Raw genomic sequence first — 55,345 nt, 5'->3', positions numbered from 1 at the left:
CTTCTTTTGTTCACTTACAATAATTTTTTTTAATTACTTCCCTTTTACGTTACTATAAATAGCTTATTTTTAGGAACTTTTTTATTAATGGCCGTAGGGAAAAACCGAGACCACTTTTCTGTGGTACAACATGGATGGTACCTCCAATTTTTAGGTGCATTTTGACATATCTGTACCTTGTAAAAATTGTTTTTTCTTTTTGGTTAAATTTCTTCCCATTGTTGTTCCTGTCCTTTGGACTTAAATATTTTTACTGAGGACCTTCTTGTCCTCAAGTGCATTGATAACAGGTGAGCGATATAGGGCCATCATGGCCCTCTTGTTACTTAGAATTTTAGGTTAAAGTTTTATGCACTTTCACTCTATCTCTGTTATTACTGAATGGATCAGATTCAAACTTAAACAATTGTTCAACATCATTACCCTTATCATATTACACAAGGTGCATAATTCTGGGACCAGTTTTTCATGAATTATTTCCCCTTTTTACTTAGAATTTAAGGTTAAAGTTTTGATGCACTTTTACTCTGTCTCTGTTATTACTGAATGGATTTGATTCAAGCTTAAAATAGTTGTTCAACATCATCACCCACACCATATAATGCAAGGTGCATAACTCTGGCACAAATTTTTCATTAATTATTCCCCCTTTTTACTTAGAATTTTAGGTTAAAAGTTTTGATGCTCTTTCACTCTGTCTCTGTTATTATTGAATGGATTTGATTCAAACTTAAAATAGTTGTTCAACATCATCACCCACACCATATGACACAAGGTGCATAACTCTGGCACCAATATTTAATGAATTTTGCCCATTTTTGCTTAGGATATACTTATTTAGTGTTTTGATACATTTTATATTTACCTCTCTTATTACTTTAAGTTGATATTTTTGACGTAGACTCAGGCTATTGTGCAATATCTTCATCCACAATTGGAGTCATTAAACACTCCAGTGACAGCTCTAGTTTCCTCAGATGTGCCCAGTTTCACTATCCAGCATCGAAATAGTCGAGCGCGCTATCTCCTGTGACAGCTCTTGTTATCTTTGCCAAATATTTGCCATAACCTTTGCAGAATAGTTGCAACACATGTTTGCTGAATATATTCAACAAAAGAGTAGAATTGGAACGAAACATGCAGCTATTCTGCAAAGCTTTTGCAAATATACACTACACATACTTTGCAAACAATTTACAATTCACAGCTGCATCTTTGGCTAATACATTACAAATATGTTTATTTATGTTACAAATAACTTACAAAGTGATAGCAAAGTGTTTGCAACTTACATACAAATTTAAGTATTTGCAAATAAGTAACAAATTGCAAGAAATGAATTTGTGAGGTTCAAAGCAAAGAACTTTGTTTAATATCTGAAAAACAAATGTGACAGTCACAAAACATTTGCAATATAAATCACTATCAAAAATCAATCATTGCAGTGATCATTCAGTAACAATAACTAAAACCATGTATTTAAGTTTCAACAATTGCTGCTGTACAAAGTGTTTTATATAACTACTATTGTTTAACATTACCTTTTCAAGATAAAAATCACATGCTGCAATTCTCCGGTTCTTGGAAGTCTTTATGCTTAAAAGCTTGTACTGCATTATCCTTAATCAACAAAGTTTATATCCAGAAAAAAATAATCAGAACATAATGATCTGTTTAACAGAAAACTTTGCATGATGACACCAAAATACTTCTACTACAGTTCGATACGTGTTTACACATTTTCAAACAAAAATTTCTCTGCTTACAAAATGACCTTTTTACTTTTTGATTATGTTTTGTTTTAGCTTGAGCTTATGTTTTTCCCTTCTGTAAATTTGCCACCATTTTCCACTGAAAAATCATTGGAAAACAGTGGCTTATTGGAACAAGCCTCTTTGAGTGGAAACTGATGGAAAACAGTGAAAAAATAGAGGATGGAAAGGCCAGTCAAAATTTTCCACCATTTTCCATCATATGCCAGTATCAGTGGAGTATTGGAACATTTTTCACCATTTGCCAGTTAAAGTTTTTCACTGTTTGCTACTGTCATATATTGATGTAAAAACTGCCATTGTTTTCCATTGAATGCCACTGTTAGTGGAGTATTGGAACATTTTCAGTGTTTGCCACTAAATTTTCCACTATTTGCCACCATAACTGTTGTGGCAATCAGTGTAAAATATGCCACTGTTTTCCTCTAAATGTCACAATTTGCCATGGATATTTCTCCATCATTTTCCACTAACCAGCACGAAGAATGCCACTGTTTTCCACCATTTGCCATCAAGTTCATGAGGTGCATACCATCACTGCATGTGTTTGAAACATGATATGAAATAAAAGAATAAAAGAAAGGAATATAATCATTAGAGCATCTTGTGTATTTTTTCCTTTTTAAACTGTCAATGAATTACATCATTTTCATGATATTATTAAAGCACTTAATTCAACTTTGCTCATTAGACTTAAACATTCTTGAAGTGAATATGCTTTGATAAAAGAAAATTGTTTTGTATTAAGGTAGAAGTTTACTAGAACTGTTAAGTAATTAGAAGTTACAAGAACATTCCTTACAATAAACACTGTTCAATGAGTTTGTGCTGGATTAAAGTACCTGCAGACATACTTAAGAAAGTCTACACATCAATGGGGTTTCTCTGTGAGCACCATTCATTCTGCAGTGTGTAAATCACTGAAGCCTGAAAAAGTCTCGGGCCTCATAATTCATCCATGTTTGTTTTGGCATAATTATGTCAGGTACTGCATATACACACCTGATACTTTATATGAAAAGTAATTATGATAAAAGAATTAAAACCTTTTATGTTCATTATTGTACCCCCCGACAACTGTCTGTCCATCTGTCTGTCTGTCTGTAGACGCAATCTTGTGCGCACCATCTCTCCTTATCCCCTTGACAGAATTTAATGAAACTTCACACAAGTGATCAGTACCAACAGTAGTTTGCATGGGGCATGTTAGGTTCTTTTAGAAAAAAAATTTGCAGAGTTATGGGACTTTGTTTTTTTGTTACTATACTACATACATAAACACAACCTTGTGCGCACCATCTCTCCTCATCCCCTTGACACAATTTAATGAAACTTCACACAAGTGATAAGTAACAACAGTAGTTGTGCATGGGGCATGTTAGGTTCTTTCAGAAAAAAAATTTGCAGAGTTATGGGACTTTGTTTTTTTGTTACTATACTATATACATAGACACAATCTGGTGCGCACCATCTCTCCTTATCCCCTTGACACAATTTAATGAAACTTCACACAAGTGATCAGTAACAACAGTAGTTGTGCATGGGGCATGTTAGGTTCTTTCAGCGACAACAGGGTTTTTTTTTATTCTATAGCAGAGGCCGAATATCAGCCTCGTCCCCCAGCCGAGGATTTCCCCCACAGCCAAGGATTTCCCCTACCGCAGTCGAAATTCCCCTACTTCCGAAATTCCCCCCTCCGAAATCGTAAACAAAGCAATGGAGATAACTCCCAGCGATTTTCCCGACCGAATATCGGACCCGTTCACAATTGCAGACGGTCTTTCACAATTTTCAATGGGTGTGAAAAAACCTTTAGAAATAGTAGAAAAATGTTAGAAGAGCGTTCATTGGACCCGAGGTTCCGGTTTTGACCCGCGAAAATCGATAAAAACTCGTATCTGACTCGCACATAATACTCTTTGATGCGTAACGAGTTCGAAAGCTCAGCATTCCCACTGACTTTTTGAAAAGTGGGTACATGTACCCACATACTTTAGAAAATGTGGGTACATGATAAAAAAGTTGGGTACAAACCATGCAAATTGAAAAAAATGTTCCAACTGAAACAAAATTATAAAGAAGTATATGGGAAGTGACACTTTTATTCAGCCTGTATTAATGAGTGGTTTGTTTTACACATGCACCACAGGGATACAGCTAAAAGTCACTTCTCCTTATAGAAAAGTGGAGAGACTTCTAGTTGAAAAATAGAAATTTATGAACATCATTTTTAACTCAGTATACCCCCCCTCCCCACCCCACACACACCAAGCAAGCTTGTGAAGCAATTTGAAAAGATGGCTATAATTTTCTTGTTTCAATATGGATAAAAACTATTGATGTGACCATTCTTAGATACATCATTTTCCATGCAAAGAGTTTTTCTTTATTCCATAATCCTGAGAAAAAAAAAACGTTTTCAAAAATTCAAGCAGACGCTGATAAGTATAACCCGCCGAGTTTTTTATCATTTTTTTGCTGCTATATCTTGCTGCAACATTATAGCAACCAAAAAAATGTTATAAAATAAAAACTCGGCGGGTAATATTTATTTAGCATGAACAGTATCGGACTCGAATAAAAATGAAAAATTGCCCGATGAAAGTCAGTCCGCAACCGGTCATTTTGTAAATATTAATAAACAAGCAGCTTACGAGTCTTTCTTTTACAATGGAGACCAAATAATTGTGTAGTGGATGCCAGCTGACCGCTTAATTATTCAACAACTTGTTGAAAACAACGTCCAAATAGTTGTTTTTGCACTCACACATGTTGACAATTATCGGAAAGTGTCAAAGATGTAACTACGTTGTTGATTGGCTGAATACTGTCACGTCTAGTTTTACAAATTATTTGATTCGCTGTCACAGTTCTCGCGAAAATCTCACCAAGTACCTGAGTAGGCGGAGCTTAAATTATGCCATCGGCATGTAAATTAAACTCGTCTTGACATGTAGCAAATTGTCAACAGTGTGTATTGCGGTAATTTGCGTGTACGGATCAAAAATAATGTCTGGTTACTTGAATTTCGGATCTTTATCGACGAACAATGTATTTTCTGTCAGATTCCGATTTTTTACGCGTGCATTGTACCCGTGGAATTTTAAAACTTGCGTGCAAGTGACTTTTTATGCGTGAATTACGCGGATTTTTGCGTGAATGGGAATGCTGAAGCTCTGCCCCTTGTCAATCAAAATCCTGGTGAACTTATACTGTTTGTCGACACCAGCGTAAGTATGGCAGTAGGCGGAGCGTCGTAATAACTATGTTAATTAGCTACTGACAGATGTCAATCACGCCACGCGCCGACTGACACGTGGTAATCATCATTATGTAATATAGATGATTGATAAACAATGCAGAGTCAGATTATCGTGTTTGTATCCTTGTTAATTAGCGGTAACAGCTTATGCTGTATTGTGTAATATGTGTTGTTAATTTAAAGTAATTATTTTGTGTGCTTGATTCGAATAAATAAGCCGGTCGGCCGTTACGCAAATTTATTATCTTTGCCGAGGTATTTTGCTAGAGCAAAATAAAATATAAATGTTTTAAGTAATCAGATATTATAAGTATGGAATAATTCTGGTGAAAAAATGAAATTTAAAATGGGTATTTTATCAAGAATTTTTAATTTTTGCTTTCGTTTTTTCATATTTGTCACACGTTTTCGCGATCGTGATTTTCAGACTTTTTTTTATCCTTTCTTACAAGATTTTCTAGTACAATTGAAATAAAAAGCCAACAAAAGTATGCATTTAATAATAATATGATGACTCTTGCAAAAGCAAATCTTATTTTAAAGCATTTTTGTGAATAAAAGCATGTGACCTTTAAATATTCAATGATTTCTTTCTTGTATACGACTAAATTGAGCATTTCAACTCTCCCCACCCACCTTGTTACAATGATAAGTGAACATTAGTGCAAGTCCATCTATTGTTAAGTGACAGTGTGTATAGTTGCTAAAAGTTGCAGGAATATGTAATAAAAACATAGTTTAAAGTGTTTATTATGCATTTTGTAAATTCCCCCGAGTGAAAAAAATCCCCCAAAACTGCTCGTCGCGCGCTATTTTCTTCCCCCAATGACAGGCTGGGGCCCCTTCCCCCAGTCGTAAAGAAAACCCCTGGACAAAAATTGCAGAGTTATGGGACTTTGTTTCTTGTTAACATACTATGACGTACATACAGTCTGCATATGCAATCTTGTGCGTGCCTAATCTACCAAACCCTTACACACAATTTAATGAAACTTCACACAAGTGATCAGTACCAACCCTAGTTGTGCAAGCTGCATGTTACATTCTTTTAGATAAATATTCTGCATAGTTATGGGACTTTGTTTTTTGTTACTATACTGTATACATACAGTCCACATAATTGTGCAATCTTGTGTGCGTCAAATTGCAATGTACTGTGTCAGTGCATGCGGGGGGTACATTCATCACCTTTAGTGATAGCTCTAGTTAATTTAGTTTGTGTATAAACTGACAAGAGATGAATCACTGAAGAATAAATGGTCATTTGAAAAGATTGAGTCAGATTTAATTTACTCAAGTTTATTCTGAAGCTTCCTGAATGTTATAAAACATGTTTAAATAGAAAATAAGTAAATAGATGTACTTACTTAGTGTCCTTTTAAAAGTTATTTTAGCAGCATAAAATGTTTAAATTCCAGCTGCATGTGTAAAGGAGTATCTCCAACAAAGAAGTTCCTGTTTACTTTTAAACTTTTGATATTCTTGAGCAGCTTTCGATTTTGCTATCTGTAGTTGAAGAAATCTCCATTAGAATGTTTTAACAAATACTTATATCTACTAAAGAGAGAATACCTTTCATTTATCTATTCTTAAATTTAGTTTGTGTGTTTTGGCTCCACTACATGTATCTTTATTATGGGGGAGACATATTGTTTTTGCCCTGTCCATCCGTCCTTCCGCCCGTCCGTCCATCCGTACGTACGTCACACTTCATTTCCGAGCAATAACTGGAGAACCATTTGACCTAGAACCTTCAAACTTCATAGGGTTGTAGGGCTGCTGGAGTAGATGACCCCTATTGTTTTTGGGGTCACTCCATCAAAGGTCAAGGTCACAGGGGCCTGAACATTGAAAACCATTTCCGATCAATAACTAGAGAACCACTTGACCCAGAATGTTGAAACTTCATAGGGTGATTGGCCATGAAGAGTAGATGACCCCTATTGATTTTGGGGTCACTCCGTCAAAGGTCAAGGTCACAGGGGCCTGAACATTGAAAACCATTTCCGATCAATAACTAGAGAACCACTTGACCCAGAATGTTGAAACTTCATACAATGATTGGTCATGAAGAGTAGATGACCCTTATTGTTTTTGGGGTCACTCCGTCAAAGGTCAAGGTCACAGGGGCCTGAACATTGAAAACCATTTCCGATCAATAACTAGAGAACCACTTGACCCAGAATGTTGAAACTTCATAGGATGATTGGTCATGAAGAGTAGATGTCCCCTGTTGATTTTGGGGTCACTCCGTCAAAGGTCAAGGTCACAGGGGCCTGAACATTGAAAACCATTTCCGATCGATAACTAGAGAACCACTTGACCCAGAATGTTGAAACTTCATAGGATGATTGATCATGAAGAGTAGATGACCCCTATTGGTTTTTGGGTCATTCCGTCAAAGGTCAAGGTCACAGGGGCCTGAACATTGAAAACTATTTCCGATCAATAACTAGAGAACCACTTGACCCAGAATGTTGAAACTTCATAGGATGATTGGTCATGTAGAGTAGATGACCTCTAATGTTTTTGGGGTCACTCCATCAAAGGTCAAGGTCACAAGGGCCTGAACATTGAAAACCATTTCCGATCAATAACTTGAGTACCACTTGACCCAGAACGTTGAAACTTCATAGGATGATTGTACATGCAAAGTAGATGACCCCTATTGATTTTGGAGTCACTCTGTTAAAGGTCAAGGTCACAGGGGCCTGAACATTAAAAACCATTTCCGATCAGTAACTTGAGAACCACTTGACCCAGAATGTTGAAACTTCATAGGATGATTGTTCATGCAGAGTAAATGACCCGTATTGTTTTTGGGGTCACTCAGTTAAAGGTCAAGGTCACACGGGCCTGAACATTGATAACCATTTCCGATCAATAACTTCAGAACCTCTTGATCCAGAATGTTGAAACTTTATAAGATGATTGAACATGCAGAGTAGATGACCCCTATCGATTTTGGGGTCCCTCTGTTAAAGGTCAAGGTCACAGGAGCGTGAACATGGAAAAAAAATTCCGATCAATAACTTGAGAACCACTTGACCCAGAATGTTGAAACTTCATAGGATGATTGAACATGCAGAGTAGATGATCCCTATTGATTTTGGGGTCAGTCTATTAAAGGTCAAGGTCACAGGGGTCTGGTCATGTAAAATCATTTCTGCAGAATAACTTGAGAACCACTTGACCTAGAATGTTGAAACTTAATAGGATGATTGGACATGCAGAGTAGATGACCCCTATTTATTTTGAGGTCACTTGATCAAAGGTCAAGGTCACAGGAGCCTTAACAGTGACTTGAGAACCACTAGGCCAATAGTGTTGAAATTTAGCGGGATGACTGGACGTGCCTAGTAGATGATCCCTATTGCAGCCAACCATCTTTGTCTCTTTGACTTTCGCTCCTGACCCCTATTGACTTCTTGTCTATAGGACTTTGCATTGGGGGAGACATGTGCTTTTTTACAAAAGCAATTTCTAGTTTTCATTGGTTGAGAGTTCTATTTATAACACAGCAGCATTCCAGAGTTAACCCTGAATCTCTGCAGTGTGTTTACACTGTACCGTAGATACCCATGTATAATGCGCACCCGTGTATAATGCGCATCCCCGATTTTGGCCCGAAATCCTGGGGAAGAAAAACATTTTTGGTCAATTTCGAGGTGGAAAACGAAAGTAGACTTTACATCGACACCGGTAATAAATTTTATCTCCACGGTGGAGAGCAGTATCGGTCTCACGGTACTATCGATTTTTGTTTTCTCGAAAATAAAACCAATAAAATATTGTTTTATTTGTTGTTTTACCTTTTTAATTAACTATTTTGAATAAATAAACAGCAGCTGATTTAATATTTCGTAATGGTATTTTTCAAAATGACATGAGCTTCTCAATTCAAACCAGTAACAAAAGGTGTGATAGTCTTTTTGTCACAAACAAATAGCCAATAATTACCGGCAGTTAACGTGTCACCTCGTGTCAGTTATGTTGTTCACAGTTTGATCTCGGTTAAAGATAATTCTCAATCTTTAATTAATATCATAATTTTTGTGATTTATAAACATTTCTTTCATCAAAATGCTTTTAAATTTATATGAAATTAATTTTGTTTGAAAGAAAAATAAACCATCGATCTTTTACGGAACGTAACGGCAATCTTAGATTTTAGCGGTGACAGTAAGCGCGGGGAGTAGTTTCCCTTTACAAAAATGGCGGACATCGGTAACAAACTTGTTTTGAAGTTAGAAAATTGTCTATACCTGTATATTATGCGCACCCATGATTCGCGGGTGGTCTCGGGGGTAAAAAAACTGCGCATTATACATGGGTATCTACGGTATTTGTATACAATGTACAGGTATCAAGGCCATGCTGTGAGAGAACAGCCCCTATAATAAATAATGCCAGTCAACAAATAGATTCTCAGTAACTTGAGTAAGATATAATGATGAAACAGTATTATCTATAAGTTTGATGTTTATTTCAATTGAGGCATCCCAGTAGACATTTCCCGTGGGTTAGGAAAATCTTCAAAAAATTTCTAAAAATAAACCAGAAGGCCTAGATCTTAGATATTTGACCTGTAGGATTGCCTAGTAGACTTCTACAAAATTTGTTCAAATCATGACCCCCGGGGTTTAATTGTTCCGCCCCATGGGGTTACTTGATTGTACATAGAAAAATCTTCAAAATTTTCTAAAAATCAACTAGAAGGCCTAGAGCTTAGATATTTGACATGTAGCATTGCCTAGTGGACTTCTACAAAAGTTGTTCAAATCTTGACCCCCCTCCCCCCCACAGGGTCAAATTGACCCAGCCCCAGGGGTTACTTCATTGTACATAGGGAAATCTTTATAAATTTGCTAAAAATAAACAAGAAGGCCTAGATCTTAGATATTTGATATATTACATTGCCTAGTAGACTTCTACAGACTTTGTTCAAATCATGACCCCTGGGGTAAAATTGGCCCCACCCCAGGGGTTACTTGATTGTACATCAGAAAATCTTCCAAAAAAATTCTAAAAATCATCAGTTTGACATTTGAAACATGTAGCTCATATTACTCTGGTGAGCGATCCAGGGTCATCATGACCCTCTTGTTAACAAAATGAGCTAATGTTTGTTTACAGATGTTTTGCTGTCTGCTAATTTAATAAAGTATTTGTTTGCAAAAACTTTGCAGTCTGTAATTATGCCCACCCCCCTCTGGGGGAGACATATTGTTTTTGCCCTGTCCGTCCGTACGTACGTACGTACGTCACACTTCATTTCCGATCAATAACTGGAGAACCATTTGACCTAGAACCTTCAAACTTCATAGGTTGGCAGGACTTATGGAGTAGACGACCTTATTGTTTTTGGGGTCACTCCGTCAAAGGTCAAGGTCACAGGAGCCTGAACATGGAAAAACCATTTCCAATCAATAACTTGAGAACCACTTGACCCAGAATGTTGAAACTTCATAGGATGATTGGTCATGCAGAGTAGATGACCCTATTGATTTTGGGGTCACTGCGTTAAAAGTCAAGGTCACAGGGGCCCGAACAAGGAAAAACATTTCTGGTCAGTAACTTGAGAACCACTTGACACAGAATGTTGAAACTTCATAGGGTGATTGGTCATGCAGAGTAGATGACCCCTATTGATTTTGGGGTCAGTCTATTAAAGGTCAAGGTCACAGGGGCCTGAACATGAAAAAACATTTCCGATCAATAACTTGAGAACCACTTGACCAAGAATGTTGAAACTTCATAGGATGATTGGACATGCAGAGTAGATGACCCCTATTGATTTTGGGGTTACTCAGTTAAAGTTGAAGGTCACAGGGGTCTGAACATGGAAAGCCATTTCCGGTCAGTAACTTGAGAACCACTTGACCCAGAATGTTGAAACTTCCTAGGCTGATTGGTCATGCAAAGGAGATGACCCCTATCTGTTTTAGGGTCACTCTATTAAAGGTCAAGGTCACGGGGGAGGGGGGTGGGGGGGGGGAGGGGGGCTGAACATGGAAAACCATTAACCATTTCCGGTCAGTAACTTGAGAACCACTTGACCCAGAATGTTGAAACTTCATAGGATGATTGGACATGCGGACTAGATTACCCTTATTGATTTTGAGGTAACTTGATCAAAGGTCAAGGTCACATGGGCCTGAACATGGAAAACAAATTCCATTCAGTAACTTGAAAACCACTTGACCCTGAATGTTGAAACTTCATAGGATGATTGGTCGTGCAGGAGATGACCCCTACTGATTTTGGGGTCACTCTCTTAAAGGTCAAGGTCGCAGCAGATAGAAAATGGAAACCCATTTCCGGTTTATAACTTCAGAACCATTTGACCTAGAACCTTAAAACCTCATAGGGAGATAGGAATAACAGAGATGACCTCTATTGTTTTTGGGGGTCACTTCTTCAAACGTCAGGGTCACAGTGGACTGAACATAGAAAACTCTTTCCAATCAATAACTTGAGAACCACTTGACCCAGAATGTTGAAACTTAATAGGATAATTGGACATGAGAGTAGATGACCCCAAATGTTTTTGGGGTCACTTGGTCAAGGTCACAGCAGCCCTAACATGTAAAACCGTATCTAATTCATAACTTGAGAACCACTAGGCCCAGAATGTTGAAACTTAGTGGGATAATTGGACATGCCAAATAGGTGATCCCTATTGCAGCCAACCATCAGTGTCTCTTTGACTTCTTGCATATATGACTATGCAGTGGTGGAGACATGCGCTTTTTTACAAAAGCATCTAGTTCATCTAAGTGTTTATTTGCAAAACCTATGCAGATACTTTGCAATCACCTGGAATATAGTTTCTGAGAAAACAAATATTTAAAATATATTCTGCAAATAAATGACAAAGGGAATATGTATTGGAAATCATGTGGTCTTTAGAGCCAAGTGGTCTCTGTTCAGAATTGGTCTTTAACACAGGTTTGACTGTATACATGTTTTATTGTCAAAGTCCCATTACACACAAGACTCACACTTCAGCATTACATACCAGGGGCATCTAGGTCTATATATGTTACAAGTTCATAATATGTAATTTCATACCATTTTTAGCTCAACTATACGAAGTTTAAGGAGAGCTATCCTACTTGACCCGGCGTCTGCGTCGGCGTCTTTCGCGTCCCCACCTTGGTTAAAGTTTTTTACACTTTCTCTTTTTTCAACTTATCTCTGTAATTACTTGATGGATTTGATTCAAACTAATTTAACTTGAAATACTTATTCATTATCATTATCCACATCATCTGACATAAGGGCCATAACTCTGGCACCAGTATTTCATGAATTATCCCCCCTTTTCACTTAGATTTTCAGGTTAAAGTTTTGATGCACTTTCACTCTATCTCTGTTATTACTGAATGGATTTGATTCAAACTTTAAATAGTCGTTCAACATCATCACCCACATCATATGACACAAGGTGCATAACTCTGGCACCATTTTTTCATGAATTATTCCCCCTTTTTACTTAGAATTTCAGGTTAAAGTTTTGGTGCACTTTCACTCTACCTCTGTTATTACTGAATGGATTTGATTCAAACTTAAAATAGTTGTTCAGCATCATCACCCACATCATATGACACAAGATGCGTAACTCTGGCACAATTTTTCATGAATTATTCCCCTTTTTACTTAGAATTTCTGGTTAAAGTTTTATGCACTTTCACTCTATCTCTGTTATTACTGAATGGATCTGATTCAAACTTAAACTATAGTTCAACATCATTACCCTTATCATATGACACAAGGTGCATAACTCTGGGACCAATTTTTTGTGAATTATTTCCCCTTTTTACTTAGAATTTTAGGTTAAAGTTTTGATGCACTTTCACTCTGTCTCTGTTATTACTGAATGGATTTGCTTCAAACTTCAAATAGTTGTTCAACATCATCACCTAAACCATATGACACAAGGTGCACAACTCTGGCACCAATATTTAATGAATTATGCCCATTTTTGCTTAGGATATACTTATATAGTGTTTTGATACATTTTATCTTTACCTCTCTTATTACTTTAAGTTGATATTTTTGACATAGACTCAGGCTATTGTGCAATATCTTCATCCACAATTGGAGTCATTAAACACTCCAGTGACAGCTCTAGTTTCCTCAGATGTGCCCAGTATCACTATCCAGCATCGAAATGGTCGAGCGCGCTGTCTCCTGTGATAGCTGTTGTTATTGGTTGTCTGTATATACGGTAAATTATTTTGCCTGATATAAGTCAAAACATAATTATATAATATTTTAATTGACCTTTTTTAGGTTGTTTTCAACATCCTACAGTCATTGGATTGCAGCCAGGTGTTTTTGCAATGAACCTGCTACAAAGGATGTGACTTATGTCTTGGGTAAACGTTATCCAGTTGACAGTTGGACCAATGTATCTCCATCAATCATTGGAAAGTTGGGAACCAACCTTCACACCCAGAAACATCATCCTTTAGGGCTTCTTAAACTCCAGATACAGAACTTCTTTTACAAAACTTATGTGAAAAGAAGTGGCAATCCGATTTTCTCTGTTTATGATAACATTAGTCCAGTTGTAACTCTTGAACAAAACTATGACCATCTATTGGTACCAAAAGACCATCCCAGTCGTAAGTGGTCAGACAGCTACTACATAAATTGTTGCTACATGTTGAGAGCACACACAACAGCTCATCAACACGATCTCATTTCAAGTGGACTAGATAGTTTTCTGATTGTGGGTGATGTATATAGGAGGGATACGATAGATTCAACACATTATCCTGCTTTCCACCAGTTAGATGGAGTTAGGCTTTTCTCCAAACATGAGGTAATTAATATTCCCAAGTTCAACAAAATAAATCACACAGATTTTCAAACTTACGGTACAGTAATTCCTTATTCGACCATGTAGAATTTGCTATCAGTCACCTGCAAGGAATGAGAACCAGTATGGAATCCAGAAACTCTTGCAGTCATTGAATGCTTTATATGACGAGATAGTTTATAAAAAAAAAACTATTATTTTACTTTTCTCCATTTTCTTTAAAAATACATACATAAATGTATTGAAATAACTGTTGTTTACAAGTATACTGTAATCAAAACATTTTACTTTGGCACCTGAAAATAATCCCTTATTAGCTCACCTGAGCAATGCTGAGCAATGCTCAAAGAAAAACCTTGTGTATGCGATAGAGGCTGTATTTTTCAATTAATCTTCATGAATTTTGGTCAGAATGATAACCTTGATGAAATCTAGGCCGAGTTCGAAAATGGGTCATATGGGATCAAAAACTAGGTCACTAGGTCAAATCAAAGAAAAACCTTGTGTATGGGATAGAGGCTGTATTTTTCAATTAATCTTCATGTATTTTTTTGTCAGAATGATTGCCTTGATGAAATCTAGGTCAAGTTCGAATATGGGTCATCTGGGTCAAAAAGTAGGTCACTAGGTCAAATCAAAGGAAAACCTTGTGTATGCGATAGAGGCTGTATTTTTAGCTCACCTGTCACATAGTGACAAGGTGAGCTCTTGTGATCACCCTTCGTCCGTCGTCAGTCCGTGCGTCCGTCCGTCCGTGAGTCCGTCCGTCAACAATTTCTTGTCTGCACGATAGTGGTTTCATTTATGATTTTATTTTAACCAAACTTGCACATAACTTGTATCACCATAAGATCTTGGTCCCTTTCTTGAACTGGCCAGATCCCATTATGGGTTCCAGAGTTATGGCCCTTGAAAGGGCCAAAATCAGCTATTTTGACCTTGTCTGCACAATAGCAGCTTTATTTATGATTTTATTTTTACCAAACTGGCACACAACTTGTATCACCATAAGATCTTGGTTCCTTTCTTGAACTGGCCAGATCCCTTTATGGGTTCCAGAGTTATGACCCCTGAAAGGGCCAGAATTAGCTATTTTGACCTTGTCACAACTTGTATCACCACAAGATCTTGCTTCCTTCCTTGAACTGGCCAGATTCCATCATGGGTTCCAGAGTTATGGCCCCTTAAAGGTCCAAAATTGGCTATTTTGGCTTTTGCAGCCATATAGAGACTTCGTTTATGGTTATATTTGATACAAACTTCCAAAATATCTTCAGCAACAATAAATCTTGGATTCCATGACAAATCAGATCCAATCGTAGGTTCCAGAGTTATTTTATATCTGATTACCTCCCCTGATTGTAGTCAAAATGGATTTATATCAGTAAGTACTTATAGGACTTATTTGAAATTTCATTATTGTCATTAGTTGGACTGAGCCAATCAGGGTAGTTAACTATGGACTGATTTTATGTCAAATTACCTCCCTTTATTTCAAATTAAAATGGGTACATCTCCGTAACTAATGAAGATATTGATCTGAAATTTCATTTATGGCAACAGATTTATTTGGCAGATCCATCTTTTGGTCACTTACAATAATTTTCTTTTTAATTACTTCCCTTTTACGTTAATATAAATAGCTTATTTTTAGTAACTTTTTTATTATTGGCCGTAGGGAAAAACCGAGACCACATGGTACAACATGGATGGTACCTCCAATTTTTAGGTGTATTTTCACATATTACCTTGTAAGAATTTTTTTTTTTAGCTCACCTGTCACATTGTGACAAGGTGAGCTTTTGTGATCACCCTTCGTCCGTCGTCAGTCCGTGCGTGCGTGCGTGCGTGTGCATGCATCAACAATTTCGTGTCTGCACGATAGTGGTTTCGTTTATGATTTGATTTTAACCAAACTTGCACACAACTTGTATCACCATAAGATCACGTTTCCTTTCTTGAACTGGCCAGATCCCATTATGGGTTCCAGAGTAATGGCCCCTGAAAGGGCCAAAATCAGCTATTTTGACCTTGTCTGCACAATAGCAGCTTTATTTATGATTTGATTTTTACCAAACTTGCACACAACTTGTATCACCATAAGATCTCGGTTCCTTTCTTGAACTGGCTAGATCCCATTATGGGTTCCAGAGTTATGGCCCCTGATAGGGCCAAAATTAGCTATTTTGACCTTGTCTGCACAATAGCAGCTTCATTTATGATTTGAATTTAATCAAACTTGCAGAAAACTTGTGTCACCATAAGATCTCGGTTCCTTTCTTGAACCGGCCAGATCCCATAATGGGTTCCAGAGTTATGGCCCCTGAAAGGGCCAAGATTAGCTATTTTGACCTTGTCTGCACAATAGCAGCTTCATTTATGATTTGATTTTAACCAAACTTGCACACAACTTGTATCACCACAAGATCTTGCTTCCTTTCTTCAAGTGGCCAGATTCCTTCATGGGTTCAGAGTTATGGCCCCTTAAAGGTCCAAAATTGGCTATTTTGGCTTTTGCAGCCATATAGAGACTTAATTTATGGGTTTTTTTTATACAAACTTCCAAAATATCTTCAGCAACAATAAATCTTGGATTCCATGACAAATCAGATCCAATCATAGGTTCCAGTTATTTTATATCTGATTACCTCCCCTGATTGTAATCAAAATGGATTTATATCAGTAAGTGCTTACAGGACTTATTTGAAATTTCATTATTGTTATTAGTTGGACTGAGACAATCAGGGCAGATAACTATGGACTGATTTAATGTCAAATTACCTCCCTTTATTTCAAATTAAAATTGTTATATCTCCATAACTAATGAAGATACTGATCTGAAATTTCTTTTATGTCAACAAATTTATTTGATAGATCCTTCTTTTGTCCCCTTACAATATTTTTAGCTCACCTGTCACATAGTGACAGGGTGAGCTTTTGTGATCGCCCTTCGTCCGTCGTCCGTCGTCTGTCTGTCGTCCGTCCACAATTTCTTGTCTGCACGATAGAGGTTTCATTTATGATTTTATTTTAACCAAACTTGCACACAACTTGTATCACCATAAGATCTCGGTTCCTTTCTTGAACGGGCCAGATCCCATTATGGGTTCCAGAGTTATGGCCCCTGAAAGGGCCAAAATTAGCTATTTTGACCTTGTCTGCACAATAGCAGCTTCATTTATGATTTGATTTTTACCAAACTGGCACACAACTTGTATCACCATAAGATCTCGGTTCCTTTCTTAAACTGGCCAGATTCCATTATGGGTTCCAGAGTTATGGCCCCTGAAAGGGCCAAAATTAGCTATTTTGACCTTGTCTGCACAGTAGCAGCTTTATTTATGATTTGATTTTTACCAAACTGGCACACAACTTGTATCACCATAAGATCTTGGTTCCTTTCTTGAACTGTCCAGATTCCATTATGGGTTCCAGAGTTATGGCCCCTGAAAGGGCCAAAATTAGCTATTTTGACCTTGTCTGCACAATAGCAGCTTCATTTATGATTTGATTTTAACCAAACTGGCATACAACTTGTATCACCATAAGATCTTGGTTCCTTTTTTGAACTGGCGAGATTCGATTATGGGTTCCAGACTTATGGCCCCTGAAAGGGCCAAAATTAGCTATTTTGACCTTGTCTGCACAGTAGCAGCTTTATTTATGATTTGGTTTTTACCAAACTGGCACACAACTTGTATCACCATAAGATCTCAATTCCTTTCTTGAACTTGCCAGATGCCATTATGGATTCCAGAGTTATGGCCCCTGAAAGGGCCAAAATTAGCTATTTTGACCTTGTCTGCACAATAGCAGCTTCATTTATGATTCGATTTTAACCAAACTTGCACACAACTTGTATCACCACAAGATCTTGGTTCCTTTCTTGAACTGGCAAGATTTCTTCATGGGTTCCAGAGTTATGGCCCCTTAAAGGTCCAAAATTGGCTATTTTGGCTTTTGCAGCCATATAGAGACTTCATTTATGGTTTTATTTGATACAAACTTCCAAAATAACTTCAACAACAATAATTCTTGGATTCCATGACAAATCAGATCCAAGCATAGGTTCAGAGTTATTTTATATCTGATTACCTCCCCTGATTGTAATCAAAATGGATTTATATCAGTAAGTACTTATAGTACTTATTTGAAATTTCATTATTGTCATTAGTTGGACTGAGCCAATCAGGGTAGATAACTATTGACTGATTTTATGTCAAATTACCTCCCTTTATTTCAAATTAAAATGGGTATATCTCTGTAACTAATGAAGATACTGATCTGAAATTTCATTTATGTCAACAGATTTATTTGACAGATCCTTCTTTTCTTCACTTACAATAATTTTTTTTTTTAATTACTTCCCTTTTACGTTACTATAAATAGCTTATTTTTAGTAACTTTTTTATTATTGGCCGTAGGGAAAAACCAAGACCACTTTTCTGTGGTACAACATGGCTGGTACCTCCAGTTTGTAGGTGTATTTTGACATATCTGTACCTTGTAAGAATTTTTTTTTCTTTTTGGTTAAATTTCTTCCCTTTGTTGTTACTGTCCTTTGGACTTAGATATTTTTTCTGAGGACCTTCTTGTCCTCAAGTGCAATGATAACAGGTGAGCGATATAGGGCCATCATGGCCCTCTTGTTTTATTATTACTTCCCTTTTACGTTACTATAAATAACTTATTTTTAGTAACTTTTTTATTATTGGCCGTTGGGAAAACACGAGACCAGTTGTCTGTGGTACAACATGGATGGTACCTCCAATTTTTAGGTGTATTTTAACATATCTATACCTTGTAAGATTTTTTTTTTTTTTTGGTTAAATTTCTTCCCTTTGTTGTTCCTGTCCTTTTTTCTGAGGACCTTCTTGTCCTCAAGTGCAATGATAACAGGTGAGCGATATAGGGCCATCATGGCCCTCTTGTTCAATTAATCTTCATGAATTTTGGTCGGAATGATGACCGTGATGAGATCTAGGCCGAGTTCTAAAATGGGTCATCTGGGATAAAAAAGTAGGTCACTAGGTCAAATCAAAGAAAAACCTTGTGTATACCATAGAGGCTGTATTTTTCAATTAATCTTCATGAATTTTGGCCAGAATGATTGCTTTGATGAAATCTAGGTCAAGTTCGAATATGGGTCATCTGGGGTCAGAAAGCAGGTCACTAGGTCAAATCAAAGGAAAAACTTGTATATGCGATAGAGTCTGTATTTTTCAATTGATGTTCCTGAAATTAAGTCAAAATTATAACTTTAATGAAATCTAGGCCGAATTTGAAAATGGGTCATCTTGGGTCAAAAAGTAGGTCACTAGGTCAAATGAAAGAAAAACCTTGTGTATGCGATAGAGGCTGTATTTTTCAATTGATCTTCATGAAATTTGGTCAGAATGATCGCATTGTTGAAATCAAGGTCAAGTTTGAATATGGGTCATCTGGGATCAAAAATTAGGTCACTAGGTTAAATCAAAGAAAAACTTTGTGTATGCGATAGAGGCTATATTTTTAAATTGATCTTCCTGAAATTAAGTCAGAATGACTGCCTTGATGAAATTTAGGTCATATTTGAATATGGGTCATCTTGGGTCAAAAAGTAGGTCACTAGGTCAAATCAAAGAAAACCCTTCTGTATGCAATAGAGTCTGTATTTTTCAATTGATCTTCATGAAATTTGGTCAGAATGATTGCCTTGATGAAATCTAGGTCAGGTTTGAATATGGATCATCTGGGTCAAAAAGTAGGTCACTAGGTTAAATCAAAGAAAAACCTTTTGTATGCGATAGAGGCTATTTTTTTCAACTGATCTTCAAGAAATTTTGCCAGAATGATGGCCTTGATGAAATCTAGGTCAATTTTGAATACGGGTCATCTGGGTTTAAAAACTAGGTCACTAGGTTAAATCAAGGAAAAACCTTGTGTATGCAATAAGCGCTGCATTTTACACTGGATTTTCATAAAGTTTGGTCAGAATGGTTGCCTTGATGAAATCTAGGTCAGGTTCGTATATGGGTAGTCTGGGGTCAAAAACTAGGTCACTAGGTCAAATCAAAGAAAAACCTTGTGTATGCGATAGAGGCTGTATTTTTCAATTGATCTTCATGAAATATGGTCAGAATGATAGCCTTGATGAAATCTAGGTCAATTTCGAATATGGGTCATCTGGGGTCAAAAACTAGGTCACTAGGTCAAATCAAAGAAAATACTTACTTATACTCAAGATTTTTGCTCGAATTTTAATGATAATTGGTCAGAATATTTTTTTCCATATTTTTTTCACTAGGTCAAACATGTTTACACTGTTATGTTGTGTTATGGTGTGTTTCTCAGGTGAGCGACCTAGGGCCATCTTGGCCCTCTTGTTCATCATTGTCCTGAGTTTGAAAAAATACAACTACCAGCTACATCTTTTTCATTCATCAGAGCTCACCTGAGCACAAATTGCTTAGGGTGAGCTATTGTGATCGCTCACCGTCCGGTGTCTGTCCGGCCATCCACACTTGTTAACACTCAAGAGGCCACATTTATGACTGTATCTTCATGAAACTTGGTCAGAATGGTAATCTTAATGATTTCAAGGTCCAGTTTGAATCTGGGTCACGTCGGGTCAAAAAATAGGTCACTAGGTCAAATTAAAAGAAAAGCTAGTTTACACTTTAGAGGCCACATTTATACCATATCTTAATGAAACTTGGTCAGAATGTTAATCTTGATGGTCTTTAGGTCAATAGGTCAGGTAAGCGATACAGGGCCTTTATGGCCCTCTTGTTAAATCTTAAACCTTCCATGAATATTCATCAACATTCAAAGTTGTACCCTCTCCCCACCTATCTCCTCCACCCTGTCTCCCCACCACCCCGATCATGCAACCCCCTCTCTAATCTGCCAACATTTTTTTTTTTCTTTTATGATTTTCCATCAATATTTATTACAAACATTTCATGAATCTGAGTTTTGCTAGTGATTGAAAATAGAAAGTAAAAATTCTGCTTTTTCAGTTCACCTGAGCACAAAGTGCTCGATGTGAGCTGTTGTGATCGGTCACCGTCCCGCCGTCTGTACGTCCGTCCATCCGTCCACACTTTCCTTGAAGCAACATATCCTCCTAAACCACCAGGCCAATTTTGATGAAACTTCAAAGAGATGTTCCTTGGATGGTCTTCTTTAAAAAAATTTCAAAGAATTGAATTCCATACAGAACTCTGGTTGCCATGGCAAGCGAAAGTAAAAACATAAAAAATCTTCTTGTCCAAAACCACAGGCCATAGGGCTTTGATATTTGGTTTGTAGCATCATCTAGTGGTCCTCTACCAAGACTGTTCAAATTATCCCCCTAGGGTCAAATATGGCCCCGCCCTGGGGGTCGCATGGTTTACATAGACTTATAAACTTGAAAACCTTCTTGTACAAAACCACAAGGCATAGAGCCTCGATATTTGGCCTGTAACATCATCAAATGGTCCTCTATATAGATTATTCAAATTAAGCCCCTGGGGTGAAAAGAGGTCCCGCCCGGGGGTCCCAAGTTTTACATAGACTTATATTGGAAAAAAAATCTTCTTGTCTGAAACCACAAGACCTAGGTCTTTGATATTTGGTATGTAGCATTGCCTTGTGGTCCTCTACCAAAATTATTCAAATTGTGCCCCTTGGGTGAAAGAGGCCCTGCCCCGGGGGTCCCAAATTTTACATATACTTATATAGGAAAAATCTTTTAAAAACCTTCTTGATTGAAAGTTCAAGGCATAGGCTTTTGATATTTGGTATGTAGCATTGCCTAGTAGTTTTCTAACAACATTGTTCAAATTATTGCCTTGGGGTTAAAAGAGGCCCCACCCCAAGGGTCACTTGGTTTTTGTATGAGTTATATAGGAAAAAATACAAAAATTATCTGTTCATATTTCCTAGACTGTTTAATTATAATTACCTGATGACCCCAAGTAATTAGGGGTCACTTGACTGTGACCTTGACCTACTGACCTACTTTCTTGTTTTTAGCTCACTTGTAGTGACAAGGTGAGCTTTTGTGATCGCCTTTCGTTCGTTGTTCATCCACAATTTTTTGTGAACATGTTGGAGACCACATTTTGCAATCAATTTTTATCAAACTTGCACACAACTTGTATTGGCATAATATTTTGGTCCCGTTCAAAACTTGGCCAGATCCCATAATCGGTTCCAGAGTTATGGCCCCTTAAAGGGCCATATTTTACTAGTTTTGGCTTGTGAACACGGTAGAGACCACATTTTGCAATCAACTTTAATCAAACTTGCACACAACTTGTATTGGCATAATATCCGGTTCCTTTCAAAACCTGGCCAGATCCCATCATGGGTTCCAGAGTTATGGCCCCTTAAAGGGCCAAAATTTGCTACTTTTGGCTTGTGAACACGATAGAGACCACATTTTGCAATCAACTTCACACAACTTGTATTGGCGTAATATCTCGGTTCCTTTCAAGAACTGGCCAGATCCCATCATGGGTTCCTGAGTTATGGCCCCTTTGCTATTTTTGACCCTACTTTCTTGGGTATTTTTTAAGATACAGCTTTGAAATTTGCTTGACCTGTACAGTTTTGCATCCCGATCTTAAAACTGACTTTCAGTGACCATGAATGTGACCTACTGACCTACTTTCTTGATTTTTAAGATACAGCCTTGAAATTTGGATTACATGTACAGTTTTGCACACCAATCTTAAAACTTACCTTCAGTGACCATCAATGTGACCTACTGACCTACTTCCTTGTGTTTTAAGATACAACCTTGAAAATTGAATGACATGTATTGTTTTGCACGCCTATCTTTTAACTGAATTTCAGTGGCCATCAATATGATCTACTGACCTACTTTCTTGTTTTTCTACAGCAAAAAAATTTGGATCACCTGTAATATTTTTTTTATATGCCCGTTTGAAAAACGGGATGGACGTATTATGGGAACGCCCCTGGCGGGCGGGCGGGCCGCGTCCACAGACTTTGTCCGGAGCATATCTTCTTCGTGAATGGAGGGATTTTGATGTAACTTGGCTCAATTGTTCACCATCATGAGAGAGAGTGTCATGCGCAAGAACCAGGTCCCTAGGTCTAAGGTCAAGGTTACACTTAGAGGTCAAAGGTCAAATTCAAGAATGACTTTGTCAGGAGCATATCTTCTTCATGCATGGAGGGATTTTGATGTAACTTGGCACAATTGTTCACCATCATGAGACGGAGTGTCATGCGTAAGAACCAGGTCCCTAGGTCTAAGGTCAAGGTCACACTTAGAGATTAAAGGTCAAATTCAAGAATGACTTTGTCCCGAGCATATCTTCTTCATGCATGGAGGGATTTTGATGTAACTTGGCTCAATTGTTCACCATCATGAGACGGAGTGTTGTGCGCAAAAACCAGGTCCCTAGGTCTAAGGTCAAGGTCACACTTAGAGGTCAAACCCGGCCACAGATATTCCGCATATTCATGCGGAAACTGTGTGGAAAACTTTATGCGGAGTATTGGAACACAGTTTCTGCATCTTTTCCGCCAATTCTAAGAAAATTTTTGTAAAAGGAATGTTGAGGTATGTGGACATTTGTAATGGAAATCTGTGGAAATTTATATGCGGAAACAACAGATATATGCAGACATCTGTATGCGGAAAATACAAAAATATGTGGACAAAGGTATGCGGAAATAATTGATCTATGCGGACAATTGTATCTGGAAATATGCGGACAATTTTCGCGGACATTTTCAGATGTCATTTACAGTTTAAAAGTAAGAATTTATACATTCTGATGTATGTACAAAAAAAAAAAAAAAAAAATTATTAGATCTAACCTTTCTCCAGAACTTGACATTTTCATCATTTTAATGTACCTTTGACACTGGTTTGTCAACAATCAATATCCGATGAGCATCACTGAAAAATGACTCCAACAAAAATATCTGTAACATTAAATTTATTATTTAAACAATAAACATATATACAGAGTAAGTTTTCTCTTTCTGTTTTTATACACAGTTTTCTGTTTCTGTTTTTATACTGTCTTTCTGCTTTTAAACACTTTTTTCTGTTTTTTTATATACACCTTTTTTTCTGTTTTAGACAGTATCATTATTCCGTGACGGCTTCATTAAGTCTCTCAAACGAAACCTCACAAGAGCTTCCTCTGCCCCATACTTCTCCCGCATTATTTCTGAAAAATAAAGAAAATACTTCATATTGTAAAATGCAAGGACATTTTATCTTAAAGCAACTATTTGTTTGGCACAAAAAGGTACTATTTTCAGTGTTTTTGTATGGTTTTTGCTAATTTTCGTCGGCCAAAATTTGGCCTAAATTAAAGGATCATAATCCAAGAGTGCCGGGGGCAATTTTGCTGGTTGTGCTGGTTGCTTGGTCGATATAATTTGCCCACAAACATTGTCAGCAAATTTTGTGAAGATCGGATGAGCGGACAAGGCTAAATTGCCAGGTTTTCGAGTAATTCAAGGGCCATAATCCAAGAGTGCCTCGGGCGATTTTGCTGGTTATCGAACTTTGCCATGATATTAAGCCCACAAAGATTGTCACCAAGTTTGGTGAAGATTGGATGAAAACTGACTTAGAGAGCGGACAAGGCTAAATTTGAAGATTTTGAATAATTCAAGGGCCATAATTCCAGAGTGCCTAGTGCGATTTTGTTGATTATCGAAACTGGCTGAGATATTATACCTACTAACATTGTCACCAAGTCTGGTGAAGACCTGATGGAAACCGCGATTTAAGAGAGCGGATATGCTTTTGGACGCCGATCGCCCGCCACAGGTGTTCACATAATACGCCCCTCTCTTTCAGAGATGGGTGTATAAAAATGATCATCATTCTTTACATTTGTAACTTTGCTTTTTATCAGCAACACTGAATGTAAACAATAGGAGATATTAAGTGACCAAAAGATTAAGGGTCATTGTGACATTAAGACCTATGCGCTTACAAAATGATTTAAAGATTTAAGAGAACCAACCTAATAAAGTCTGTCAACTAAAACATTGCCTTGGTTTCAATGTGAGGCAAAATTATTCTCTAATTCTTACCAAAGACAATTTGAAGTTTGGATTGGTCCTCCAGTCCAGGTCTTTTTGAAGTCTTCCCCGCAGAAAGACTCCTGCCCAACCTCTCCTGCTCTGTGAATACACGCCAAAATAATTTCTTGGCGGCCTTGCTGGTATCACTGATTCCAGCTATGTCTGACAACAGCTGGGCCTGAAATATTTTTTTTTAATAATAAGTTTTATTAAGTTACATAAGGATTGAAATTCTTAATGTTTAGAGACTTTTCGGAAAAAAAATTAGAGCTATATAGTGACCTTTTTGTTAAATTTTATAGAGAAAAGATAAAACTATATGAATCTGTTAAAAGTTGATTTTAGAAAGCTATAACTAATGCTTTTGCTTGCCGCTGGCTGGGTCCATTCCTGTTGAATATTAAATGAATAATTGTTTTTGCCCTGTCCGTCCGTCCGTCCGTCTGTCCGTCCGTCCGTCCTTCCGTCCGTCCGTCCGTCCGTCCGTACGTCACACTTCATTTCCGAGCAATAACTGGAGAACCATTTGACCTAGAACCTTCAAACTTCATAGGGTTGTAGGGCTGCTGGAGTAGACGACCCCTATTGTTTTTGGGGTCACTCCGTCAAAGGTCAAGGTCACAGGGGCCTGAACATTGAAAACCATTTCCGATCAATAACTAGAGAACCACTTGACCCAGAATGTTGAAACTTCATAGGATGATTGGCCATGAAGAGTAGATGACCCCTATTGATTTTGGGGTCACTCCGTCAAAGGTCAAGGTCACAGGGGCCTGAACATTGAAAATCATTTCCGATCAATAACTAGAGAACCACTTGACCCAGAATGTTGAAACTTCATAGGATGATTGGTCATGAAGAGTAGACGACCCCTATTGATTTTGGGGTCACTCCGTCAAAGGTCAAGGTCACAGGGGCCTGAACATTGAAAACCATTTCCGATCAATAACTAGAGAACCACTTGACCCAGAATGTTGAAACTTCATAGGATGATTGGCCATGAAGAGTAGATGACCCCTATTGATTTTGGGGTCACTCCGTCAAAGGTCAAGGTCACAGGGGCCTGAACATTGAAAACCATTTCCGATCAATAACTAGAGAACCACTTGACCCAGAATGTTGAAACTTCATAGGATGATTGATCATGAAGAGTAGATGACCCCTATTGATTTTGGGGTCACTCTGTCAAAGGTCAAGGTCACAGGGGCCTGAACATGGAAAACCATTTCCGATCAATAACTAGAGAACCACTTGGCCCAGAATGTTGAAACTTCATAGGATGATTGTACATGCAAAGTAGATGACCCCTATCGATTTTGGGGCACTCCATTAAAGGTCAAGGTCACAGGGGCCTGAACATTGAAAACCATTTCCGGTCAGTAACTTGAGAACCACTTGACCCAGAATGTTGAAACTTAATAGGATGATTGGTCATGCAGAGTAGATGACTCCTATTGATTTTGGGGTCACTCTGTGAAAGATCAAGGTCACAGGGGCCTGAACATTGAAAACCATTTCCGGTCAGTAACTTAGAACCACTTGACCCAGAATGATGAAACTTCATAGGATGATTGGTCATGCAGAGTAGATGACCCCAAACTATTTTAGGGTCACTGTTAAAGGTCAAGGCCACAGGGGCCTGAACATGGAAAACCATTTCCAATCAATAACTTGAGAACCTCTTGACCCAGAATGTTGAAACTTCATAGGATGATTGTTCATGCAGAGTAAATGACCCCTATTGTTTTTGGGGTCACTCCGTTAAAGGTCAAGGTCACAGAGGCCTGAACATTGATAACCAGTTCCGATCAATAACTTGAGAACCGCTTGACCCAGAATGTTGAAACTTCATAGGATGATTGAACATGCAGAGTAGATGACCCCTATTGATTTTGGGGTCAGTCTATTAAAGGTCAAGGTCACAGTGGCCTGTTTATGTAAAATCATTTTTTGGAAATAACTTGAGAACCACTTGACCTACTATGTTGAAACTTAATAGGATGATGGGACATGCAGAGTAGATGACCCCTATTTATTTTGAGGTCACTTGATCAAAGGTCAAGGTCACAGGAGCCTGAACAGTGACTTGAGAACCACTAGGCCAATAGTGTTGAAATTTAGCGGGATGACTGGACATGCCAAGTAGATGATCCCTATTGCAGCCAACCATCAGTGTCTCTTTGACTTTCGCTCCTGACCCCTATTGACTTCTTGCCTATAGGACTTTGCATTAGGGGAGACATGCGCTTTTTTACAAAAGCATTTTCTAGTTACCTTTGTATATCCTCCATATGTCCTGTTGTTAGAAGATGAGGAAGACTGGTTTGGATCTGCTGCTTCGATGTCTTCTGCCTCATTTTGTTGCTGTGGTTGTTGTTGTTGCTGATTTTGAAGTTGTTGATGTTGAAGAAGTTGCTGCTGGGGTTGAAGCTGCTGTTGTTGATAAGGACCCTCTTGTTCAAAGTTGAAATGATAGCAAATTTTTGTTTCAGTTGTTCTCAAATGTAGATGAGATTGACTCTCTGCATCTGTTTGAAAATGGGTTGAAGACAGATTTGAAGCAGGGAGAACATACATTAGAGGCAGCACTTGTTGTAAGCAACCAGTTGAAATCTACGCTACAAAATCTTGCTAAATCACTGTTTGGGAAAGGTAAGCAATTTAACATGTCTTTTTAGCTCACCTGAGCCGAAGGGTCATGTATGGTTAAAAACTAGGTCACCCGGTCAAACAAAAGGAAATGCTCGTGAACACTCTAGAGGGCACAGTTGGTGAGCGCTTTTAGGATTGATGAATGTCCATTGTCCGTCTGTCCATCTGTCTGTTGTCTGTTCACATTTAGTTTGTTTACACTCTGGCATCCACAATTTTGAAGCAATCTTGATCAAACTTAGTCAAAATGTTTTTGGGCACAAGACCTCGGATGAGTTGGATTATGGGCTAAATCGGATCAGTATGTCCAGAGTTATTTGCCCTTGATTGACAAAATTTTGTGTCAAAAACTAGGTCACTAGGCCATATCAAAGGAAAATCTTGTTAACACTGTAGAGACCACAATTAAAGTTTGAAACTCATGAGAATTGGTCAAAATATTTGTCTTGATGACCTCTAGGACAAGTTCGAATCTGGGTCATGTGGGGTCAAAAACTAGGTGACCTGGTCAAATCAAAGGTAAAGCTTGTGAACACTCTCGAGACCACAATTGTGACTTAATCTTTATGAAACTTGGTCAGAATGTTTGTTTTGATGACCTCTTGGTCAGGTTTGAAACTGGATCATGTGGGTTTAAAAACTAGGTCACTAGGCCAGATCAAAGGAAAATCTTGTAAGCACTCTAGAGACCACAATTTAAGTTTGAAACATATGAGAATTGGTTAGAATGTTTGTCTTAAGAAGTTCGAATCTGGGTCATGTATGGTTAAAAACTAGGTCACTCGGTCAAACAAAAGGAAAAGCTTGTGAACACTCTAGAGGCCACAGTTGTGACTCAATCTTTATGAAACTTAGTCAGAATGTTTGTCTTGATGATCTCTAGGCCAGTTTTAAAACTGGGTCATGTAGGGGCAAAAACTAGGTCACTAGGCCAGATCTAAGGAAAAAAATTAACACTCTAGAGTCCAAAGTTTAAGTTTGAGAATTGGTCAGAATTATTGTCTTGATGACCTCTAGGTCAAGTTTGAATGTGGGTCATGTAGGGTTAAAAACTAGGTCATCTGGTCAAACCAAAGGAAAAGCTTGATAACACCTCAGAGGCCACATTTTTTACCCTATCTTCATGAAACTTGGTCAAAATGATGATTTTGATAATCTTTAGCTGAAGTTAGAATCTGGATCATATTGGGTCAAAAACTAGGTCACATGTTTGAATCAGAGAAAAACCTTATACATGCAATAGGGGCTGCATTTTTCATTTGATGTTTATGACACTTGGTCAGAATGTTTGTCTGCATGAAATCTCGGATTAGTTTTCATCTGGGTCATGTGGGGTCAAAAACTAGGTAACCAGGTCAAATCAAAGAGTAAGCTTGTTTACACCCTAGGGGCACATTTTTGATTCTATCTTCATTAAACTTTGTCAGAATGTTATCATGAAGTCTTGGATGATTTCATATCTGGGTCACTTGGGGTCAGAAACTAGGTCACAAATTCATATCAAAAGAAAAAGTTTGTATACACTCTAGAGGCCACTTTTTTGCTCCAATCTTCCCGAAACTTTGTCAGAATGTTTGTTTTCATGAATTTATGGACAAGTTCAAATCTGGGTCATGTGGGTTAAGAAGCTAGGTCACTAGGTCACATCAAAGGAATTGCTTGTGTACACTCAAGTGGCCATGTTTTTTCGGTCCAATCTTAATGAAAATTGGTCAAAATTATATTTGTCTCCATGAAATCACAATGAAAAACGTGTTCACACTGTTATGGTGTGTTACTCAGGTGAGCGACCTAGGGCCATCTTGGCCCGCTTGTTCCTTACAGTTAGAGTCTGCGGCAAATTTCCTCATTCAACCTGATTTTCATCACGTAGCCGTTTTTGACCACCTTTTACGAATGTTAGTTTGTTTGCAACATAGTGCACATTACGAATGCGGGTAAATGACATTAAACTGTCAATGGTGCTTACACTTTGAAATACACATTTAGAATGACCTTCCCTACATCATAAAGACAAAAGGACTTCTCACATGATGCAACTCGTAATATACTTCTTTGTTTGTAATCACTACTCAATTAAAATGAACGACCAGCGGCACCTTTAATCTGTTGCCAAACACGTGCAAGTCATCAACATTCTGTATATAACCCTAAATTAGCTTTTGTTTATAACACCTAGTGTAAGCGTGAAACATTATTGGAAATTTACTGCTGTCATTAGACAGTATGTCCCGCCTTGCAATCACCTGTCAATAATGGGTTAAACTACGCCTTCCATACCTTACTGCTTACGTCATGCTTATCATTATTTAGTGCATTGGAGATTTGCTTGTGTGCTTTCAGTGATCGCTAGCATTTATTTAGAATACACAAGTTAATTGTGGACACAATTTTATTGTAGGAAATGAATGATAAGAGCAAAGATTATCAAAGGAAAATGCCCCGGGTCCCGAGTAACGGACAGGCAAGTATCATACTGGGTCCTTTGAGCATCTGCCCCATGTGGTTCTGGGACGATCTATGTATGAAAAGAATTGGAACCACTGCCTTACCCTTGCATGATCGTAAGAGGCGACTAATAGGGTCTTAACACTTGGTTTTGCTGTAATTCTGTGATTCCAGCAGTGATTCCATACCTCGTCACCTCAACGGTGTTATAAATTTATAATAAGATACGACTTTGTTGCGTTGAGGTGACGACCTCATGTTTTCGTTTCGATGTAAATGAGATGTGAATCCAAAATTGGTAGTCCTGTTTGGCGCCATATAACCTATACTGTGTTGGTGCGCCGTAAAACCCAAATAAATAAATATATAAATTTGAACGTCTTTTGAAAATCTCCGTGTCCGGACCTGGAGTCAAGTGGGACCCCCGATATTTCGTGTCCGGTAGTGATGGGCAAATCGGTTAGATTTGCCAACCGATTAATCGGCATAAATCGGACAAGCCAACCGATTCGATTAATCGGTTATAATCGGATAATCGGTTACTCTAGTTGCATATATATACGTTCACCTCACAGTGTATGTTTTATGTCATTACTTAAGAAATGAACCACACAGACATCAAATATCCTTTTTCTATTGTATCACTTCATAAACATAAGTAAATTAACAGCATAAAAGTAAAATATTTGTGAAGATAGTTTACTTCAAATCAGGTACTGGTCTCAATTTCACCAGAGACTCTTATCCAGTGATATATTGTGTTATTAAATTAAAATCATATGGAGCAAAAACAAAAGTATTGACGATTTAATCCCACAAAATCAAAAATCGAAAATACCTTTGCTAATATGCTTGCGTAAGTCGTACAACAGGCTATGCATACTGCCATACTAATGTCAAGAGTTTGGATTGATGCTTTTCCCAGCTTAATTTTGTAAAAGCCATATATCTTCCAAAATCTGGGTGATCACAGATGAACCCAATTTCTTTCGAGACTTTAGAGGAAGCCACTTTTTACGTAGAGTAGTTACCCTTGGCGTAATTGCCCCAAAGAACAGTAAGTACCAGAAAGAAATAGGTCAGAAACAACTAAATTATCCGTTTTGGGTGCCAGGTAATTAATCGGTCAGGGAAAAGTGAAGTTGGCGATCGCGCTCATGAATGCAACACCGACGATTATTCGATTGTCGCCGATTGTCGGCCCATCACTAGTGTCCGGAGCATAACTTAATACTTATTCAAGGTATTGACTTTAAAATTGCCATACAGATAGGTGGTGATGAGGTGATATGCAAAGCACATGGACCAGGTTGGTAGGTCAAAGATCAAGGTCACAGATGAAGCTCAAAGGTCAAATTTGTCCTTCATATTTCGTGTCGGAGCATAAATTAATAAACAGTCAAGGTATTGACTTCAGTCTTGGCATATAGATAGGTGGTGTTAAGATGATCTGCACTGCACATGAACTTGGTCTGTAGGTCAAAGGTCAAGGTCACGAGTTCAAATCTGTCTTTTATGTTTTGTGTCCAGAGCACAACTTCAAAACTATTCAAGGTATTGACTTTAAACTTTGAACACAGTTAGGTGGTGATCAGAGGTGATTTGAGGAATGCAGCAATCCACATGACTCCCCCCAGGAATATAAACTAGCTATTTTTGTGCCCCCAGTGGTGGGAGCATATAGATTTGGTCTTGTCCGTCCGTCCATCTGAAGTTCGTGACGCACCTAGCCCAGAAAGTATTTGATATAAACTGATGAAACCTTACATGAGTCTTTATCATGGTATGAACATGCGCACCTCCTATTTTTCGTCTGGCTCCACCTCCTATTTCCAGATTTATGGCCCCTGAAATAGTCAAAAATGCACATTTTCACCTTGTGACATGCCTAGCTCAAAAAGTATTTGATATAGGTTCATGAAACCTTGCATGAATCTTAATCATGATATGGACTTGCGAACCTCTTATTTTTCATCTGGTTCCGCCCCCTATTTCTAGAGTTTTGGCCCCTGAAATAGTAAAAAATACACATTTTCACCTTGTGACATGCCTAGCTCAAAAAGTATTTAATATAAATTGATTAAACATTGCATGAGTCTTAATCATGATATGAACTTGTGCACCCCCTAATTTTTGACTGCCTCCGCCTCCTATTTCCAGAGTTATTGCCCCAGAAATAGTCAAAAATGCACATTTTCACCTTATGACGCACCTAGCTAAAAAAGTATATGATATAAATGGATGAAAACTTGCATGAGTCTTTATCATGATATAAACTTGCGCACCTCTTATTTTTTGGCTGGTTCCGCCCTTATTTTTAAAGTTATGGCCCCTGAAATAGTCAAAAATGCACATTTTCACCTAATAATGTGCCAAGCTCTTCTTCTTGTGAATCTTAGCACTTATTACAGAGTCATGGCCTTTGAAATAGCCAAAATAGTGGATTTTTTGTTTGTGATGCTCATAGCTCAAAAAGTATATGGCCTAGAATAATGAATCCTTTTCATAAAATGTTTGTTGAGGCTATACCCCCTTTAGACTGCAAACATTTGAATTATTGCCCCTTATTTGTGACAAATGTACCAGTTGATAGTATTTTGATGAAAGAAATATAAAACAAAAATCACAAATATTATGATACTAATTAAAGATCGAGTATTATCTTTAACCGAAATCAAACTGTGAACAACAGAATTCACACGAGGCGACACGCTAATTGCTGATAATTACTGGCCATTTGATCGTAACAAAAAGACAATCACACCTTTTGTTATCGGTTTTAATTGAGAAGCTCATGTCATTTTAAAAGATACCATTCAAAATATTTAATTAAAAAAAAAGAAACAACAAACATAACAAGGTTTATTTTCGAGCAAACAAGAATCGATAGTACTGTGAGACCGATGCTGCTCTCCGCCGCGGAGGTAAAATTTATTACCAGTGTCGATGTAAACTCTGCTTTTGTTTTCCATCCATCTCAAAATTGACCAAAAATGTTTTTTTCCCAGGATTTGGGCTAAAATTGGGGGTGCGCATTATACACGGGTATGCATTATACATAGGTATCTACGGTATGTGGATTATGAACTTACATGATCTGATGCTTGTCGGTTAAAGGTCAAGGTCACTGTTTAAGGTCAAGTAAAAATTTGTTTCCGCTCCATAACTTTTATATGCATTGAAGGATTTTTAGCTTGACTATACAAAGTATGGAGAGTTGTCCTTCTCAACCCGGCATCGGCGTCCTTCCGCATCTGCACCTTGGTTGAAGTATTGATGCACTTTCTTAAATCTCTGTAATTACTTGATGGATGTGATTCAAACTTGAAATAGTTATTCCTCATCAATATCCACATCATGTGGCACAAGGGTCATAACTCTTTCACCAATATTTCATGAATTATTCCCCTTCTGTGATCGCCCTTCGTCCGTCTGTCCGTCCGTCCGTCCACAATTTCCTTGTGAATAAGATAGAGACCAAATTTTGTATTTGATTTTAATCAAACTTGCACATAACTTGTATTGGCATAATATCTCAGTTCCTTTCGAAAACTGGCCAGATCCCATCATGGGTTCCAGAGTTATGGCCCCTTAAAGGGTCAAAATTTGCCATTTTTGGCTTGTGAACACGATAGAGACCACATTTTGCAATCAACTTTAATCAAACTTGCACACAACTAGAACTGGCATAATATCTCCGTTCCTTTGGAAAACTGGCCAGATTTCGTCATGGGTTCCAGAGTTAGGGCCCCTTAAAGGGCCAAATTTTGCTATTTTGGCTTTTGCAGCCATATAGAGACTTCATTTATGGTTTTATTTGATACAAACTTGCAAAATATCTTCAACAAAAATAAATCTTGGATTCCATGATGAATCTGTCAGATCCAGTCATAGGTTCTGAAGTTACAGCCCCTAAAAGAGCCAACATTTCGTAATTTTTACCTTGTGAAAATGATGGAAGTGACATAGAATGATTATCTTGATGATCTCTAGGCCTGGATTGAAACCGGGTCATGTCAGGTCAGAAACTAGGTCATCAGGTCAAGTCAAAGGAAAAGCTTGTTAACAACCTAGAGACCCCATTTATGACATTATCTTCATGAAACATGGTCAGAATGTTTATCTTGATGATTTCTAGGCCAGGTTTGAAACTGGGTCATATAGGATGAGAAACTAGGTCATCAGGTCAAATCAAAGGAAAAGCTTGTTAACACTTTCCAGGCCACATTTATGACCCTATCTTCATGAAACTTGGTCAGAATGTTTATCTAGATGATTCCTAGGCCAGTAGGTTTGAAACTGGGTCATATAGGTGAGAAACTAGGTCATCGGGTCAAATCAAAGGAAAAGCTTGTTAACACTTTCCAGGCCACATTTATGACCCTATCTTCATGAAACTTGGTCAGAATGTTTATTTTGATGATTCCTAGGCCAATAGGTTTGAAACTGGGTCATATGGGGTCAAAAACTAGGTCACCCAGGCAAATCAAAGGAAAAGCTTGTTAACACTCTTGTTCATTTGATGTGCATGAAACTTGGTAAGAATGTTTGTTTGCATGAAATATTGTATGAATTTTTATCTGGGTCATGTGGTGTCAAAAACTAGGTCACCAGGTCAAATCAAAGAATAAGCTTGTTGACACCCAAGGGCGCACATTTTTGATTCTATCTTCATAAATTTTGGTCAGAATGTTATCATGAAGTCTTGGATGATTTCAGATCTGGGTCACGTGGGGTCAAAAACTAGGTCATTAGGTCAGATCATAGGAAAAGCTTGTACACACCCTAGAGGCCACTTTTTTTACTCCAATCTTCCTGAAACTTTGTCAGAATGTTTGTTTTCATGAAATTTATGGACAAGTTCGAATATGGGTCATGTGGGTAAAAAACTAGGTCACTAGATCAAATCAAAGAAAATGCTTGTTTACACTCAAGGGGGCCACGTTTTTGGTCCAATCTTAATGAAAATTGGTCAGAATATTTGACTAGGAAAAACATGTTTACACTGTTACGGTGTATTACACAGGTGAGCAACCTAGGGCGATTTTGGCCCCCTTGTTTAGAATTTTAGGTAATTTTGATGCATTTTCACTCTATCTCACTTATTATACCCCCACCAAACATGTTTGGGTCTAGGGCTATATAGGAGTCAGTTTTGTTGCGTCACGTCGCGTCGCGTCCTGTCCCATCCCGAAATCTATATCTCAGTTACTACTAAATGGATTTGATTCAAACTTAAAATAGGTGTTCCACCTTATCACTCACATCATGTGACACAAGATGCATTACTCTGACACCAATTTTTCATGAATAATCCCCCCCTTTTACTTAGAATTTAAGGTTAATTTTGATGCATTTTCACTATATCTCCCACATCATGTGACACAAGGTGCATAACTCTGACCCCAATATTTCATGAATTATCCCCAGGGGTGTAAAAAAAATTTTCACACCACTCGCCCTGCAGGACTAGTAGCCGGTAATATCTACTCGCCCTTATTGAACAGCCACTCGCCCTAATAATTGACACTTTTAATACTGTCACTTTTGTGAAAGGAGTGTTATGTACAAAAGTATTATTTCCCGAAAAATATTTATTTTGAAAAGTGTCTAAAAAATTTGGACACAATAATCATCGTCCATCCACCCGTGTTGAAAGAGAGGGAAAAAACCGTTAAAGATTATCGGTAATTATTCAGTTGATAAACTAAGTAATTGACCTTGTTTTCATGATCAGTTTACACCCCCTCAGAGAGCTAAAAGAAGTGTGTCAGTATCTTGACATCTGAAGTGGAGATCAAAGCGGTATTTTTGCTCGAGATTGTCTTGGCATTACGTCATGTTTTCGCGCCATGTGACACATCACTGTCTGATTGTACCGCATCGGTTCTTAAAATTGCTGAGAAATAGAAATCAATAAAAAGTTTCTTCTTTAATTTGTTATCAAAAGCGAATGTGCTATATCCCGTATAAAAGGTAAATGTCTCAAACGATAGTTACTGTAGTGGATATCCTACCTCTGTGACCTATTTGCCCTCAAGGAATTAACATTATTGTTTGACAAAAAAAACTTTTAAATTGTTGGTCAAAAAATACATGTACAAAGATTCATTTAAAACTTATTAAAAACCGCAATGACATCACATTGCTTTATTTTAAAATTGCATTTCTATTTACGTTCACGAGGTCACGTAACCTATTCTGCCGCACTAACAGAAATCTGTTTGCCAAAAATCGTTTTACTCCATCAGGGTTCCCGCTGTCAGTCGCCAATGGCGCCAAATGCGACAAAATGTAAATTCTGGCGCTAAAAATCTTCAATTGGCGAATTTCATTGGCGCCTACAAGATAATCGTCGATCTGATCTTCTGATCTTTCTCAATGACGCAATAACGGATTATCCGATATTTAACACTACACGAAGACAATACACAACGTGTCAATATCGATTTACACCTCGGGGCATAATTTAAAACTTCGCGGAGTCACTAGAGCGTTCCTCCACGCAAGAACGATTATCAGTCAATCTGATTCGCCATATTTAGCCCCGCCTACTTACACGAAAGCAAATGAAACGAAATGTTAGCTGCGTGCTTCGTCTAATGCACCACCTTTTTTATGATGCAAAAAACGCGAGATAAAACAGATTATTTTAATGACAATCCGATTCGCCGAAGTAATTGAGACCCAGAAAATGCCGGAAATAATGACACGTCAAAGCGCGATCAAAAGATGCACATATTCTCCGATCCTAAATAGATAAATTTTGCACAAGCATTGTTAAATAAATTTACGCGTTCGTAAATTTCAGTCGCGGTCGTATAATTTCAATCGGAGAATTTTTGAGATACAAATGAACTAAAGCAGTTCTTTTGGTTCTTTTACATGCCCAACATAAAGCATTGATACATGGGGGATAATTTTAAAAAGCTCAACCCCAGAGCTGCAAAACAAAGTGCTAATAATACCTGTAGGAGGTATTTTCACTATACAGTAGTATGTATGAAAGGAAATAGAAATTTAGTTATATATATAATGAAACTTAAGCATTTTAAAAAGCTTTTCAAAAGTTATAAAATAATATAAAACAACACTGTTTTTGATAAATGACCTAAATTAATTTTGAAATAAAAAGTTAAAAGAATAAAGAGATAAATATTCATGTTTTAAAAACATCTATTTAGTGAAAATGACCCTTAAAGGGAAATAATTAAAAATGGCAAACTATATAAAGGGATAATTTTATAGATTGAGCAGTTACTTTTGTTTAGAAGATGTTCTTGAAAATGGTTGAGAAGATTAAAAACTATTTTTGATTTAATGTGATATTAGGATAGACTGGTTCAAGAGCAAATTGCATGGTTACTGTAAAGAATCAAATGAAAAAGAAAATGGTATGTCGCCCATCACAGACTATTGGCTCCAACTTGAGAGCCACTGGCGCAAACTTTTCCTGATTGGCGAATTTGTTGGCGCAAAGTGAAATTGACCCAGAGGAAACCCTGCTCCATGTATTGTAATTGCTGCCGCTTTTTCATTATTTAAGATTTTTTTATTAGCTCACCTGTCACATAGTGACAAGGTGAGCTTTTGTGATCACCCTTCGTCCGTCGTCCGTCGTCAGTCCGTGCGTCCGTCCGTCCGTCCGTCTCCTGCGTCCGTCAACAATTTCTTGTCTGCACGATAGTGGTTTCATTTATGATTTTATTTTAACCAAACTTGCACACAACTTGTATCACCATAAGATCTTGGTTCCTTTCGTGAACTGGCCAGATCCCATTATAGGTTCCAGAGTTATGGCCCCTGAAAGGGCCAAAAATGGCTATTTTAACCTTGTCTGCACAATAGCAGCTTTATTTATGATTTGATTTTTACCAAACTGGCACACAACTTGTATCACCATAAGAGCTTGGTTCCTTTCTTGAACTGGTCAGATTCCTTTATGGGTTCCAGAGTGATGGCCCCTGAAAGAGCCAGAATTAGCTATTTTGACCTTGTCTGCACAATAGCAGCTTCATTTATGATTTGAATTTAATCAAACTTGCACAAAACTTGTGTCACCATAAGATCTCGGTTCCTTTCTTGAACCGGCCAGATTCCATAATGGATTCCAGAGTAATGGCCCCTGAAAGGGCCAAAATTAGCTATTTTGACCTTGTCTGCACAATAGCAGCTTTATTTATGATTTGATTTTAACCAGACTTGCACAAAACTTGTATCACAACAAGATCTCGATTCCTTTCTTGAACTGGCCAGATTCCATCATGGGTTCCAGAGTTATGGCCCCTTAAAGGTCCAAAATTGGCCTTTTTGGCTTTTGCAGCCATATAGAGACTTCATTTATTGTTTTATTTGACACAAACTTCCAAAATATCTTCAAAAACAATAAATCTTGGATTCCTTGACAAATCAGATCCATTCGTAGGTTCCAGAGTTATTTTATCTTATATCTGATTACCTCCCCTGATTGTAATCAAAATTGATTTATATCAGTAAGTCCTTATAGGACTTATTTGAAATTTCATTATTGTCATTAGTTGGACTGAGCCAATGAGGGTAGATAACTATGGACTGATTTTATGTCAAATTACCTCCCTTTATTTCAAATTAAAATGGGTATATCACCGTAACTAATGAAGATACTGATCTGAAATTTCATTTATGTCAACAGATTTATTTGGCAGATCCTTCTTTTGTTCACTTACAATCATTTTTTTTTAATTACTTCTCTTTTACGTTACTTTAAATAGCTTATTTATAGTAACTTTTTTATTCTTGGCTGTAGGGAAAAACCTAGACCACTTTTCTGTGGTACAACATGGATGGTACCTCCACTTTTTAGGTGTATTTTGACATATCTGTACCTTGTAAGAATTTTTTTTTTCTTTTTGGTTTATTTTCTTCCCTTTGTTGTTCCTGTCCTTTGGACTTAGATATTTTTTCTGAGGACCTTCTTGTCCTCAAGTGCAATGATAACAGGTGAGCAATATAGGGCCATCATGGCCCTCTTGTTCTGTTTTTAGCTCACCTGTCACATAGTGACAAGGTGAGCTTTTGTGATCACCCTTCGTCCGTCGTCAGTCCGTCCGTGCGTCCGTCCGTCCGTCAACAATTTCTTGTCTGCACGATAGTGGTTTCATTTTTGATTTTATTTTAACCAAACTTGCACACAACTTGTATCACCATAAGATCACGGTTCCTTTCTTGAACTGGCCAGATCCCATTATGGGTTCCAGAGTTATGGCCCCTGAAAGGGCCAAAATTAGCTATTTTGACCTTGTCTGCACAATAGCAGCTTTATTTATGATTTGATTTTTACCAAACTGGCACACAACTTGTATCACCATAAGATCTTGGTTCCTTTCTTGAACTGGCCAGATCCCTTTACAGGTTCCAGAGTTATGGCCCCTGAAAGGGCCAGAGTTAGCTATTTTGACCTTGTCTGCACAATAGCAGCTTCATTTATGATTTTATTTTAAGCAAACTTGCACACAACTTGTATCACCATAAGATCTTGGTTCCTTTCTTGAACTGGCGAGATTCCATTATGGGTTCCAGAGTGATGGCCCCTGAAAGGGCCAGAATTAGCTATTTTGACCTTGTCTGCACAATAGCAGCTTCATTTATGATTTGAATTTAATCAAACTTGCAGAAAACTTGTGTCACCATAAGATCTTGGTTCCTTTCTTGAATCGGCCAGATCCCATAATGGGTTCCAGAGTTATGGCCCCTGAAAGGGCCAAAATTAGCTATTTTGACCTTGTCTGCACAATAGTAGCTTTATTTATGATTTGATTTTAACCAAAGTTGCACACAACTTGTATCACCACAAGATCTTGCTTCCTTTCTTCAGCTGGCCAGATTCCATCATGGGTTCCAGAATTATGACCCCTTAAAGGTCCAAAATTGGCTATTTTGGCTTTTGCAGCCATATAGAGACTTCATTTATGGTTTTATTTGATACAAACTTCCAAAATATCTTCAACAACAATAAATCTTTGATTCCATGACAAATCAGATCCAATCGTAGGTTCCAGAGTTATTTTATATCTGATTACCTCCCCTGATTGTAATCAAAATGTATTTATATCAGTAAGTACTTATAGGACTTATTTGAAATTTCATCATTGTTATTAGTTGGACTGAGACAATCAGGGTAGATAACTATGAACTGATTTTATGTCAAATTACCTCCCTTTATTTCAAATTAAAATGGGTATATCTCCATAACTAATTAAGATACTGATCTGAAATTTCATTTATGTCAACAGATTTATTTGGCAGATCCTTCTTTTGTTCACTTACAATATTTTTTTTTTTTTTAATTACTTCCCTTTTACATTACTATAAATAGCTTATTTTTAGTAACTTTTTTATTATTGGCCGTGGGGAAAAACCGAGACCACTTTTCTGTGGTACAACATGGATGGTACCTCTAATTTTTAGGTGTATGTTGACATATCTATACCTTGTAAGAATTTTTTTTTTCTTTTTGGTTAAATTTCTTCGCTTCGTTGGACTTAGATATTTTTTCTGAGGACCTTCTTGTCCTAAGTGCAATGATAACAGGTGAGCGATATAGGGCCATCATGGCCCTCTTGTTTGTTCTTTCTGGTCAAAAGTCTGAATTTTATGCCCAGAGTATTCATCATTTATTTACTTTTAGAAAGAAATAAGTAACTAAGATCGTGCTGTTTGAATTTTTACAAATGATTATATGAAAATTCGACCGTTTTTATAGAATTTTGCCTACATTTCGGTCGATATCTTATTAAAATCATTATAGAATTCAAATAGTATTATTTCTCAAGAGATGTTGAAAACTTGAAGCGAAAATGTTTAAAAAATGAATGCACTGTGCACGGTTTTTGTGTACGTGTCGATGTAAATTAGATATTTAATACGATAGGTCGCAGATGCTTGTGGAACGGAAAATTACCGGCATGACGTTTTGATATCTTTACGATTCGCGGGTAAATTCCAGTCAATCCAGGTAGCGACTGAACCATCTCAAAGTTTGTTGACGTTTTGGAGTTGTAATTTCTGAATTTTGGTAAAGTAAGGACGTAAAAAACCACTCGCCCGATCGGTCGAGTATACAGCGAGGTCCACTCGTCCTGCTCAGACTTTAACTCACCAGTGCGAGTGGGCGAGTGGAATTTTACACCCTGATTATCCCCCCTTTTTATTTAGAATTTTAGGTAATTTTGATGCATTTTCACTCTATCTCAATTATTATACCCCCACCAAACATGTTTGGTGAGGGCTATATAGGAGTCAGTTTTGTCGCGTCACGTCACGTCGCATCGCGTCCTGTCCCATCCCGAATCTATATCTCAGTTATTACTAAATGGATTGATTCAAACTTAAAGTAGGTGTTCCACCTTATCACCCACATCATGTGACACAAGGTGCATAACTCTTACACCAATTTTTCCTGAATTATGCCCCCTTTTACTTAGAATTTAAGGTTAATTTTGATGCATTTTCACTATATCTCAGTTATTACTAAATGGATTTGATATAAACTTAAAATAGATGTTCCACCTTATCACCCACATCATGTGACACAAGGTGCATAAGTAACGCTGACACTAATTTTTCATGAATTATGCCCCCTTTTACTTAGAATTTAAGGTTAATTTTGATGCATTTCAACTATATCTCACTTATTACGAAATGCATTTGTTTCAAACTTGAAGTAGTTGTTCCACATCATCACCCACATCATATGACACAAGGTGCATAACTCTTGCGCCAATATTTCCTGAATTATGCCCCCTTTTTGCCTCGAATTATATAGTGTTTTGATACACTTTATCTGTACCTCTCTTATTATTTGATATTTTTTAACACAGACAAGCTGTTGTGCAATACTCATCCTCCATTGGAGTCATTAAACACTCCAGTGACAATTCTTGACAGATTTAAATGTTTTTGGTACATAGGTGTACGAGGAGTGTTCGATATGAATTGCTTATTGTCCTCTAGCTCGATATCCACGTGGGGCACGATAAAAACCAATACCTACCTGTATAGGGTTATTCAGTACCTACACAACGGTGTTTAAATGTACATGTTAGACTAAGTGTAAGACATAAAATTTACCATTTGAATACACGCAATCATTGACCACTGTAGTAAAAATGGTTGGTAGAAGCGTCGACAAGAAAGATGAAATACGGGCTTACATCAAAGCTCGCTCAAAACTTGGTTGTTCTTTGAAGCAGCTGATGACTGAACTTTCTACTGCTTATGGACCTTCTTGTGTGTCTTATGACACAGTTCGGTGGTGGAAAAAGAAATTTGAGTCTGGTGTAGAGTCCATCAAAAATGCACCGAAATCAGGTAGGCCAAAATCTGCATCTCGTAAAGAAATCATTTCCAAAATAAAGGAAATCATTGAAGGAGATGCCAGATTTACAGTTCGTGATATTGCACGAAAGGTAGGCATATCACTATCAACGGTTCACCTTATTTTGAAGAAGCAATTGAAAGTCAGAAAGATTTCTGCTAGATGGGTGCCACATCTGTTGACTGATGAGCAAAAGAGGCAACGGGTTAAAGTGGCCAAAAAGCTGCTTCAAATGTTTCCAAAATATGACAAAAAGCAGTTTGCCAATGTCGTCACAGGTGATGAAACCTGGGTCCATTATTTTGAGCCCGTCAGAAAGGTTAGCAATAAGATCTGGGCCACTAAACACAGCAAACGCCCAATAATTGCCAAACGTTCTTTGAGTGCAAAGAAGGTTTTGTATGCAATCTTCTTCTCTGGTGAAGGAGTCGCAATAAAAGTGCCGGTGAAAAAGGGCAAAAGCATCGCCGGAAAGTACTACAAAGACGTAGTACTGAAGAAACTGAAAAAGTATTATCAGAAACGACGCCCTGCCACTGGTTTTAAACATGTCCGTCTTCTACATGACAATGCCCCCACTTATACCTCCGCAATAGTTACGGCGTTTTTGAAGAAAGAAAAAGTAACTGTTTTGCCTCACCCCCCGTATTCCCCAGACCTTGCCCCATGTGATTTCTTTTTGTTTCCGAAATTGAAATCATTCCTTGCTAGGCGGAAATACCAGTCCCGACAGGCACTTGGATCTGTCATTCATCAGTACCTTATTACTGTGCCCAAATCAGCGTACCGTGTCGCCTTCAAGAAGTGGATACATCGGCTGAAACTTTGCATTTCTAGCCACGGGGAGTACTTCGAGGGCATGAAATGAGCCCTTTTGGGCTAACTTGAAATTTGAAGTCTCCAGATAGAAATAAGCAATTCATTTCGAACATCCCTCGTAACATCATAAAATACAGGTTAAGTTCGACTTTGGCTACAAACCACCGATTATGTTTGTAGTTATGGTCCCTTTCCAACTTAAAATTTGTCAAATTCATGGTTGTCGGACAATAACTCACAAAAGGCTTGACAGATTAAGATAAATTTTAGTACACATGTGTAACATCATAAAATACAGGTCAAGTTTGATTTAAATTGCACCTTCTTGTGGCCATGTGTCAGAATAATTTGTATATTTGATATATTGATAACGTGACACATAAGCACAGGTAGTGCTTGACTCCCCTTTCATGTAATAATTGCTATTATTATTGTTGAATTGCTGTAAATAATAGAATTAGGGTCATTTGTGGCTTATTTGGGTTCATTATATGAATAGATGGATCCCAGCATCACACATTATGTCATATACAAAAGTTAAAGGGAACCAGATATTTGATAGAGCAAGTACACGTTGTAAAACGTTATGTTTAAATTTGGACCAATCAGAAACAAGTTCTAAAAATAGCAGGTCTGCTGGGGTATAAATAGGTAGGTGGATGACGGAGAAGGCATTTGGTATCCAGCGGTTGAAGAAGACACATCGAGGATTCAACTAATAATTTATCCCAGTACCTTGATAAGGAGAATATTGCAGTTACCCTGTCAGGGTGGATAAGTTATTAAAAAGAAGACTTTGGAAGTTCGTAGTCTAAAGAAGAGTTGCAGAATTTCAACCAAGTTTCGAGCTATAGGGCCAGCGCATAGAAGTTTTACCTTAAGGGTAGTTGAATGCTATATACGATAGCATATATAGGCTGAGCATCGGGAAGCTGAGACAGAGACCCAGAGTTTGGTAATCTACTGAGATAGTAAGAGAGTTCCAGCTTATAGACGGTTCAGCATTACTGGCGAAGTACAGCCAAGGCATCGGGGATATACCTATATGGTAGTTGAATGCTACATATGATAGCATAAAGGCGCTGAGCATCCAGGAGTCAGGGCAATCATACAGAGTTTGAGAGGACAGAGGCCGAGCATCTATGCGATAGGACTCGTATGTTGTTGATTCAAAGACATTGTCTGATGGGAACTTCAACAAAAAGACCAGTCAAGTATAGAGTCTCCAGCCTATAGGAATTTGAGCTAATTGAAAATTTTTAGTTTGAAACATTTAGTGATTTGCCTGATCCCTGAAGTTGTCTTGCTCATAATTAAAATCATTTACGAATCATTGGTACATGAATCATTTAGGCAAGGTAGCCAGAGGAAAATTCTATATATGAGATATTTGGTCTCACCAGCTCTACGTTTTAACAAAGGACATTCTATTTTGTTTGTCAGCTAGTCTAAGACATAGTCACCTTAGCGATTGGACCCAATTCAATGTTTAAGATACTAAAGGCGTAGGCACTTCCCTGGGTCATATAACTTGTATCCTGGCACCATGTCTTTCTTATGGTTGCCATTCTTCTGTTACAAGACCGTATTGTGGGTGTATTTGTCACTCCTGTGACAGTTCTAGTTTCTAAATGGATGTGATTCAGACTTGATATAGTTGTTTCACATCATCAACCACATCATTTGACACAAGGGCCATAACTCTGGCACCTACATTTGATGAATTATCTCCCTTTTTAGCTCACCTGAGCACAGAGTGCTCAGGGTGAGGTATTGTGACCAGTCATTGTCCGGCATCCGTCGGCGTGGGTCAGTCATCTGTCATCCGTCGTCCGTCAACATTTGCCTTGTGAACACTCTAGAGGCCATAGTTGTGACCCAATCTATATGAAACTTGGTCAGAATGTTTGTCTTGATGATCTCTAGGTCAAGTTCGAAACTGGGTCATGTGGGTCAAAAACTAGGTCACTAGGTCAAATCAAAGGAAAAGCTTGTGAACACTCTAGAGGCCACAGTTGTGACCCAATCTTTATGAAACTTGATCAAAATGTTTGTTTTGATGATCTCTAGGTCAAGTTCAAATCTGGGTCATGTGGGGTCAAAAACTAGGTCACGATCAAATCAAAGGAAAAGCTTGTGAACACTCTAGAGGCTACAGTTTTGATCAATCTTCATGAAACTTAGTCAGAATGTTTGTCTTGATGATCTCTATATCAAATTTGAAACAGGGTGATGTGGAGTCAGAAACTGGGTCAGTAGGCCAGATCACAGGAAAAGCTTGTGAACACTCTAGAGGCCAATATTTTGACTCCATCTTTATAAAACTTGGTCAGAATGTTTGTCTTGATGATTTCTAGGTCAAATTTGAAACTGGGCCATGTGGAATCAAAACTAGGTCACTAGGTCAAATCAAAGGAAAAGCTTGTGAACACTCCAGAGACCACAGTTGTGACCCAGTCTTTATGAAGCTTGGTCAGAATCTTTTTCTTGATGACTTCTAGGTCAGGTTTGAATCTGGGTCATGTGGGGTCAAATACTAGGTCACCTGGTCAAATCAAAGGAAAAGCTTATGAACACTGTTGAGGCCACAATTATGACTCAATCTTCTTTAAACTTGGTCAGAATATTTGGCTTAATAATCTCTAGGTCAAGTTTGAAACTGGGTCATGTGAGGTCAAAAACTAGGTCAGTAGCCCACATAATAGGAAAAGCTTGTGAACACTCTAGAGGCCACAGTTTTGACCAAGTCTTAATTAATCTTGATCAGAATGTTTGTCTTGATGATCTCTAGGTCAAGTTTGAATCTGGGTCATGTGGGATCAGAAACAAGGTCACCAGGTCAAATCAAGGAATAAGCTTGTTTGAACTGTAAGGGGTACATTTTTTACTCTATCTTCATAAAACATGGTCAGAATGTTTGTTGTCATGAATTCTTTAATGATTTTAAATCTGGGTCACCTGGGATCAAAAACTAGGTCACTAGGTCAAATCAAAGGAGAAGCTTGTATACTCTCTGGAGGCTACATTTTGGCTCCAATCTTCCCGTTACGTTGTCAGAATGTTTGTTTTCAAAATGTTCAAATCTGGGTCATGTTGGGTAAAAAACTAGGTCACTAGGTCAAATCAAAGAAAATGCTTGTTTACACTCAAGGCCACGTTTTTTGGTCCAATCTTAATGAAAATTGGTCAAAATATTTGTTTCCATGAAATCACTTGGTAAAACGTTTACACTGTTATGGTGTGTTACTCAGGTGAGCGACCTAGGGCCATCTTGGCCCTCTTGTTACTTAAAATTTCAGGTTAAAGTTTTGGTGCATTTTAACTTTATCTCTATTATTATCAAATGGATTTGATTTAAATCATCACACACATCATATGAAACAAGGGGCATAACTCTTGCATGAATATTTCATTAATTATACTCCCTTTTTACTCAGAATTTCAGTTTAATTTTGATGTGTTTTTTTTTTCACCATTTCACTGTTGTTACTAAATGGATTTGATTCATACTTAAAAATGGTTGTTCCACATCATCACCCACTCATGTGACACAAGGGTAAATTTATTAGCTCACCTGTCACATAGTGACAAGGTGAGCTTTTGTGATCACCCTTCGTCCGTCGTCCGTCGTCAGTCCGTCCGTGCGTCTCGTGCGTCCGTCCGTCTATCAACAATTTCTTGTCTGCACGATAGTGGTTTCATTTATGATTTTATTTTAACCAAACTTGCACACAACTTGTATCACCATAAGATCTCGGTTCCTTTCTTGAACTGGCCAGATCCCATTATAGGGTCCAGAGTTATGGCCCCTGAAAGGGCCAGAATTAGCTATTTTGACCTTGTCTGCACAATAGCAGCTTTATTTATGACTTGATTTTTACCAAACTGGCACACAACTTGTATCACCATAAGATCTTGGTTCCTTTCTTGAACCAGTCAGATTCCATTATGGGTTCCAGAGTTACGGCCCCTGAAAGGGCCAGAATTAACTATTTTGACCTTATCTGCACAGTAGCAGCTTCATTTATGATTTTATTTTAAGCAAACTTGCACAAAACTTATATCACCATAACATCTTGGTTCCTTTCTTGAACTGGCCGGATTCCTTTATGGGTTCCCAGGGTTGTCAATAAGAACCGGCTGCCGGCCGAAATGGACGGTTCAAATGGCATTTGGGCCGGTTCAATTTCGCAAAAAAAAAAAAAAAAAAAATCGGGCCTAAAAAGCTTAACCCGCCGACCATAGTATTTTTAAAGTTTTTTCACGTTTCTGTCACGAAAATATCATTTGTATAAAGAACTCTCCATCCAGTCTAAAAATCAATATTACCCGCAGCCGTTTCCGTTCATAATACACAGCGTGTCATCACGGGCGATGTTCAATCGCCGAGCGACATGTCATAGTGTATTTCATGCACTGCCACGTGCCTGTCGGTCTTTGACTCGAGTTAAAACACGCCATAAACCAATGACAGCTTTGGATGTAGAACGCGTGACGTATTTTATCGGCAAAACTATTTAAGCTCCGCCTTTACAAATGATGATATACGTACGTCATAATTGACGGAATCCAAGCTAACGTCAAAGAGATGAAAATCAAGTTTCACGGACTGAAATAATATTAGAGATCTACATGCAAAAATATTCAGCAGTTATCGTAGTGTCAAAGTTATATTTTGTAGCAAAAACTTCGGAAGAAAGAGTGATGGGACATCCGCGATAATTTCCAAGAATTTTGAAATCATGAGTGACGGTCCCGATTTAAAAGAAAAGACAACAAAAAACTAAACAAAGAAATTATCCACAAACTCCTTTATATTTAATAATCCAACATCGCTTATAACTAATCTGTAAACAACAATTTTCGGATATTTTCACACCTATTTACCCCTGTCGAGTGCTGTTTATTGCATTATATAACAAAGCCAGGTGTTTGATTATAATGTGTGACAACTGAGACAGATATTTAATTTCTATCAAAAAATATTAATCACAATCAAATTTAGATCAGAAAATATATTGGCTTTTACCTTTTTCTATAACTTTTTGAAATCGAAAGTACAGTAGTTGTCGCGGTATCAGCCGGCCGATTTTTGATAAATATTTCTCTTAAATCATTTTAATAAGAAGAAATGTCATGGTAAATTTTATATCAGATACTGTCAAATGCTGTTAAACTGTCTTTGCACCATCATAATTTGTCAAACACATGATCCTTTAAACTGGAGATTTGGTCAATGTCTACGAAAGTGTAACAGTATCCGGACATAAAATTTTGGATATCTGGATTTTGATCAATGAAAAATCGAGGCTAGGGGTTTTGGATACGGATAGGCGGGGATGAGAATGAAACAGTTAATTTTCTATGCCTAAACTTGTATTATTTCTAACTCTGTACATTTTGTTTTGATTGTTCTAACTTGACATTTTTTATCATGCCAAATTGTAAAAATTCATCTGGAGAATCTTGTTCCCCACAAAAGAAATATGAGTACAGGTTTAATTCTGAGTAGAGTTTTGAATTAAATTATACAGTAGTTTAATAACTATTTAATTTTGCAAAGAAGTACAACAAAGAGTTGAAGTGTGGTGACAAGTTAGATATTAGCATTTCAGGACTTGAAAAATGCATTCATGAACATGTAAACTCATTTTTATTATTATCTCCAAATTTACCAGGTGAGCTTATAAAAATGTGAAAATAAGGGTATATTGTATTTAAAAATGTAGTGGAAAAGATGTTCTTTAATGCTTCCAAAATGCCCCAGAATGCAGGAAATGAAGCGCTGAATTTCAAAATTTTCCCGGGGAGCATGCCCCCGGACCCCCCCCCTAGCTGGCCGCCTACTTTTCTATTTCAGCCTGTTCAACAAAAACTTATTGACAACCCTGGGTTCCAGAGTTCTGGCCCCTGAAAGGGCCAGAATTAGCTATTTTGACCTTGTCTGCACAATAGCAGCTTCATTTATGATTTGATTTTAACTAGACTTGCACAAAACTTGTATCACCACAAGATCTTAGTTCCTTTCTTGAACTGGCCAGATTCCATCATGGGTTCCAGAGTTATGGCCCCTTAAAGGTCCAAAATTGGCTATTTTGGCTTTTGCAGCCATATAGAGACTTCATTTATGGTTTTATTTGATATAAACTTCCAAAATATCTTCAACAACAACAAATCTTGGATTCCATGACAAATCAGATCCATTCGTATGTTCCAGAGTTATTTTATATCTGATTACCTCCCCTGATTGTAATCAAAATAGATTTATATCAGTAAGTACTTATAGGACTTATTTGAAATTTCATTATTGTCATTAGTTGGACTGAGCCAATGAGGGTAGATAACTATGGACTGATTTTATGTCAAATTACCTCCCTTTATTTCAAATTAAAATGGGTATATCTCCGTAACTAATGAAGATACTGATCTGAAATTTCATTTATGTCAACAGATTTATTTGGCAGATCCTTCTTTTGTTCACTTACAATATTTTTTTTTTTTTAATTACTTCCCTTTTACGTTACTATAAATATCTTATTTTTAGTAACTTTTTTGTTATTGGCCGTAGGGAAAAACCGAGACCACTTTTCTGTGGTACAACATAGATGGTACCTCCAATTTTTAGGTGTATTTTGACATATCTGTACCTTGTAAGAATTTGTTTTTCTTTTTGGTTAAATTTCTTCCCTTTGTTGTTCCTGTCCTTTGGATTTAGATATTTTTTCTGAGGACCTTCTTGTCCTCAAGTGCAATGATAACAGGTGAGCGATATAGGGCCATCATGGCCCTCTTGTTTAATTATTATGCTGGCACCAATATGTTACGTGTTTTGCCCTCTTTTTACTTAGAATTTTAGGTTCAAGTTGTGATGCACTTTTGTTCTATCTCGGTTATTACCAAATAGATTTGATTCAAACTTAAAATAATAATTCCAAATTATTAGCCACATGATGCAATAGATGATGCATTACTTTTGCAGAAATTTTCTATGAATTATGTCTCATTTATACTCATTTAGTGTTCGAATACGCTTTGTTTCTGTTATTACTGAATACATCTAAAAGACTTCTCTTTGTCTCTGTTACTACACAGACTTAAGCTATTTTTAGCTCGACTATTCGAAGAATAAGTAGAGCTATCCTACTCACCACGGCGTCGGCGTCGGCGTCGGTGTCGGCGTCGGCGTCGGCGTCGGCGTCACACCTTGGTTAAGTTTTTCGTACCAGTCCACATTTTGACAAAGTCTTTTGAGATAAAGCTTTGAAACTTTCAACACTTGTTTACCATCATCATGGCCAGTTATAGGCAAGAGCACATAACTCCATCAAGGATTTTGGCTGAATTATGGCCCTTTTGACTTAGAAATCATGGTTAAATTTTTCGTACCACTTCATATTTTGACAAAGTCTTTTAAGATAAAGCTTTGAAACTTTCAACACTTGTTTACCATCATCATGGCCAGTTATAGGCAAGAGTACATTACTCCATTAGGGATTTTGGCTGAATTATGGCCCCTTTCGACTTAGAAATCTTGGTTAAGTTTTTCGTACCAGTTCATATTTAGACAAAGTCTTTTGAGATAAAGCTTTGAAACTTTCAACACTTGTTAACCATCACCATGTCCAGTTATAGGCAAGAGCACATAACTCCATCAAGGAATTTGGCTGAATTATGGCCCTTTTTGACTTAGAAATCTGGGTTAATATTTCGTACCAGTTCATATTTTGACAAAGTCTTTTGAGATAAAGCTTTGAAACTTTTAACACCTGTTTACCATCACCATGTCCAGTTATAGGCAAGAGTATGTAACTCCATCAAGGATTTTGGCTGAATTATAGCCCTTTTTTGACTTAGAAATCTTGGTTAAGTTTTTCGTACCAGTTCATATTTTTTGTAAAGTGTTTGACATATGGCTTTGAAACTTATGTCACTTGTTTAGTATAATAGTCTCTATCTGTAGGAAAGAGAACATAACTCTGTCATCTATTTTGGCTGAATTATGGCCCTTTTTGGACTTTGAAATTGGTTCTGTTTTCATACAAGTCCATGTTTTGTCAAAACTATTTGACATATGGCTTTTAAACTTTGAACACTTGTTTATCATTATGATTTCCATCTGTAGGCAAGAGTACATAACTATTTTGACTGAATTATGGCCCTTTTTGGACTTTGAAATTGGCTCATATATTGTCATTTAGTGCAAGACTTATCGAAATCAAAGTAATACAGGAACATTGTTTGTCTAATCTATTTATTTCTTTTGTCTGAATATCCGTGGAAATATTTTGACCCCATTCTTCAATCAATTCTTCGAATAGTCGAGCGCGCTGTCATCAGACAGCTCTTGTTAGCTCACCAGGGGACCGGTCATTGTCTGTCGTCGTCCGTTGCCCATCAACATTTGCCATATTAACACTCTAGAGGCCACATTTATGATCCTATCTTCATGAAACTTGGTCAAAATGTTTATCTTGATGATCTTTAGGCCAAGTTCGAAACTGGTTCATGTTGGGTCAAAAACTAGGTCACCCGGTCAAATCGAAGGAAAAGTTTGTTAACACTCTAGAGAACATAATTTAAGTTTAAAACTTGTGGGAATTGTTCAAAGTGTTTGTTTTGATGAAATCTAGGTCAGATTTGAATATGGGTCATCTTGGATCAAAAACTAGGTCACTAGGTCAAATCAAAGATAAACCTTGTGTATGCAATAGGGGCTGCATTTTTCATCTGATATGCATGAAACTTGGTCAGAATGTTTGTTTCTATGAAATCTGGGATAAATTTTTATCTGGGTCACATGTGATCAAAAACTAGGTCACCAGGTAAAATCAAAGAAAAAGCTTGTTTACACTCTAGGGGCCACATTTTTTATTCAGTCTTCATAAAACTTGGTCAGAATGTTTGGTGTCATGAATTCTTATATGATTTCGAATCTGGGTCATGTAGGATAAAAAACTAGGTCACTTGGTAAAATCCAAGGAAAAGCTTCTTTACACTCTAGAGGCCACTTTTTTGCTCCAATCTTTGTCAGAATAATTGTTTTCATGAAGTCTTGTATGATTTTGAATCTTGGTCATGTGGGGTCAAAAACTAGCTCACTAGGTCAAATCAAAGAAAATGCTTGTATACACTCAGGTCACATTTTTGGTCCAATCTTATTGAAAATGTTTGAATATTTGTCTTCATGAAATCTCAAGTTATAAATTGGGTCCAATTGAGTAAAAAAACTAGGTCACTAGGCTAAATCGAAGAAAAATCTTGTTTACACTCTAGAGGCCACATTTTTGCTCCAATCTTCATGAGAGTCAGAATGTTTATCTCTTTGAAAACTCTGACGAGTTTAAAACTGGGTTATGTGGTGTCAAAAACTGGGTCACTAGGTCAGACATGTTTACACTGGTGTGTTACTCTGGTGAGCAACCTAGGGCCATCTTGGCCCTCTTCTTTCAATATCTTCATCCACATTGGAGTTGTACACTCCAGTGACAGCTCCAGTTTCCTCAGATGTGCCTAATTTCACTATCCAGCATCAACATAGTCGAGCATGCTGTCTCCTGTGACAGCTCTTGTTTTATTACTATAAACAGAAATGTTCTACATGGTTAGACTATGTGTTATGCACATGACCCATGGTTGTTTGTCAAAGGTCAATGTCATTATTGAAGGTCATGTAAAATTGGTTCTGCTCCATAACTTTTATGTTCATTGATGGAATTTCTTAGTACTGCACCCAAATGTTCCCCATGAAGAGACAATGTGTCGCGTACATGATCCATGCTTGTAGGTCAAGGTCACTATTGAAATTTATGTAAAAATAATGTTTGTTTCTTAGCTCATTGAAGCCTTTTTAGTCCTAACACTGTTGCCAACAACCACAAGGGACGAACACTAACAATTTTAGTCTACCACCAGTAGGGGAGTTCTGTATTGCCACTGCAATACCCGGTCACTTGTTTATATACATTTTATGTTGACTGATTAAGATAATATTGTTTAAATGCATGTTAATATTCAGTTTGTTCTGTACAAGTCAGTTCTGAAAAAGTGTCTTTGTTTTTCTGTTCTTAGATATTGAGTATCGTTGGGTAGAGGAGTATTTTCCATTCACACATCCTTCCTGGGAGCTTGAAATTATGTATAAAGGCAAGTGGATGGAAGTTTTAGGATGTGGGGTCATACGCCAAGAGATTTTACAGAAAGGTAACCAATCTGTCTTATGGTTTCATTGCACAGAAATGTAACATTCTCAAAAGATTTCTTTTTGAATAGTTAACAAAATCCCCTCCATGGAGGGAACAACTTTTTTCAAGTCAAGACCATGGCATGTGTCTAGGCTGATACCATCTGTACAACCACCTGTATATTGTTACTTTTGATACAGATTTCAATACTAAAGATATTTGTTCAAGCAAGCAACTAAACTCAGGTGAGCGATATAGGGCCATCATGGCCCACTTGTTATATATTATTATATATGAAAGTATATAAATGTTGACACAGTACTAATTTGATAATTTTAATAAATCATTAATATAGATATATCAAATTATCAAACGGCAGATTTCTTAATAAGCAGATTTTCACGTGTTTCTGAAGAGTTTTGATATCATAGATTTAGGTTTCTGCCATTCTCCGAGCAAAACAGATAGTTCCCGAGTACAGATGTACGAAACGGGGATTAGGAACAACCAAATTCGCACGGTGTTTGGGTAAATATCGACCCATCCGAAAAAACTACCGCGAGTGCCTCTTAACTGGGATTACGGGCCATTTTAATAGCCTAGAGGTGAGTAGGGGGCCTTTTATAAACAAGGGGCCATGGCCATCTGTTATTTGCTGTAAATGAGTCACAGGGCCTCAGGGGAGGTAAAAAATGTGTTTTCAAGGAATGGCCCATTACACAATGTGTCCAAAACTATGGGGGAGGACCCTTAAGTGGCCATTTTGGTTGATCAGCAGGTTATTGGAGGCCAACAAAATATTGGGGGCCATTGTTGACCCCCTAAAAAATGGCTGTTTGGCTGTTGGCCAACTGACCGAAAGTAGTGGACCGTCCGCGCCTTTAACAGAAACATTTTTAAATTGCATTTTTTGAAACTCTTTATTTCTGATCAATTTCTAAATCTGGCAGTGCACAGGAAGTGCCCCTGCATCCACAATTTTGAAGCAATCTTTGGTCACAAGACCTCGGATGAGTTCGATTATGGGCTAGAACAGATCAGTCTGTCCAGATTTATGTGCCCTTGACTGACAAAATTTGCTATATTTCACTTTGTTTACACTCTGGCATCTTCATTTCTTCACCAATCCTAATCATATTTATGTAGAATGTGTATGACTTCAAGATCTTGGATGGGTTAGATTATTAGTGAAATCGGGCTGGTAGGACCAGAGTTATGTGCCCTTGATTTACAAAAATTACTCTATTTTACGTTGTTTACACTCAAGCACCTTCATTTCTTCACCAAAATATATTTACACAGAATGTATTGCCATAAGATCTTAGATGAGTTCAATTTTGAACAAAATCAGACAAGTAGGGCCAGAGTTATGGGCCCTTGATTTTGCAAAAATCCCTATATTTTACCTTGTTTACACTATAACACCTTCATTCATTCAGCAATCCAAATCATATAAATACAGAATGTGTATGAGCATAAGATCTCAGATGAGTTCAATTGTGAGTGAAATCTAACCATTAGGACTAGAGTTACTCACCGTTTATTTTACAGAAATTGCTATATTTTCCCTTGTTTACACTCAAGCAACTTTATGTCTTCAACAATCCAAATAATATTTACACAGAATGTGTATGATTAAAAGATCTTGGAAGAGTTCCAAGAGCTAAATCAGTTTAGTAGAACCAGAGTTATGTACCCTTGATATTTCACATTGTTTTGCTTTTTTCATTCTTCGCCAATCCTAATCATGTGTATGTGATTGATTTGAAAGTTCAAGTATATGTCTTCAGGTGGTCTTAGATTATCAGGGTAGATAACTCTGGACTAATTATGTCTCCCCCCACTGGGGGAGACATACTGTTTTTGGCCTGTCCATCTGTTCGTCCTTCCGTCCGTCACACTTCATTTCCGATCAGTAACTGGAGAACCATTTGATCTAGATCCTTCAAACATCCTTGAAAACCATTTCTGATC

The 55,345-nt window shown here is 37.5% G+C and overlaps 1 protein-coding gene across 1 annotated transcript; it reads left to right on the top strand.

Moving 5' to 3' along the window:
- Nucleotides 1-13,332: 13,332 nt before the first annotated feature.
- LOC128555020 (phenylalanine--tRNA ligase, mitochondrial-like) lies at nt 13,333-53,427 on the top strand (the record flags this gene model as incomplete). The annotated part of the gene is made up of 3 exons (XM_053536372.1): nt 13,333-13,867; nt 27,409-27,568; nt 53,259-53,427. Coding segments are annotated over 3 exons (864 nt in total), but the record flags the coding sequence as incomplete, so codon positions are not given.
- Nucleotides 53,428-55,345: the final 1,918 nt, after the last annotated feature.

The sequence above is a fragment of the Mercenaria mercenaria genome, unplaced genomic scaffold (assembly GCF_021730395.1).
Source record: "Mercenaria mercenaria strain notata unplaced genomic scaffold, MADL_Memer_1 contig_95, whole genome shotgun sequence".
In the NCBI taxonomy this organism is placed as follows: Eukaryota; Metazoa; Mollusca; class Bivalvia; order Venerida; family Veneridae; genus Mercenaria; species Mercenaria mercenaria.
The sequence above is the reverse complement of the archived record's forward strand: the minus strand, read 5'-3'. Positions and strand labels throughout refer to the sequence as shown.